Consider the following 71,131-nt stretch of genomic DNA (forward strand, 5'->3'; position numbering starts at 1 on the left):
TAACCCAAGACATGGTATGTTTCAAAAACACAGAAGTAAAGCCACCTCTTCACTTTTTTTTTTTTTTTTTTTTTTTTTTGGTGCTTCCTTGAAGAGTCTCATGGACTTTCCTGCCCAGGTTTCCCTTCCACTGTCTTCTTCTATCCTTCCTTTCCCTTCCCCTTGTAATAGCAACAAAGCCCAACTCTAAATCTATGTGTATGCATTTCTAGGTTCTTATGGCAGGTGCCCATGTGGCTTATTTACCTAGTAACCCTGTATCCAAATGTGGCACATAGCTTTTCACTTGAATTTGTAAGTCAGCTGCAAAAATTTACATAGTTCTTTAAATGCACAACACACATCTATTGCCGCTATGTACACTGGAATTAATTCTTTTTTTTTTTTTTCAGGTAAGGAGTAGGTTTATTCATAGTTCTGGCTGGCACCAGGCCATCTTGGTCCTCCACGCGGTGGGGAAAGGCCTGGGAAAGAGAGCTGGGAGATCTGGGAAAGAGAGAGAGCTGGGAAAGAGAGAGAAAGAGCTAGAAAAGAGAGAAAAGAGCTAGAAAAGAGAGCATCTGGGAAAGAGGTGGGAAAGAGCAAGCTAGGAAAGAGAAGAGAGCTGGGAAGGAGAAGAGAAGGAAAGAGCTGAGAAAGAGCTAGAAAAGAGCAGAGAGAGAGGTGGAATTAATTCTTAAGGCTGGGTCTTTTCCATCTAAAATGAAGAATCCATTGTTGATCAGCAGTGCTTTATCTTTCTTAGGTAGGGGTTAAGCTAGTGAAGGGAGGGTTCCCGCTCTACTCCCAACTGTTCACATGAACAGCATGGAGACCCAGTTCGCTTTGCACATGACCCTATTCTCATCTCTCTTGAAAGGCAGGAGAATGGATTAACTAGAGCCACCCAAGGCCCAGGGAGGCTGTTAGGGGGTGTTCTAAAACCAGGTAACCCAACTGGGTTTTGTCAGTAATCTTTGTGTGTGTGTGTGAGTAATCTTTGTGTGTATGCGTGTGTGTATGTGCACACGCACACACGCACACACACTGGTACTGGGGCTTGAAACCAGGGCCTTGTGCTCTTGGCTTTTTTGCTCAAGGCTGAGACTTGACCACTTGAACCATAGCTCCACTTCCATGTCAGCAATTTCTTTAATGATGATAAGAACAGTGAGTGTTAGGGGCGACATTATGATCCATTTGAGGACATTGTATTTGCTTTCCCGAAAGGCCAAAGCGCCTCTCAAATCTTCCTAGTGGAGTAGAAAGTTGACTGCACAGTCTCTGTTTATGTTTTTCTTTCTTCTCTTTTCTTTTTTCCTTCCTTTCTTTCTTTTCTTTTCTTTCTCTTTCCTTCATTCTTTCTTTTCCTCCCTCCCTTCCTTCCTTTCCTCCCCCCTTCCTTTTCTTTCTTTCTTTCTTTCTTTTTCTTTCTTTCTTTCTTTCTTTCTTTCTTTCTTTCTTTCTTTCTTTCTTTCTTTCTTTCTTTCTTTCTTTCTTTCTTTCTTTTCTTTCTTCCTTCCCTTCCTTCCTTCCTTCCTTCCTTCCTTCCTCCCTCCTTTCCTTCTTTCTTTTCTTATTTCTTTCTACTCTACTCTCTTTTTTTTGGTGCCAGTCCTGGGGCTTGAATTCAGGGCCTGAGTGCTGTCTTTGAGCTTTTTTAGCTCAAGGCTAGTGCTCCATTTCTGGCCCTTTGATGGTTAATTGGAGATTAGAGTCTCACAGACTTTCCTGCCTAGGCTGGCTTTGGAATCATGATTCTCAGATATTGGCCTCCTGAGTAGTAGGATGACTGGTGTGAGCTATTAGTGCTTGGCTTTTTTGGGTGGGGGGTGGTGGTGCTTGTACTGGGGCTTGAATTCAGGGCCTCTAGCTCTTGCCCAGTGTTTTTTCACTCATGGCTGGTGCTCTACCACTTGAGACACACCTCCACTTCCAGATTTTTTTTGCTGTTTAACTGAAAATAAGAAAATTTGGATCTGTCTTCCTGTGAGGGTCTTCAAACCTTGATTCTCAAATCCGAGCCTCCTGAATAGCTAGGATCATAAGTGTGAACCATTAGTGGCCTGCTTATGATTGAGAGGTCCCCTAATACAAGGTATGGTAAAACCACAAGTTTAAGAAAATGTTTTTAAGGGGGCTGAGAAGGTGGCTCAGTGGTAGAGCACTTGCCTTGCATGCCTGAGGCCCTGGGTTCGATTCCTCAGCACCACATGAGCAAAAAGAAAAAAGCCGGAAATGGCACTGTGGCTCAAGTGGTAGAGCGCTAGCCTTGAGCTGAAGAGCTGAGGGACAGCGCCCAGGCCCAGAGTTCAGGCCCCACAACCGGAACCAAAAATAAATAAATAAATAAATAAAGCGTCACATTAAAAAAAGAAAAAAAAAGAAAATGTTTTTAAGATCATAAAACAAGGATTGGAAAGTAAGAAATATTCCGGCCCAATAAAGTTACCAGCCAGGCACTGGTGGCTCATGCCTATAATCCTAGCTACTCAGGAAGCTAAAAGCTGAAGATCACAATTCAATGCCAGCCCAGGCAGGAAAGTCCATGAGACTTATATCCACTTAATCACCAGAAGTGGGGCTGTTGTTCAAAGTGGTAGAGCACTAGCCTTGAGTGAAAAAGCACAGGGACAGCACCCAAGACCTCAAACCCCAAGACCAACCAAAAAAAGGGGGAAAAAAAAGTTACAGTGATGAACAAAAACTTTGATAGATAAATGGAAAAGGCAAAGCATTTAGAAGCCAGTAGAGGTAAAATGTGTGAGGTGTAGGATAAAATCAGCCCCTGAAAAACCCAACTCGCTGAAGTTGTAAAGGTTCTATAATTCCAGGACAAGCACCTGGGAGTTTAATGTTTAATTTGTGAGTCTGAGAGTTTACTGGGAAGGTTCTTTTCCAGATCCTGAGCTGCAAGCAGATCAGGCCTTACCTCCAGCCCTGTATCTTTACCCTCATCTCCACTAGGAGCCATGATCTCTTCATTCCTCTGGCCCATCATGCCCAGAGAGGCCCTGGAGATGAAACAAGACACACACACACACACACACACACACACACACACACACACACACACACACACACACACACAATCTATATATGGCTTACCTCCCATCATCAGCTTTCCTCTGGACTTGTTAGGGAGCACTGTGCTGCTGCCTTAAGTCTTCTGTAGAAGGGATGAAGGCTGAGGTACCCGGATGTACATCTACTGCCAGGCATAGGGGCAAAATTCTGTGCTCTTTTTCACTTGCATTCAGCAGTAAATCCAAATGCTTTGCTTAAAAGTGAAATCTGAGTAGTGTTGACAAAACTTTTTACTTCCTGTGCACAGATGAAGGACATTGGAACAATTGCTAGGGTTTCTTTGTGGATAGTCTGTCCAAGCAACAGATGTATTTTCTCTCCCCCACCCCCACTTTTTTTCCCTCTTCTTTTTCTTTCTTGCAGGACTAAGACTTTGATGTCAAGGCCTGCATTTGCTAGGCAGGTCCCCAGACTGTCTTTTTTTCCAGGCCCTGGGGTTTGAACTCAGGGCCTGGGTCCTGTCCCTGGCTTCTTTTGCTCAAGGCTAGCATTCTACCACTTGAGCCACAGCTCCACTTCTGGCTTTTTTTGTAATTTATTGGAGATAAGAGATTCATGAGTGTTACTGCCTGGGTTGGCTTTGAACTGTGATCCCCAGCCTCCTGAGTAGTTAGGATTACAGGCAGAAGCCACTATCACCTGGCTTGTATTTTGTCTTTTATGTGTGGGCCTTTATGGCTACATATACAACCTATGGCCTCCAGGACAATGGGATTTGGGATTTTCCTTTCAAAAGAAAAAAGTAACCAGGCACAAGGCTTATACTTGTAATCCTAGCTATTCAAGCAAGAGGCTGATCTGAAACTCACAGCCTGATCTGAAGCCAGCCTAGGCAGGAACATCTGTGAGACTCTTAAGTCCAATTAAGCACACACACACACACACACACACACACACACACACACACACACACACACACACACACACACACACACACACACACACACACACACACACACACACACACACACACACACACACACTAAAAAACACACATTAGAAATAGAGCTATGGCTCAAGTGGTAGAGTGCTAGTGTTGATCAAAGCTGATCAGGGACAGCACCAAGGCCCTGAATTCAATCTAGAGTACTAACATACACATATAAGGTATTGCCCAAGTGGTCTCAAGCCATGGAACAGGATACAAAACCAGCTCTTTGCTGACCTGAACTCAACTCATCTCAATTCAAGGCCCAGTGGCCTTGAATAGATAATCTCTCCCAGGATTCCTTTTCCTCTGGCTTTGCTTGAGCCTGAGGTGAGGCAGCTATTTGCTGATTTAGCATTTAAGTTCAGGGCATCAGCTCTGGCAGGTTCTTTCTGATAAGGCCTTGATTTGCCTCTTCATTCTCCTCAGCCTTGGTAATAAATGGGAATAAAACACAGGCAGCAGGAATCAGCTTTTATCACTTGATTTGGTGTGGTGTGTGTGTGTGTGTGCACACATGTGCTGGTTCTGGGGTTGTACTCAGGGCCTGGGTGCTGTCCCTGAGCTTTTTTGCTCAAGGCTAGTGCTCTACCACTTGAGCCACAGCACTACTTTCAGCTTTTGTGTTTGTGTGTGTATGTGTTTGGAGGTAAGAGTTCACAGACTTTCCTGTTCAGGCTGGCTTCGAACTATGATCCTCAGATCACAGGCATGAGCCACTGGCACCTGGATGGTATTTTTTAATTTCTTGCTAAACCTCTGTCTCAGTTCAATAAATGATAACTCCATCGAACACACTAGTGCCTTTTGTTTTGGAGAACTCAGATTTGTTTCCCCTTTATGTACAATCTCATTGTAGATTTTAAAAAATCCATCTGTAAGTAGTGTTGACTAAGTTATGGCGAACACACACTCAAATGGAAAACAGGACTCAAACCAGCAAGCACAAAGATGGGTTTGTTACTGTTAATGCCATTTCTAGGAGCAGCCAAGTGAGGGAGCTGGGTATCACTGACAGTTTGAGAGTTCTGAATGTGTCCACAAGGTACCTTTTTGCTTCTAAAAACAGATGGGTGCTGGTGTGAAACCTAAGTATTATAGTTTGAAATCAGCCTGGGGAAGCAAAGTCCATGAGACTCCTATCTCCATTTAACCAGCAAAAAGTCAGAAGTGGAGCTGTGGCTCAAGTGGTAGAGAGCTAGTTTTGAGAAAAAAAAAAAAAAAGCTCAGGGACAGCACCAAGACCTTGAATTCAAGGCCCAGGACAGGCACAATATAAAACAGATGGTAGCCAGGTGCCAGTAGCTCATGCCTATAATCCTAGCTACTCAGGAGGGCAAGATCTGAGGATTGCAGTTCGAAGCCAGCTAGGGCAGGCAAGTCCGTGAGACTCTTATCTCCAATAAACTACTCAGAAAAAGCTGGAAGTGGCTCTGTAGTTCGATTGGTGAGTACTAGACTTGAACAAAAGACGCTCAGGAACAGAGCCTAGGCCTAGCATTCAAGTTCCAGGACTGGCAAAAGAAAGAAAGAAAAAAAAGATGATAGAACTCTCACTGAGATTTTTTTTTTCATTAAAGATGCCCATATTCTCTCCTATACCCTTTCATGGTGGAGTTTCACCATGTTTTTCTCCTAACTGGGCAACCATGCCTGTGGCCCATCCTGAAATCAAAGCTTGATTTGAACTCTCTCTACACTTCTGGGTTTCTAAATGATAACTCTGTTGGCTTCCGGCCTTGTCCCTTCTCATCCCCTAGTCCTAATCTCTAACCTCGTGGGTTGGCCTGTTCAGAGGTAATCATAGAGGGCCAGATCCAAGGAGCATGGCACTCAGGGGTGCTCTCTGTATGTGAATCTGAAAGAGGTAATCATTCTTCAGACTGACCTAGTGCGCTTCATAACTGATTTACTGGCTCCCTGGGACCCAGAGCAGTTTGATGTTAAACCATTCCCTGTGGTCTTCACTATACTCACTGACTGCGTTCCACTTACATCTTTCCTGCCTCTTCTACCATCTGAACATGCTGCTCAAATGTTTTCCCTTATCTCTAGTGTTTCTTTTCCTGTTAAATATCCGTGACAGTGGAGTGCTGATGGCTCATGCTTGTGAGCCTAGCTACTCAGAAGGCTGAGATCTGAGGATAATGGTTAGAAGCTAGCCCAAGCAGGAAAGCCCAAGACTCTTTACCTCTAATCAGTCACAGAAAAAGCCAGAAGTGGTGCTGTGGCTCAAGTGGTGGAGCGCTAGCCTTGAGCAAAAAGGAGCTCAGGGATAGCCCCCAGGCCCCGAGTTCAAGCTCCAGGAGTGGTAAAAAAACAAAAACAAAAACTGTGACAAGTGAAGAGTCAAATATGGCTTGTGAGCTGTGCATTGGACTTTCCAGGCCTGTTAGTAAAACAGAGAATCTAAATGAAGTCTTGGGAGCACAAGGCTTTCATGTATATAAGTGCTATCTGCCAGCCTTATACAGAACAGTTAAGTGTTCTCAATTCACCAGGACCTCTTCGGTCTTCAGAGGCCACATGGCAAGTCGAGGTCGACAGCACTGTGTCAAGCACTAGGCAGTATTACCTATTGGTTCCCCATATTTATCTATTAGGTGCTTATTTCATATGAGGGCCTTGTTTGGATACAGAGCTGGCTCCTGAGGGGAGGGTGGGGGAGGGAGACTGGGTTTAGGGAGGACTTCCAGGATTGAAGTGAGGCAGAGCCATTTTCCTTCTGAGTGCCAGCAGGGTAAGAAAGGGAAGGTTGAGACTCAGCACACTTAATTGCCCTGGATGAGGGGAGGACTTTTCGAGTAGTAACTAGAAGCTATGTGGCTCATTGCCTCGCAGACTACATCATTTTGCAGAAGGGATTTTGTTTTGTTTTGGTGCAATTACTGGGGCTTGAACTCAGGGCCTGGGAGCTGTTCCTTAGCTTTTTCACTCAACACTAGTGTCCTACTACTTGAGCCATACCTCCACTTCCAGCTTTTTGCTGGAATTGGAGAGATGCTCACAGATTTTCCTGCTTACGCTGACTGTAAACTACAATCCTCAAATCTGAGCTTCTTGAGTGGCTAGGATTACAAGCATGAGCCACAGCTCCCAGCTTATAGGGACAGCATTATTTATTTAGTTGGTTGTGGGGCCTGAACTCAGGGCCTGGGCACTGTCCTTGAGATTTTTGCTCAAGGTTAGTGCTCTACCACTTTGGGCCACAGCACCCTTCTGGTTTTCTGGTGGTTAATTGGAGATAAGTCTTATGGACTTTCCTGCTTGGGTTGGTTTTGAACCATGATCCTCAGCTCTCAGCTTCCTGAGTAGTTAGTATCATAGGTGTGGGCCATCAGTGCCCAGCTAGCAATACCTAACTTAAGGGTATTTTCATTTATTCTCCTTTTGGTGAAAACATTCATTTCTGCCTCCCAAAAGCAGCTCTACCATAGCCAGCTGATACTATTCAGAATCTATTTCTGCCTGCTTAGTGTCTTCAAGAACTATGGAAACAAACAATGATATTTTTAGTTTCCAACTCTGAGAAAATGAAGATGTTATTTTGGAATTTAGAACTCACATAATTTAGAGCAGAAAAAAAATCACCAGGACTCATGGGAGCAGTACTGTTGGGGATTTCCCGTTTGCTGTAACTTTAACAGACCCAAACTAGGTTGCCTTCAGTGCCTCTGGAGAGGACATGCAACACTGGCTGCCTGGGAATGAAATCATTTAAAGAAATCTTGTGTGCTCAGGCACTGCCAGTGGCTCACACTTACAATCCTAGCTACTCAAGAGGCTGAGATCTGAGCATCAAGGTTCAAAGCCAGCTGGGGCTTTGTGTCCATGAGACTCTTCTCTCCAATTAATTACTAAAAAGCTGGGACAGGAGCTGTGGTTCAAGTGATAAAGCACTACCCTGAACAGAAAAACAAACAAAAAAACCCTGAGACAGCACCCAGGCCCTGAATTCAAACCCCAAGGCCAGCACAGAAAGAAGGGCCAGATGCCGGTGGCTCATGGCTGCAATCCTAGCTACTTAGGAGGCTGAGATCTGAAGATCACGGTTCAAAGCCAGACTGGACAGGAAAGGCCATGAGACTCTTATCTCCAATAAATCTCTAGAAAACCAGAAGTGGTGCTGTGGCTCAAGTGGTAGAGTGCTCGCCTAGAGCTGAAGAGGACAGGGACATTGCCCAGGCCAGAGTTCAAGCCCCACAACTGACAAAAAAAAAAAAAAAAAAAGAAAAAAAAAAGGAATGTATTCATTACCTTACTTATGTAACTGAAACCCTTCTGTACATCACCTTGACAAAAAAAAAGACAGAAAGAAAAGAAAAGAAAGAAAAATTGTATGAAGGCAGGGAGGTCAGTTTTTTTTTTGAGCCTACAGCTCATTAAGTAAAAACAGATGACAAGACAAACAGATTTAGAAAATGTCCTACAATGTGCATTTTATTCCATTCCATTATACAATGTTTACATACAGTTACAACTCTTTGAAAGCATGGTTTTGATTGATCCATTGCGTGTAGTGCCTAAGACTTTTCACTTTAGCAGGGAGAACTGGGGAAGCGTGGAAGTCCACCTCAGTGCTATCCTAGAGTGGTACAGGGCTGAGTGTGGGCTAGTCAGAAAGGAACGGAGTCCTTAAACACAGAAGAGCAATGAGCGAGCGTGCTTTCAAACCCTTGGCCTCAACGTCACAGATATACGGGATCTGTGGTCTCATCTTGCAGTAAAACTTACAATAAATTAGTGTTGGACACAACTCAGAATTGTACAATATTCAACAGAAGGGACCTCTGTTTATTTAAAGTAGCACCAATCCACACCTGATTGTCTCCACCCTCCAGCTGACCGGATGGTTGGCACTTCAAGTAAAGTCTTTGTGCTTTGGTGAGGACTCCGGTACTGACTTACGCACCCTGCGTGTCTGAAGTCTACTAAGTGTGGCAACGTGGACCTGGGCAATGGCACGTGGAGCCCTCATGGCCTGCTGTGGCTCGCCTGTGTTCCCCACCCACCCTAGCAGGCTCTTGTGGACGTGGGTGAGACAGTGGTAAATTAAGTAAAGATGCATTCAGGGGCTTTCATGATAAGCAGGTGTTTAAAAACAAAAACAACAACAAAAATAAACACAACACAAAACAAGAACAAAATAGAGCAATGTGGCCGCAGCTAGGGAAGTTCTCACATGTTGTTTAACTCCAGTAAAGTCTGATCCAGCATCTGATGCATACTAAGGTTCTCTTCTTTGGCATGAGCCACTTTCTCTGTGGTGAGATTAGAAAAGCGAGTCATGAATAGCTGCGCTAGGGACACAGTGGCGGTCTGTACAGGGGGCAGGCACATCAATCACAAACACAGGAGGCGATGATTAGAACTCAGCATGCTTTTAAGACATCACTCATTTCCAAACAAAGACCCGAGCAGGGGGAGGGTTGGGGGCGGGGATCTGGGACTGAAAATAACCATAGCACCTGCACCAGCAGGGCGAGTGTGGGAACAGGGTGGGGGGTACAAATCCAAATACAGAGGCAGCACGATGATCACACTAATGGGGGAAATGAACACTGGCAGACACTTGACTTACAGGCAGTTAAAGGTCTGGGAATCGTGTTGTAACACAGCCTCACAGAAAACAGAGGTGACAGAAATAGGTTTTGGATTAACTTTTCAAATGATTTATTTCTGTGGGTCATCAACAGTTATCAACATGTTTCATGCACTTCATTAGGACATTCTCTTAATATTTTTCAATACTGTTTTATTATTAGCATGACATTCTCAGCAGATGCCAACACCACCATTAAACTGAACAAAGCATACCTTTCAGACAACTGGGAACTTCTAGCATGAACTCCTCTTTGCAAAAGCTACTTTGCCTGAGCATAGGTACATTTAATCATATTTCAAATACTATGCCAGAATGAAGCTAGGAATACAAATATGGGTTATATAAATATGTGTGTGTATATATACACATGTATGTATATATATATTTGTCTAGAAGAAATAGAAAATGTGTTTTGGCCCTCAGTTCAAAAAGGACCTGCTATTGAAAAGGGTGCTGAGTTATAAATATTTCTCCGTGGAGAGGCATGTTTTATCCTAAAAGCTGTCTGGGATTTAAAAGAATGTTACTGCTTCAGATATGGAGGGAAACCAAGGTCAGGTCAGCCTCTGAGTGGACTCCCATGGGCACCATGCTTAATTCAGCCCAAGTTCCTCACACTTTTAAGTTTTTAATCCTCATTCAGGGCCAGCTTTAGTTCATGAGTTAGGCGGCGGTTTTGCTCAAGTTGCTGGTAGAGTTGATCTGTACAGGTCAGCAAGCAGGTTAGCAGAAAAGAGGAGACAGAAAGAAGAAGTAAGGTTAGGCAGACTTGGCAAGAGGCAGTTAATAGACAGAGAACACAGAGATACCCCAGGCAGGACGGCAGCTGGTCTCCTGCTCAACAGTCTATCCTTACCACGGGTCATCTGCCCTCTCCCTCACAAGGGTGGGTGAGAACAAAGGAGGAGGACAGGCCAGGATCTCTTCCTTAATGGGGAGAAGAGGAGAGGTACAGGACAGGAGAAGGAAGGGGGTGAGGGGGAAGGAAAGTGTCTCTTATACCTCACAAAACCATCTTGTGAACCCAGTCATGTGCAGTTTTGTTTAGCAGCTTTGGGAACTGAAGCCGTTCTCTTCCCAGGGTGCAGGGAAGCTCTTTGGAGACCATTCCTGTGTACTACTCCAGAATCCCCCATATCTGCCCTCACAGCATAGCATGGGTTTTCTGCTCAGGCAGTAATAAATGGGTGAGACAACTAATCTTCCTGTCCCTCCCCCCATCACCAGGGGACATTTATTGAACTCTCATTCAACTTTCATGGTGTGTAATCTTATCAGATAGCAAAAGAACATTCTTTCCCCTTGACATTAATTCAGAATTCATCTGTATACTCCAAGAGGATAGCCTGGCAATCATCTCTGGTGCCAAGGGATGTGGATTAACTTGCATGAAGACCAGTGAGAAGGTCTGCAATTTGCCAAGTACAACTTGGTCTGTATCTGATGATCTTGGGAGGGGATGTTCAGTGACTCCCAGTTCACACTCACCTCACTCATTTGTATTCTGACAAGATACTGGTCTCATCTCTTCTCATATCCTTGGCCTTGCATGTGGCATATGCTTGGAGGTTGTAAATGTAAACCCTACTACTAAGCTGGTAACATCGTCAGCCTGGGCAACTGTTGGCATGGGCAGGCATGTCTGTTTGCTGACCCCAAATGTATGGCTAGCTGGAACAGAAGTCTGAGAGACCACAGAGAATCACTATGAATTCAGCTTCAATAACTGTGGTCCCTACTTCTGCTTTCTTGAGGCCTGTTCTGTGAACTGCCATGTAGCTGGTGGACCCAGGGGGCCTGAGGACAGGGACCAAACATATGAACACACCTGTTCCACAGGCTCCCGGTTACCTGAGACCACTGGTGCTCAGACTCAGCAGTGACTGGTTCAGTTCAGTTTGGGTTTTTGAAGCAGCTGCAGCCTTGGGATAGCCTTTTTCACTAGAAGCCTGGACCCCAAGGTTCTTCCCAAACCCAGCTTGCTCTGCACCCCTTTTCTGTGCACTTGTTCTCGAGCACCTCAGCCTACATCTCCCATCCATTACTCTTCCATATCCCTACTCATATTTGCTCAGTAGAAGTTGCAGATTGGTTATAGAAAATCCTCTAGGGCAGGATGACCCAGAAAAGGGTCATGTCTGTTTCTCTGAATTTGAAAAAAAGAACAAGGCAGGAATCAAGGTGAGAAGTGAGCCCAAGGAACCTCTGGAACAAGAAAAAAAAAACTGGAGAGGACTTTGTACTCTTGAGAGAGACAATATCCAGATTGTGAATTTAGGAGTCTAACTTACCATTACTAAAATAATGTACAGTCTGCATACAGAACTATTTTCTCTGCTCTGAAGACTTCTCACAGTGATTGACACTGTCTCCAGGGTTGGTCAAGTTTATCTAGGGATAGTGGTCATCATCCCTTCTGGGCTAACAATGAACCAACCTTGCATAAAACAGGTGTGTCTTAAACAAGGAGAATAGACCCCTCCTGCTGAGGAAGGGGAAATGTTGGGAACTAAGAAGTTAATGTTATTTAAAAGTTCTAATTTTGCAATTGAAAAAAAAAATAACAGAAAGAACTCAGATTTGCTGTTTGTGGCATTAAATAGCAAGGACCAAATAAAATACAATTTGTACTGTGAACAATTTTCTCTACTACTTATTTTGTTTTTGGGGGAATTAGCAAACTCTAATGGTTACATTTTAAAAAAATGTTCACAAATGGGGGTGGGGGAAGGAAAGAGGAAATCTCAGCTAATAAACCCAAAATGATATTGGTACAACCCTACAAACAATATATGATGTGCCAGGCACTGTTGGCTCATTCCTGTAATCCTAACTAGTCAGGAGGCTAAGATCTGAGAATGTGGTTCAAAGCCAGCCCGGACAGGAAAGCCTGCGACTCTTATCTCCAATTAACCCCGGGAAAACCAGAAGTGGCACTGTGGCTCGAAGTGGTAGCCTTGAGTGAAAAAGCTCACAGACAGTGCTATCCAGGTCCTGAGTTCAAACCCCATAACAAGTATGTGTGTGTACGTGTGTGTATACATATGTACACACACACACACACACATGCTTACAGCATGAAAACCAAGACTCAAATATAGCTATCATATTTAGAAAATCTAAGATGTCCTTTTCCTGACCAAAATGAAGGTACCTGTACGTGGATCTCCTTGAGCTAGAACAAGGGGAAGGACAACCAAAGCACCCACTGTCTGAATCTCCACTCTTCACCATATTTTCTCATATGCAAATGCCTAGTATAGGGAGTCATCAGATGGCTGTGCACCTATTTCTTAATTAGCCAAGTCCCTCTCTGAGCAGGGCCATATCCTTTTCAACACAGCCCCAACCTAGACTTCTGGCAGAGGAAAACATTGCTCATACCAGATTTTCTGAGTTCCAACAAACACTTGTCTCCTGTACTGAGATTCTTGGCCCCAAACCACCGATGCTCAGGCCTCTGGCAAGGATGTAGCCCTGGGAACTATTTTTACAAGTCCCCACAAGGAACTACCGCTTTAGAGACACTTGGATAACATAGCTGGATGTGGTGGTATACACCTGTAATCCCAGCAGCTGGAGCGGTGAGCAAAGGGGATTGTGAATTTGGGGCCAGGTTGGGCAACACAGTGAAGAGACTGTCCAAACAAAAATAGAATGGAAAAAAAAAAAAGCAGCAGTCAGAAATTAATCCTTAGGTGCATGAAGCAGAATTATAGTTTTATTCAGTTTTGAGATGAAAGGTCAATAAATAAGAAGTAGAAAGGCTAGCAAACAGAAAGAGCTTACTACACTGTTTATTTTACACTGGATGAAGAGCTCCTGAACAACAGAAAGCAATGTGTCTGGCCCTAGGGTGGGTACTAAAAGAAAAACCAGGGTCAGCTGGAGAACAGACAAATGCAGAACTCAGAGAGATGGGACATCCAGCTCGAGGAAGGAGTCTTGAGAGAGGTGAAGCAAAGAAACTTATCTGTATAAAGACAAAAGATGGGAGAGAAAAGAACAAAGTGGCACAACAGGAAAAAAATAAAAGGGAAATCAAATGAACAGATGAGAACAGCACTTGAAACGTAGGCGAGAAGCAGATGTGCAAAACCTACTGCTGACAGTGGTGCCAACCTCTCTGGGGGTCAGTCCATCCTGGTATAGACCTGGGCTATTTATCACCAGTCAACTTTAGGGAAGACCCAGGAACAGGATTTAAAAGCCAGTTTTAGGCAAAACCTTTTTTTTCTCTTTCAGATGAGATTGGGATCTGTGTCTCATGGACTTTGCTTCATTAGAACTTGGCATCTGATGTTGCTTTTGTTCACTGATTGCCTCTACCAATTGAGCCAAACCCCCAACCCCCAAAACCTTTCTTTGGGTTATCTCATCATCATACTTGATGCCAAGTTTTTCCCATAGATTGCACTTGCGCGCTGGGGAGGACCTCAGAGGCAGATGAGCTGACCCCTCCCTTTCCAAGTGAGGGAGAAGAGGCACTGTTTCCATGGGGACTACTAGGCCTCTAAGGGTTGGGATTTTATAGCCCCTAAAGTCAAAGCACATGCTACACTCTCCAAACTACTTGGTTTTCTGCACGGGTAAAGAACGAACAAGTGAGCCTAGAAAGCCACACTTTTAGCATTAGTGGAACCCAGTGTGAAAACACTCCTGGTTAGAACTTAAAGAGGCAGGTTAAGTTTAAATTTGGTTAGCAATACGTTGAGTTAGTTGTATGTGTTTGAAGTCTGTGTGAGAACAAGGTTATTCACTCCAACAATACTGCCTCATGTGAGGAAACGCCAAAGTCAGCTGCACAGCTGTTTTATTTCCCACATCTCTGCCACGGGTTGTGGCCAATGTTTATGGTGGGGACTTTAATTCCTTTTACTGTAAACAGAGGAAACTATAGACTTGATTACTAGCGGTGTGCTCACTTTGTGAGGGAGATGTGCTTCCAGAAAGCTCTTTAGGTTGGACTGGGTCACACCAAATTCCCTTTTCTCAGATGTTTGATAATCTATTTTATTCTTTATGGTTTCCTTATGTTTACATTGCTTTTATAAAAACGATCAAATTGTACTTGATGGAATCTCAATTTTGATATTTCTTCCAAAGTTCCTATGTGACATAATGGCCTTTTAATTTTACTTGAGTCTAGTGGCTTTTTGTTTTTCTTGTCCCAGTGTTGGGACTTGAAACTCAGGGCCCGGATGCTGTCAGTTAGGCTAGTACTCTACCACTTGGGCCACAGCTCTACTCCTGATATTTTGCTGGTTAAATGGAGAGAAGTATCTCACAGACTTTGCTTCCTCAGGTTGGCTTCGAACTGGGATCCTCAGATCTCAGTCTCCTGAGTACATAGGATTATAGACATGAGCCACTGGCACCCAGTTTTAGTGGACTTCTTTTTCCTGATATGTGTGTGTGTGTGTGTCGATAGTGGGGCTTGAACTCTGGGCCTGGATGCTCTCCCTGAGCTCTTCGGCTCCAGGCAAGTGCTCCACCACTTGAGCCACAGGGCCATTTTTTTTTTTTTAGTGGATTTCTTAAGAATAGTACTGAAGGCAGTTCCTATTCCAAGAATTCAATATTCATTACTTGGTGTGAACAAACTAGCTCAGTGTTCCTAAAGGAAGATGATTCTCAAAGGACCATGGTTTGCACTGATCTACTTGGTGTTCAGATTCGTACAATGTAAAAAGGGTAAGGGCCACCCAGGTTGTGCAAGAAAGCAGAGAGCAGGGCGCGCAGATGGAGGTCATGGAGTGGGAGGGAGGAGCCAAGGGGAGCTCATCACAGAAGCATGCGGGTGCCGATGGAGCAGGCAGGGTGCATGGACATTTACATGGAAGTCATATCGTTGAGAGCGTGGTCCAGCTCCTCGCTGATGGCCTTGTACTTCAGTTTCTGAGCGTACAGCTCATCTACGAGCAGGAAGTGGAAGGCAGAGATGCAAGGACATGGAGAGTGACCAAGAGATGAAGGGTGAAGGGGGATGGCATGGGCCATCCCAACATGGCAGCGAGAAAAGGCAATGCATGAAGGGGAGAGTGGTGCCGCAGCAGGAGGCCAGAGCAGGAGGCGTGCGGTTTGGTTTTAAATAAATTGAGAAAGAAAAAAAAAAACAGAACAAAACCCATTAGGAAATAAAAGGAGAAAGATTCAATATGAAAAAGTGTAACAAATATGGCAGGTATAGGAGACTTCTGCTAAACCTGAAAGAAAGCCACAGAAGGCCAGCTGTCTCTCCTGGTGAGTAATGGAACAACAACAACAAACTTTTTTTTAAAACAAAGCTGTGTTTAAATCACCCCAGGGTAGTCAGCCACCTGTAGCTATAAACAATGGGAAAAATACCCCCAAAGACAGCATTTGTGACTAAATTCTTCACTGGCTTCACTTTCTAACCACTAACTTCCTGACCAAACTAGGCATACCCAGGGATATTTATTTCCTAGTATCACCTGAACTACAGTGGCCTTCCCACTTGAGCCACTGGCTACAGCTCCAGGAGGCGTGATAAAAGAGGACAGCGATACTTTTTAGGGTGGTACTGCTGTGATGATGCTTCCTGCTTTGGTTGCTTAGCAACCATATCTTGGTTATAACCAACTCTTTTCCCTTCCCCACCTACAGATACAGGTAACCAATCACAATCCTCAACACCTAACATTTAAAATTTCTATGAGATACAGTGGTTGCTATTTAAATAAAACCTAAAAGCTTTAGGTGGGGAGATGCTTAAGAATACTCCCAAGCTACAATGCCCTATTGACTCCCAAACCATACACTGCCATGTGATTAGAGCATTTTGCTCATGAATAACTTAAACTATAAGACCTTCCACTGAACTCATACTTGCAAGATAGGTTGTATCTAAAATTCATACTGTTCTGGCAATTAGGAGGAATAACAAGACACAAAACAGATTTTTATTCTTACACATAAGCACCTTGGTCAAATAGGGACACACTTTTGAGGAGCATGAGGGAAGGCCGAATGACATCTGCCATTACAACCTGACATGCATGGTCTGATGGCTAACCAGTCACCTCAAGAACCAGTCGAAGAGTTTAGGAGTCACAGGATAGTCAGGCAGAAGGTACAATAGCAAAGGTTATCACAGTGGATGAACTTGGGTTGGACAATCAATTTGCCAGGTCAGAATTCAACCATAAGAATTAAAAAAAAAAAAAAAGTTTAAGATCTTACCTTCTAAGTCATCAATGCTTTTCTCCAACTTAGTTACTGACCTCTCTGCAAATTCAGCCCGAGTCTCAGCCTATAAGGATTTAAATTGAGTGAAAGTTGGGAAGTTTCATAGTTCTAACAACTATAGACCACAAAACTCAAGGACATCACTCAGGAAATGGATCGGAAAGGACTAGTCTGTTTCAGTCACTACCGAGTGATGGAAGCTGGCAGAGTACATTAATTCCAAGACTAGCCCTGTATACCCCTGGCCTGGGTCATCATAGCCTGAAAATGAAAAACAAAACAAAACCCTGACTAGCTCCAGTGCAAATAAACTTCATTAAAAATCCAGTTGGACCCAGGCATCCATGGCTCATGTCTGTAATCCTATCTAGCTACTCAGGAGGCTGAGATCTGAGGACTGTGGTTCAAAGTTGGTCCAGGCAGTAAAGCCAGTGAGACTTATCTTTAGTTAACTATTAAACAAAAGCAAACAGCTGGAAATGAAGCTGTGGCTCAAGTAGTAGAGCATTAGCCTTCTTACTGAAGCACAGGGACAGCACTAAAACCCCAGGACTGACAACAAAAAATCCAGTTGGCTTCATGCAAAATTATCCTAGTATTACCTCCTTCAGCTTGTCAGAAAGGACCTTGATCTCTTCCTCATATTTATCTTCCTTCTGTGAGTACTGTAATTAGAAAAGAACATTCCAGATGTCAGGCTGTAGCTCCCAGTCCATCCTTATGCCTTCTAACACCAAGACTGTGCCAACCCAGCCAACAGATGTTAAGGATCTCCTCACAGGTAACAGAACCTCCAATATCAAATGGCTTGCTACAATACATTCTCTGCTTTCTTGCCTATTGTTTTACATAGGGTAAGAACAAGATAACTATCTCCTTGGCACTGTATTTAAATTAAATTGACCCACCAACATAAAATACATTCTCTATTAAAAAAATCTTAAATCCTGTTCTCTGCAATTGCCATCAGGAAATCATCTGAAAATGTTGTCATTTACTAGAAAGCCACCTGGGCTACTGTCACCGGTGGCAGCCATGCTGAAAAGATGTCTTCCCCACTCCAAGCTCCTGGCCTACCTTCTCAGCCTGAGCCTCCAGTGACTTCAAGTTGTTGGTCACAGTTTTCAATTCTTCTTCAAGCTCGGCACATTTGCTAATGTTTTGGACCAGAGGCAGAAAGGGTGGAGACAAGCCAGAGGAAAGGAGAGAGAAAAAGGAGAGGGACGGGGGAAAAAAATGAAAACCGAGTCCTAGAGATGAAGGGCTGCCTTAAAGTAGCCAAACCATCAGGAGTGAAAAGGCTTAGTTTTACACAGACACTGCCCTCCAGCCTCACGGCAGAGGAAAAGCAGGGTGACAAAAAAAATCCAGGGTGATAATTTGGCTTCTTATTTGGCCGCCATGAAGAGTGACTGAGTACTTACAAAGGGGAAAAACAAAGGAGCATAAAGGACCAAGAGAAAGCACTCAAAGCAAGATATAAACAGCAGAGGTGTAGTGAAGGTGCAGTCGTTACACCAAACCAACCAGGAGGCATTGAAGCTGGGTTGCAGTTAAACCTAGGAACCACACATGAGCTATCAGTACCTTATCCTCTGCAGCCATTAATGCTTTCAAGGTCTGATCCATTATTCTTAATTGTTCTTCCAGCTGTCGAACTTGGCTGTTAGTGGACACAGGAAATGCACAAGGCCATTCACAAAATCAGTGTGCAGGTAAGGCATGCAGTGCTACACGCATTCACACAGACACCCCGCTGGCTCCTCCGTGTTCCACGCTCGTGGCTGATCCACATCACATGTGCACGGGAGGAGGGGGAGCGGAAACAGGTCAATGTGCAGCGGCCACAAGGTCATGCTGTTTAGTCACTGCTCCGCAGCACCCCACTCGTGGCCTCTGGGCAGCGGCCCTCTTACCCTTCTGAGAGCTCAGCCCGCTCCTCTGCACGTTCCAGGTCACTCTCAATGATGACCAGCTTGCGGGCCACCTGCAGGACAAGCACAGTACACACATACACCATGGAGCTGATGGGTTGTGGGGGGGAGGGGGGGGGAAGAAAGCCAAAATTCTTGTCTAGACAGAGTGCTCTTCACTCCAGTGACCTCACCCTTGGGAGTGCCCAGAGAGGTGCCCACCAAGACCCAGAATGGCCAGCTACAATCATGGTGTCACGCTGACGTCTGTATAATTATACCACGGAGAGACCAAAGTGTGGAATGAGAAATACAAAATCTGCAATCTCAAAAATAGCAGTGTGATGAGCCGTGACACATTTTCTACTGAAGAGGTGGAGACTGCTAAGAAAACCCTGAAAATAACCCGAGGTACTTCCCCAACATTAGTTCTGCCCATCAGCCTCCTCCTGTGGAGGCGGTGAGAAACGCAGAGGAGCTACCGGGACAGGATTGGGCACCGATGCAAATCTGCATCCAGGCACAGAAAGGACCTGAGAGAAGAAAGGGTCCTCTGAAGCAGCTCGAGATTAGTGGGTAGAGAATAATATCCTGGAGCAAAAATGCAGACGAGAGCCAGGACAGCCATGATGTGACACAGTTAGGAATACAATGAAACATCTTGTTTTTGTTTGTTTGCAATGCAGGTCACTTTTATGAGGACATGATGATGAGGAATTGAGTTGACAGGTTTCTATCACCCCGGAAAAGGGGCCTCCATGAATCTATTGAGCAGCTGCATGGCCCATGGACTGGATGAACTGCTAGGTGAACCCCACTGCAAGAACACCTTGTAGTCACAACCTCCTTTTCCAAGGACCCAGCTTTTCCTGTTCCTGGTCAAAAATCTTTGTCCTAGGCTTAGACGCATTGGGGGGGGGGGGGGGAATTTTGATCTTTTTTTTCCTAATGCTACTGACCACCTTCTTGATAGACCTGGGATCCCTGGGTAGGCTCAAAAATGAGAACCAATTAAAATAAGACAAAGGAATTTTTCCTTAAAACCACCCACTGTGCCAGGGAAGCAGAGTGCATCATCTAGGAATCAAGGCTGTAATACTGCTGCCTCCAGGCCACTCTTGGAACTCCACAAGACTCTGGGCCCCAGGATCTGACCTCTTCATATTTGCGGTCGGCATCTTCAGCAATGTGCTTTGCCTCTTTGAGCTGGATCTCCTGAATTTCCATTTTTTCTTCATCCTTTTGGGCTCGACTTTCAATGACCTTCATGCCTCTGGAGAGAAAGACCAACAGGAAAACCAACATACAGAGCTGACCTCCTCAACTCATTGTGCACTGCTCTGGTCTGGTGAGGCTTAGTGAGAATGGCAGACCAGAACAGAGCACAGAGCTACTTCCACGTTCTGAATCATGAAGCAATATTCCTCTCTGGTCATTGTGAATGTAATCACACACTTTGGGCACTGGCAAAACCTAATGTTAAATCAAAGGTACAAGTCAGAATCTGTTTGCATCTGGGAAGCAAGGGAACAAGAAAAGCCATCAGGGTTTATTAAATATAAAGGAATTGTTCTCCCTTTCTGAGCTAGATCACTGCTGGAATATAACAGGAGCAGATTTATCATCACACACCTATTCCACAGATAAGAAACAATGTTCTAAATGGGCACCAGTGGTTCATACCTGAAATCCTAGCTACTTAGGAGGCTGAGATATGAGGACTGAAGCCAGCCAGCACAGGAAAGTCCATGAAACTCTTAGCTCCAATTAACCACCAAAAGAGAAAAAAAGCCAGAAGTAGAGCTGTGGCTCAAGTGGTAAAGCACACAAGCCTTGAGCACAAAAACCAAACCAAATCAAAACAAAAAAACAAACAAAAGAAACTAAGTTCTACCTGTAATGGAATCTTCTCTAAATAGGGTATGGGGAAATAAGACTACGCTGTTTCTTTGCTGATTTATGTATACTAGGGTCTGTGGCACCATCTTACATATCAAAAAGTGTTAATTGATCTGGTAGTTATAGATTTATGGAATAATATACTGGGACTGACTGATCAGAATTTAAGGAGGCAATAGTACTTTTTTGACTTGGCCACAAGTATGCTGTGAGCCTTTGGAGAGATGTCAGTCTTGGAGCCCTAGTTTTTCTCTCTTATAAAACCAAGGATTGGAGTAAAAGAATCTCTAAGGTCCTATTGTAGCAGTGCCTAACAACTAGACTGGCTGCGAGGTTCACTGGATGGTTTGTTTCAGGAAAAAGTCAGCTTCAACACTACTATATGTGCACCAGGAAGAAGTCAGGCACATCACCACCATACGTGCATACTTCTGGTTAGTGAAGCAACATTAAGAAACAGGGAAGGGGGCTGGGAAGGTGGCTCGGTGATAGAGCACTTGCCTTGCATGCCTGAGGCCCTGGGTTCGATTCCTCAGTACCACATAAGCAAAAAGAAAAAAGCTGGAAGTGGCGCTGTGGCTCAAGTGGTAGAGCGCTAGCCTTGAGCTGAAGAGCTGAGGGACAGCGCCCAGGCCCAGAGTTCAGGCCCCACGACTGGACCCAAAAAGTAAAAAGAAAAAAAGAAACAGGGAATAAGGACCTTAACACCTGCCCAGGAAATAGCATAGATAGGTTCATCTGGAGAGTTTTAGCCTAACCCAGCTATGCCATCCCTCATCCCTTAGCTGGCAGAATGCTCATGGGAGTCTGGCCTGGGGTGTGTCTATGGAATGTGATAAACACATCAGCTTGAGGAAGTGAGCCTTCCAGAACACATTGGCTGGTCTAGACGGGAACAAGCTTTCCTTTACCTCAATGAGTCAGATAGAAGCAGGTGGACTGCACCTGCAAGCACACATATGTCTTATGTGTACTGAGTATGAGTCCACATGTTTTGCTTTACAGATTCTTTATCCTCCACCTATTTGGCAAGCGGCAGCCTCATGTTTATCTCTTATGTCTAAGTTTCTTTGATACATTTGTGTGCATGTGTGTCTGTAGAGCGGTGTGTGTGTGTGCATATGCATACATGTGTGTCAGTACTGGGCTTGGGCATTTTCCCTTAGTTTTTTTTTTTTTTTGCTCAAGGGTGACAGCTACACTTGAACCACAATTCCACTTCCAGCTTTTTGGTGAGTAAATAGAGATAAAGAGTCTCATGGACTTTCCTGCCTATGCTCGCTTCACACTGAGATCCTTGTATCTCAGCCTGCTGAGTAGCTAGGATTATAGGCATGAGCCACTGGCACCTGGCTCTTGATCCATTTTTAGTTACAAAGTCTATGTGATAAGCAGGGGGAAAAAGTCTCTGTATCCCTGGAATTTCTTTGTATTCCAGAATTCTGTCTTCCTCATTGGTGGTGAGGATGGCAGCAAGATCTTTTTTTTTTTTTTAAACCTTTTTACAATTTGGGGACCTAGACTCATACAGTAGACATTTTAATGAGGGACTGTAAAATCCCAGGGCCTGTGCATGCTAGGCAAGCATGCTGCCACTGAGCTACACCCACTGCCCTCCAAGGACCGTAAAAAATTTAAACCTCAATATGCAGAGAAGCCCTAGATCTCATCCCCCAAGGAGGAAACGTTTTGCTAAATGGGGCTGGATGAAGCCTTCTCACCTCTCGCTCTCATCTGCTGCCTTCTCGGCCTCCTCCAGCTTCTGCAGAGCTGTTGCCAGACGCTCCTGAGCACGATCCAGCTCCTCCTCAACCAGCTGGATGCGTCTGTTCAGAGAAGCCACGTCGGCCTCAGCCTAGGCAGAGAGTGAAAGGCATGTCTGAGCTGGAGAGAAAGTTTTGAGGGTGGTAACTTCAGGAAGTGGCAGGGACTGAAGTGCCTGTTTCAGACAGGAAGTCTGGGCCTAGTGATGAGCTAGCTATCTTAAGTTAGTCCTGGCTAACTCTGGGGTTCTGAGATATGTGCGTAAGATGATTTACACACTTGTATAAGCACAAATGTAGATGCACAATTTTCATCAAATGCACCACTAATAAACACTCCCAGGGTTCTAGTCTCCCACAGATTTCAATATCCTGGCTTTCTTTGCCTGCTAGGAGACAGTTTTATTACTGCCCCCACAATTACTTGGAGGTGGGGTTGAGATATACAGAGACAACAGAACTTCCCAAGCTTAGGCACGAGATACTTGCAGCATGGTCAGTCACTAGAATCAAGAATTTCACTTGACTCTCTGAGCTGCTTTCTCTTTTCTTTTTGTTCAGAGACTGGGACTCAAACTCGGTACCTGCTGCTTTTGCTCACTGGCTACCAACTGGGCCACACTTCCAACCCAGAGCTACTTTCTCAAAGGAGCCTTAGAATGCAGTGGTTTCAAAACTACTTACCATATGGAGATCCGCAGTCTAGAACCTGCCCCACCTCACCTCATCTTTTCCATAACCCTTTATAGAGTAACTAGTCACACTGGAACAGGGTCAAGACAAAATTTCCAGGTATTCTGGACCTCAGCCTACTGGAATTTCTAACAAGACAAAGTTGCTACCAGAAAAAGAATCAAAGTCCTAAGGAGAAAAATAACATGGATACAATGTTTTTTTCCTTACAGTTGGACTCTCTCTTTGAAATACAATGTTCCTTTCTGGAGGGGGGGGGGGCTACAATAATTACAAGTCTCTCAATCACTTGTTACTATGTTTCTGAGAGCTCTCATAGCATCCTGATAATGGCTATATTAAAGACTGCAGGAAGCTTGAAGCTAGTGGTTCACATTTGTAATCCTAAATACATGGATGGGCCAGGTTTCAGGCCAGCCTGGGCAAATAAAGTTCAGGAGACCCCCCCCCCCCACCTCCCCACCATCTCAACAGAAAAGGCTAGTATGGTGTCTTACACCTGTCATCATGATCGTGGGAATTGTAAACAGGAGCATCATAGACCAGGTTGGGGGATAAGGGGACACAACAAAAGCCAAGATACCTTATCTCAAAAAAGTAATCAGAACATTTTGTCTTGTTTGCTCTTTTATCTGTCTTTAGGGGAGGTCTGGGAGGGGCACAGAAATGGAGGAAGGAAGGGTGAACAAATGCAGCAGTGGTACTCACAAGATTCTATGCTGAAAATGAATTATGGGAGAGAAAAACTGGGACAGAGCAAAGAAAGGGGAGACAGGGTGACATTGTCCAAAAAGAAGTATACTCATTACATGACTCATATCACCTTTATAATAACATTAAAAAAAAAAAGAGGTGTGTGTATGTGTGTGGTGGGGGAAAAAATCAGAACAAAAAGGGCTGGAATCATGGCTCGGCAGTAGAGTCCCTGATTAGCAACTACGAAATGAAATTCAAACCCTAATACCACAAAATGAATACCACCAAATACTACCACCAATTACATGAAGATCAGGTACTATTTGCTCCCCCTCATTGTGTATGTGTGTGTGTGTGTGTGACAGAGAGAGAGAGAGAGAGAGAGAGAGAGAGAGAGAGAGAGAGAGAGAGAGAGAGAGAGAGAGAGAGAGAGTGTGTCCTGGAGCCTGGGCAATGTCCCTGAATTTCCTCAAGGCTAGTATTCTACCACTCAAGCCACAGCACCACTTCTGCCTTTTTGGTGGTTAATTGAAGATAGAATCTCATAGACTTTCCTGCCCAGGTTGGTTTTGAACTGCAATCTTCAGATCTCAGCCTCCAAACTAGCTAAGATTATAGACATGAGGCACTGGTGCCTGGCTTTCCATTTATTTTTGAAGGTGGTTTGTCCAGGACCCCATGCTATATTCTCTACATATACCTCTTGTCTTTCTAGCACTGTCAGCTCTTACAATTAGGAAAGCAGTTCTCTGTAGAGTGTGGACTCAGTGAGACAAGTCTTCAGCTTCCTCAGCTCACGGGCCTGCCACAAGAGGTAAAGTCAAACGTATATATTGTGTCATGGCCTCCAGTCAAAGGAATTCCCAAACACTTAGTTAGATAAATGCCAAGCTTCCTTTGGGGAAGAGGTAAATAGGCCTCTGCGACCATGATGAAAGACTGGAAACATTCATCTCAATGAAAATGATCACACAGAGTAATGGCTGGTGGAGGCAGGGAGCAGTACCAATGTTCAGTGAGCTGGGGATTGGCATCCACACAGCCAGCACACACACAGTCAGCCCTCAGCACAGGAAGTAACTGCACCTGGCTAGGGGCGACTGGCAGGTGACAGCCGGTGTTGGTTTGTTTTATCTGAAGGAAGGGTAGCAGGGACAATGAGTTTTAAAAATCATTTTTCATACTGGTAAAAACATTGGAAGGATGTATACATTAGAGGTGTATTTTGGAATCTGGTCAGATTTCTTCACATTTGTGTGGAAATCTATTCCTTTTATGTAGGAGAAAGGGACAGAGGAAGCGGGGGGGGGGGATTTGGGGGTGAGGAATGGAAATGATCCAACAACCTTGAAAGGCAAAACAAAAACGACCACCAAAAAGACTCTTAGGAACCCAAAACATGTGCTCAAAGTCACTCTCTCTCCTTCTTTCAGAAAGCAAATACCCTCCCTTGATACAGATGCTGTGGCCTATCACAGATCTGTAACAAGATTTTCACAACACTTCTACAGCCACCAAAGTTCCATGCTTTGCTTTAGATCTGGGCCCAAACCGCAAGGACTTTGTACTCACAGAGGGACAGCTGTTTAGGCTCTGGGGAAATAACTTTCCGACGGGTGACAGCTAGGTTTCATTTCTCAGCTCCTCATAGAGCTGAAGCCCCAGGGAGGAAGGCAACAGCATACGTGTTCCCTCCTGCCTCTGTATACAAGATCAACCGACTTGAAAGTCTCTCCTCAATCACTCTGTGCTCTCTCTTACCTGGCTCTCCCCTGTGAGCACTTGTTAGAACCCTAATTTAACATTAAGGCTTCTGTCCTCCAATGATACCATTCAACACTGGGAATGGAGACCCATTTCCAGGAACCAGTTTGGGACAAAGGCAGGACTGGTGTAGTCATAGTAGACCTATGGGACTACTTACTATTGTTAAGTCTACAAACTTAGGTTCTCACTGAGTCTTTTGAGTATCACTCAGGCCCAACTTCTGGGTGTCAGGCTCAATTAGGAGATGTATATTAAAAACAGACTCCTAGGCTGGGCACTATTGGCCCATCCTAGCTACTCAGGAGGCTTATAGCTGAAGACTGTGGTTCAAAGCCAGTCTGGCAGGAAAGTCTGTGAAACTCTTATCTCCAATTAACTACTCTTTCACACACACACACACACACACAGACACACACAGACACACACACACACGACTCCCAGACCTCCCCCATAGAGATTCTGACTCAAGAAGTCAGGAGGAGGAGGGAAGGCAGGAACTTGCACTATAAATAAGCAAACCCTGTCCTCTACTCCTCCCCCTCCCTCAAGCTGTCACATTCTATCCTAGGGGAACAGCCCAGGGAGCAGTCTACAAGTCAAAGAGGGAGGAGGACTCTCTACCCAGAGTACTAAACCTGTTCAGGCTATCTATCACCAGTGCAAGAGATCCAAGTCCCCTAACTCCTGGGGTGCTGCTCTGCTCTCCCCTTTTTCCTGTTGGTCTCATGGAAGCCTTGGGATTGGTTCTCAAGTCCCCACCTCAACCCCAGAGTTGTCGCCACTGACAGCAGAATGGGAAGTTTCCATTGCAGCACCTATCCCAATTCCTCAAAGAGGAACCCATAGGGACAGACCCTAACCAAGACCAGAACAGTTACTTCAAGCTTCAAATCAGCATTAGAAAACTCATCTTGGTCCTTGTTTAATAACACTGTAAAATGGAAAGCTAACCTAAAGGGTAAGGGGTAATCTATAATCCAATGAGTAGTAAGTAGCTAACATAAGGACATAAAACATCTTTTTTTTTTTAGGATCCAGACGTTTTGGAGCAGGCCAAGGAGAGTTGCTTAGGGTCTTTCTACAAACTCCTCCCAGGGAGGCCCTGGGTTCTGGCCTCAGGCTGTATTACACTGGTCTCACAGAAATTTTCACCAGTTCCTTACAATTGAAGATAAGTTAAATTTCACCACTAGGGTCCATTCTCTTGTTTGTACCCCTCATTCTGTTTACTACAGTCTGTGTTCTGAAGACCCACAGCCCTCCCATTCACAGGCTCTGGTTTCTGGTGTGCTCTCTCAGTTCTGAGGCATCTCTAGATTATCTCCTCAGGTTCTGGTCCTAACAGCACTCACCTCAGGTGATCTGCTGCTGCCTCTGCCAGAACCAGCCCACAGTCACATATCACCTGTCATTTAAAAGCCGGATCTAAACCTGCAAGGCTTTGGGAAAGGGTCAAGATCCCCAGATGCAAATTACTTCTAGGCATGTAAATCACCCGGAGTGAACTGAGTTAGCTTTCTTTTCAAAGTGGCCCATGTGTCCACACTGCCAGCAAAGTCTTTCCCTTTGGGATGCTAGGTTTTTTTTTTTTCCCCTTTTATTTCAAAGTACTATTGTGTCATAGCACAGAACAAGCTGCTCAGAAAGAGCTTGCTGCCATAGGCAATGTCTTCCTGAAGATGGCTGATTAAGCACACCCTGCCTCGCCTCCCACAGGTACTAGCTACCTACACATAGAGGTCAAGGGCAAGTTCTCCATGCCCACCTCTCTCCTCACCCCCAAATAAGGAACAGGCTACCTACTTAGAAAGCAAGGTATTTCAACACTATTCCTCCCAATGAGGTAGTATACAGAAATCAGAGTATGCCCATCTCTACATAGCAAAATGTTTTGCCAAGTCTGATCTGAAAGAAACTTTACAAAGCCTGCCAATTTTCATCAACTCCAGATGTTTTAGCCAGTATAGAACACAGAATAGTATTACATATCCTTAAGATGAATCCTCTGAATAGGTTTTTCAAAGCCCTGCCCGAAGCAGAATGCAGCATGAGATGACCAAAGGTCAGATCCTTTTAGTTCATGTAAACTGGAGTTGTAAGAGGTTTCACCCAACATTCTGCGTAAGACCAAATGACTCCGGCCAAGCTAAACTCCTGCCCTTATATGGTAAGGAAAAAGGGGGAAAAGCCAACCACGGGTGACATTGGAGGGGCACTCCCAGAGAGAGCAGATAAACACAACCTCCTCCATCTATGATCTGTGCCAGAGCCTGAAATTGATGATGCATATTTGCATAACGAGGGTGGGTAGACATGAACAGGGTATTGTGGCCAGTGCCTTGTCATGCCTACCAGGGAAAGCGGAAATTCACAGTACAGTACACACTCCAATTACAGCTGCTCTGGATGCAGGCACAACATGCCTAGTCCCAGTTTCCTGGTCCCAGATATATTTACCAGGCCCAAAAGAGGGAAAAGGGAAGGGCTGGGAAAGATCTTGAAAACTGGTTATTTCCATGATTTCATAAAGTTACTTATTAAGAACCTACTGGTTGCAACTGTAAAGGCTCCTCAGTTGCTGGTCTACCTAGAAAGGGGCGAAGAGGATTAGCTCTTTCTTGCCATAAGAAAAAAAAAAAGACAACACCCCCCCCCCCAAAAAAAAAACCCTCATGGGCCTAAGAACTACAGTTAGCCATTACATCAAGCAAAGTAGTCTTATTCCAAGACTGTGAAGGGCCTACACACCTTGGAAAAACAAACTAGGAGGAAATATAGGCTGGCTGCTTTTTCCAAGGTAAGTGCTGGCTTAACAGGGCCAATTAATGACAGCCCTGTCTGAATGGCTGAGGAGCTGAACTCAGGCCAACTCTCCAGTCAATTTGTTTTTTTCCTGCAGGGTTTCATGGCTTTCTTACTCCATGTCACTACCATGGTCTTCACTGCCCAGTGGTTAGGACTAGCTTAACTCACAGCTAAGAATACTACTGAAAGTAGCTACATGGAATTCCCACTTTAGAAGTCAGGAACATTCTTCAACTTGAAATTCTCCTTTCAATGGTCTTACCCAGTATTCAACCTCTGCCCACATAGATGGGTTTCAAGACTTGTAGAAACATTTGAAACTTGTTTAAACCACTCTGGACATAAAGCCTTGCAAAGAACAAAAACTGCGTACTTAATCAACTGGTCCAGGAGTTTCGGCTTCAAAAGCAACACCCAAAGTGGAAGGCAAGCAAAAAAAGAAGGACGCCTTCATAAAACGTGGCCTTTTGTGTCTCACATCACTCACCAGGGTTAGGCTACCCTTTACAGCATCATACATTCCTGTTCCCTGAAGGGAGTTCTCACCCTCCACCATAAACATCTGAAACCACAAAGCATTCCAAATGTTCACTCTGCCCACTTCCCCTCTCCATTTAAGTCCCAAGAAAAAACCAAATTGTTAAAAGCAGCCAGGTACCAGTGGCTCACTCTTGTAAGTCCTAGTTACTCAGAAGGCTGAGATCTGAGGATTGGGAGTTCAATGCTAGCCCAGGCATAAAAGCACTCTTATCTCCAATTACCCAGCAAAAAAAAAAAAAAAAAGCCAAAAGTAGAGCTGTGGCTCAAGTGGTAGAATGTCAGCCTTGAGTGAAAAAGCCAAGGGATGGTGTGTTGAGTTCAAACACTGGCATAAAAAGAAAAAAAAAATGTTAAAAGCATTCAATAGAAAGCATTCTATGTAGTGAAGCAAGCTGGCCATTTTGAAGAGCCTTTGCTGGATGAAGAGAAGGAATGCTGGGTGTGGCACTGTGGGGCAGCTTTAATAACAGGTCTATGGACACTCCATTACCTCTGCTGCACCCAGCCCCAAAGCCAACCTCCTTAGCCAGCAGGTAGATGCGGTTTGTATTTTACAGTTAGGGAGCCCAAGCACAAATAGGGTAGTTAACAGTCCCCAGTTTGTGAGTGGAGTCAGGGTTCAAATCCTGCCCATCTTGGTTCAAAGCTCTTGATCTTCTTAGTCATGTTCTATCAGCTCTAATGGTTCAAGGAAAACTGCCAGCCAGTCACAGAGGAAATAGGAATGAACTTACTAGCCAAGTTTAGAGACATTGGGCTATGAGGGGGAAGGGGTGTGTGTGTGTGCTTTTGGTGGCTTGTTCTCTAGAAAACTACCTTTCGTCTAATTGACTTCCTTATTGCTGTATTTTATCCGAAATGTCCTGCTTGCTTCTGTTTTATACAAAATATGTCTTAAGTTTCTGCGGAATGCCATATAAGCCAATACAAACACTTAATCGGGCTCCAGTCACTTTAGAACAGCCCAGTGTATATTAAGCACAGCTGGACACCCAATTATCTTGCCTGTCAAAATTTCCAAGGTGTTTTTGGAGTATCGACTTAAATCACAAACAACAATCAACACATCCCCAATGTCTAAACTCCCCTCTGAAATCCTGTTCCTGCTCACTGGATATCTCTGCCTGAGGAGAAGAGAGGAAGCCAGGTATTACATTCAACAAGGAGGACGGAAGCTGGGCAGGAGAATACAGCCAATAGCTCCTGACATTTGGCCAACTTTTTTCCCCTCCCAAGACTGGGTAACAAAGGAATAGCTATTTTGTTGAGAACTTGGTAAGAAGACCGTGGGTTAAAGAAAGGTACAGGTAAAAAGGGCTGCACCCCTGTACAAGCTGGCTCTCCCAGCAGAACCCCAAGCCCTCCAGTCGCCAGGGATGGTGGGTGGGGTGAGGATGGGGGGGTCCAGCATCCCCAGGCCTCAAGGTCTGGCAATGCCTCACCCAATAAGTCCAGGTTGCACCCCCCCCTTCCCCAAAGGAAGAAATCTACTTATCTAAAGGGCACAATTCTAAGGATCTGAGGGAGGGGGAAAGCAACGCTGACTGCTCCAGGAATGGAGCCCCTTTCCAGAACCTTCTTCCTAAACCCACTCAAGAGCTTTGACTTCGGATCAGCCAGCTACAGAGCAAAGGAAAGGCCGCAGGGGTGGGGGGGGTGGAGGGGGGGAGCTGGGTGCCAGCTGGCACAGGTGCGCCAGGTGCAGCACGGGGGGGGGACGCTGGGAGGAGGGCAGGGAGGGAGGGATGCGTGTGTGCGTGGGGGGGGGTGTCTGGGGTGGGAGGGGGGCGTCCCTTACGGTCTCCCTCAGCTTCCGCTCCTGGTCCAGCTCGCGCTGCAGGCTGCCCGCACGCTCCTCGGCGGCGTCCGCCTGCTCCTGCAGACTCCGGATCTTCCTCCTCACCGCCTCCAGCGAGCTGCTCCCCGCCATAGCGAGGGAGGGCGGGAAGAGAGCCGGCTGCTACACCCCAAGCGACCGCCAAAAGGACTGGTGTAGTCCCAGCCCAACCCAGTCCGGCCAGGCCCCGCCCAAGACGGCGGCGCCACCGCCGCAGCCCCTGAAGCAGCCCGGAAGTCACGGCCTTGGGGCGGGGGGGGGGGGGGGGGGGGGAGGGAGGGGGATGGCGCCGACGAACCGCGGGCGGGAGCGCGAGCGCGGGGGGCGGGGCCAAGCCGGCGGGAGGGGCGGGGCCCGGCGGACCCTCGAAGTTAGCGGGCTGGCGACGCATTGCGCATGCCACGCGCTGCGGAGAGGGCGCGCGCGTCCCCCGCCCCCCCCTCCTCCTTCCCCTTCCTAGGTACGAGTCGGGGGCACCTGGCTTAGTTTGGGAGCCGGTCTCCCGCGCTCCGGTGGCCTCGGGTCATGGATCTGGCTGTTTAAAGGCGATGGCGACTCCTGCTGGCCTTAAGGACGCTCGATTTCCCACGCCCAGAAGAAGAGGGAGAATGGAGGGGCTTTGCGGCCTGGAAGAGCCCTAAGGGAAGGTGCTCCTTGCTGTTAAGAACCCCAGCACACCAAGATCCTAAGTACAGCAACCCCCCCAAAAAAACCCCGTCTCCCCCTTATCTTAGGCCGTGAAAAACACTCATATACAAAGCATTAGCACTCTTGTTCTAAAGGCAGGCTGAGTTCCTGATGGCTGCATGACTTAGGGCACAATAATTTGACTTCTCTGGGCTTCACCTGTCAAAGTGATGGTAATTAATATAAGTATTTACAGGGCTTTTAACAGAGAATCACGTAATAATATAAAGCACTTTTTACAAAGTCTTGTGTACAGTCAGGATCTCAAATGATACCTATAATTAATACATGGATACTGGTTTAAGAGTTGGCCTGGGACCCATAAACAGTTTTACAATCCCGGGCCACCCAAACATCCCTGGGTTAGGACCAGCCTGAGATCTTTCCAGGAATCTCACAGATCTGAGCTGTTCTGGGATGCCTTTAAAAGGTTCTCGAAAAAGGGCACAAAGCCCTACGAGAGAAAAAAAATATGGCTCCCAAACAATCAGTGGGAACCTTACTTTGGTTGATTCCCTCCCTGGATTGTGTTTTAAAATGCCCTTCCACATTTCAAGAAAATTTCTTTTTCACCTTCCCTCCCCTTGATTCAAAATAAACACACCGGCTAACCTCCTTTCTCCAAAACTTCAAAGACAAGTCTTAGCTTTTCAGACTTTGAGTTCCTCACTGCTGAGACACCCCAGTAAGAGCTCTTACATCCAGTAGGGGGAGCCTCTAGTTTTGGTTCTAGGCAGTTGGTCTGGTCCTGCCTGGCCTGAGCCCAAAACTACTGGACTTCCAACACTGGAGAGTAACCTCTAGTTGGTAGTTGGTAACCTCTAGAGACGATCAAGGAAGCTAGCTGCTGGCCACTTGCAAAATACTCTAAGCAACCAACGAGTGACTTAATGTCCTGCTTTTCAAACACCTGAGGATGGCAGTTTCAGATGAGTTCATTTTCAAGCTGATGTCATTAGAGAAGAGTTTAGGACAGGTGTTTTCAGGCTTGACAGGCAGGTTGGACTCATCCGAGTATTTAAAATATACTGCCACCTGGGTTCCACCCCTCAGAGATTACAATTTAACTGGCCTGGGCTGCAACCTGAGTTTAAAAACCTCCTTAGTAGATTATGGTTTTATTTTGTGCCCGTATTGGGGCTTGAACTTAGGGTCTTGAATTCTTGTTTGGTTGGCTTTTTCACTCAAAGTCAGCACTTTACCATTGAGTCACACATCTCCACTTCTTGATTTTTTGCTAGTTAATTGGAGACAAGAGTGTCCAGGCTGGGGCTGGGAAGGTGGCTCAGTGGTAGAGCGCTTGCCTTGCATGCATGAGGCCCTGGGTTCGATTCCTCAGCACCACATAAGCAAAAAGAGAAAAGCCGGAAGTGGTGCTGTGGCTCAAGTGGTAGAGCGCTAGCCTTGAGCTGAAGAGCTGAGGGACAGCGCCCAGGCCCAGAGTTCAGGCCCCACAACCGGACCCCCCCCCAAAAAAAAGAAAAAAGTGTCCAGGCTGGTTCAAACCAAACTGGGATCCTCAGATCTCAGCTTCCTAAGCAGCTAGGGTTAAGCTTGATTTTTATGTTTTGATAAGGTTGAGAATCACTAACTTGGGAGTTACAGAAGCTAAAGACGGACTTAATTATCAGATACAACACCATTCTTGGGTAAATTAGTCAAATAATATGTCTTACATAACATTTGTAACATATATTCTATAGAAATTACATAAGACAACTTTCCATATAAATCTTATGTATATCTTCCATATAAGACATACATACACAATCACTCACACACATACAAAAAAGCTACTTCTTGCGTGATAACCTTTTAAGCTAGGGGAAAAAAAAATTCGGGCATAGGATTTATAAAGTATTCTGATAAACCAGAAAAAAAAATGGTGGTAATAGTCATAATGGAAAACTGGAGGGCTGTAGAATGCTTGCTTGCCTAGCATGCACGAAGCCCAGGGTTCAATTCCTCAGTACCACATACACAGAAAAAACAGGAAGTGATGCTGTGGCTCAAGTAGTAGAGCTCTAGCCTTGAGCTGAAGAGCTCAGGGACAGCACCCAGGCCCAGAGTTCAAGCCTGAGGATGGACAAAAAAAGAAAAAGAAAAGAAAACTGGAGAGTACCTATCTCACCCCAACACCCTAGAGGAAGCTGACTTCTCTCCTACCTCTCCTTTTCTCTTGTGACAGCTGTGTGTTCCTCCTTACATATGGAAACTTTTTAATTAATTTAGGGCTCACTGTAAAAAAGAACATTTCTTTGCAAACTTCAACATCTTTACAATCTTCAAACAACCTAAAATGTCTTCAAGGGGGAGAAGAACATACTAACCAAAAGACACAGACACACAGACACACAGACACACACACAGACACACACACTCTCTCAGATGTACCATATATAGGGACAGTTTTTCCACTGGATAAAAGGCACCAAAATGGGATACAAGCTCCTCCCTCCTTTGCTGGCCCCACCCCCACAGCTGACTTTAAACAGCCCCTTTCCAGTTCTAACCCCCTCCTCAACTCTATGGCCCTTGCTTTAATGAAGACTTTTCAATAATGATAACACTGCATAGTTACAATTATTTCCCCCAGTCCCAAAAGGAATAGTAGTGTTTTTTCCCTCTTGCCAGCCTTCACTGAGCTCTTTTCAAATTCTCTGCATTCTTTTCCTTATAAGGAATATCTCCCCATGATCTATGAGCGGTTCTTTTGAAAAAGCTAAATAAACGTCTTGCTGGAGAATTTGGGGGAGAAGGGCATCCAGCCTCCCATGTATCAGACATCTGATTCACATTATACAAAGTGGACTCAGAGTTATAAGTGGTTTGCTCTTTTTCCACAGCCAAGTAGTTTACAATGCAAATATTTTAGCTACATTAGTACTTGACCAAGCTCCCTTTCCAGGAAATCTTGATTTTCACTGCAAATTTATTTTTTTTTCTTCAGATTCCAAGTAACCTTTATCTGGATCTCTCATTTACAGAACACACTGGCCCATTTCCTATCTTCCTTTCACACTACCAAATAGCCTGTACAAATTTCAAAACCTAAGAAAGATCCTTTAGTGATTTGCATTTTACTCTTGTAAAAAAAAAAAAATCTGCAATTGTACCTAAGGGTGGGTGTTCAACTTCTGGTCATAATTTTCCTAGTGCTCATACATTCTTGAAATTGTTATCAACTTCCTAAGGAATTCTTTTCTAATTGGGCTTTTAGGCTTAATTAGCTTCTAGAATGGAATTCCATAGTGTGAAACGAAGTCAACTCCTCTGGAAATCTAATCCTTGGCTTGACTTTCAGAAAGAGGCCTAGTGCTATAGTTCCTATCTCAAAGGGCAAGGAAGAAAAATGCTAATGGAACTCTAGGCCCAGAAAGTATGTGGTGGTTGTCAGAGGACTGACAGGTGGGGGTGGAGCGGGCAGGAGGGGCAGGGGGCAGCTAGGGAGCTCACTATACCATATAAAGCACTGAGCTATATATAACTCCCTGCTTATTTTCTGGACCCAGTGCTCACAGACTGCAGACCCAAGCAAGTATCATCTTCCCAGGCAGATCTTAAGAGCCATGGCTTCACTGTTAAGTTTAGACATACAAGAAAGTACCCCTAAGTTTAGAAGCCTCAGGACTCTGACTTGATCCACTACCCCAAATCAGACTTAACCTCCCCCACTGGGGGTAGCAAAAGGAAAAGAGAAAAAGAAGTAAAACCCTGTTGCACAAATCTTGAGGTCAGGACACCTTCCGGGATTTCCCACAATGTCAATGTCACCAATTTATTTTCTCCAGACTTCTCAACCCACCCACCTCCAAAACCCAGGGAGAGGGAGTCAAGAAGAGAAGAAGAGAAAAAGGAATGGATGAAATATAAATGATCATAAGCTACAGCAGTGAGAGGCGGCATTCAGTGCTCTGGGCCAGGGCCAGGCTGTGTTGCAGGTGTCCAGTGGGGGGAGAAAGTGACCCTCTGAAGGGTCGAAATCTCCCTCTGGGGCCTCTTGCTTTAGTGACTCCCTAGCAATGGCCACTTGCTGCTCAGGAAGGTGAGGGGAGGCAATTTGAGCGGTGGTGCACTTACATCAGTGGCTTTTTTCTCTGCCAGCTCCAGTTTCTCCTGGGCATCTTTGAGAGCCTCGGAGTATTTATCCAGTTCATCTTCAGTGCCCTTGAGTTTCTTTTGCAACGAGACCAGCTCATCTTCCAGCTGGGAGTTTGGCCGTGGGGTACGGGGTGGATGGAGTGGGGGGGAGTGGGGGGGGTGGAGGGGGGTGCAGCGCGCAGCGTGATCCCGCCGGGGCGCGGGGAGGAGAGGGTGTGGGGTAGACAGATGATAAGGACAGAGACAGTGGGAGAGAAAGAGAGAGAAAGGGGAAGACAGGGAGGGGGAGAGAGAGAAGAGAGAACAAGAGTTAGCCATTCTTGGGCCGGGCCTGGCCGCGCGCCCCGGGTACCTTGGCGGCGGCCTCGTCGGCGGCCAGGAGGCTGTCCTCCGCCTTGTGAAGCTCCTCCAGCACCCGGTCCCGCTCGTCCTCGGACGCGCGCAACAGCTTCTCTTTGGCCGCGATGTCCTCCTCCAGCTTGGGGTGGCGATGCGGGGTGAGGTGGGGTGGGGGTGAGGGGTGGGGGGACAGGAGCGAGCCCGCACGGACCGTGGGACACACACACACACGCGCGTGCAATACAACACCACGGGCAGCAGGTTGGCTGGGGCCTTCGGATGGGGGGCGCCTTCTGAGTGAGGGGTTCCAGGGGTGCCCATGGAATGTTGATGGTATTATTATTTTTCCCCCCCTCGCGTGCGCGCGCGCACACGCACACCTGGCCCAGGACGGGATTCCTGCGGTGGTCTGTCTCTCCAGAGTCTCGGGGTCACATCCCACAGCTGGGGGGATGTGTGTGTGGGGGGGTGAAGGGTGGGGGGGCGCGCGCAGAGACGCTCCCCTGTATTTGGCCTGGCTTTCCAATCGTATCCATCTTTGTTCTTAGGAAACAATTCCAAGGCGCTTCCCAACCTCCAGCATACCCCTTCTCTCGCCCCCCCCCCGTCTGTCTGTCTGTCTGTCTGTCTCTTCTCCTCAAAAATCTCCATCCCTAGAGAAAAGTCCAAAGTCGTAAACTTTCAGGACTTAATCCATTCCTCCTCGGTCCCCTTTTCGGGTTCTACCCTGTTTTTTTTTTTCAAATGTCCCCGGGAATCGGTGACCTTCCCCACTCTCCCCCCCCCCTCGCCACCCTTCCCCCCCCCCCAAGTCGGGCCAATCAAGAACTTTAAAACGGACTTGGCGGGCTGAAAAGTCCTCAAACCAAACTTTCCTTTCGGTAAAGTTACCGTGAGCCTCCGCCGCCGCTTTCCTCCCCTCTCCACCCCCCCCCCCCACGCGCGATCCCCTCGCCCTGGGTATTTAGGGGCGGCGGGGGGGTGACTCTTGAGGTTTTTTTGGGGGGTGGAGAGAAGGAAGGGGTACCAGGGGGCTGGGATCTTGGTGTTGGGGAGGCAGCGGGGAGAAGGGGAAGGCCATCCCGGGCCAGCCCATCGGGGCGCCAGCCGGCGATGGGGCGGACGCAGAGCCGGGGTGGGGATGGGGTGGTGGGGATGGGGGGGGCGCAGACCTGTTTACTGCGGTCTTCCGCCGCCTTCTTGTCGGCTTCGGCCTGCTCGGCTCGATCCAAGGCGTTCTCCTTGTCGAGCTTCAGCATCTGCATCTTCTTCTTGATGGCGTCCATGGTGGCGGTGGCGAGGGGCCCGGAGGGCTGCCGGCGGTGGCGGAGAGGGGAGGACGAGGAGCGCGCTGGGGCGGCCGAGCCGGAGTGCGGGCGCACCGACGCCCGCTGCTACCAGATATGTACTTTTCCCGAGGGGGGCGAGAGCGCATTCCACCGACAGCCAATACTTTTTTGGAAAAGCTTTTCCCTCCCCCCCTTCCCTCCCCCCTCCACCCCTCCCCTCTCCTGCCTCCGCCCCGTGCCCCCTCCCCCTGCTCCTCCCGCGGGGGGCCTCGCGCCCATTCGCTGCCGCAGGCCGGTGGATGTGACTATATATGGGGACCCGAACCGCCCAGGCGGCCGCCCTGGATGAGGCCATCCCATTTCCAAACCCGTGCGCCAAACCCAGGCCCGGCCTAGCCTGGAACCCAGCCCGGGGCCCGGGGCTAGGGGGTGGCCTCTGCCCTTTTGAGCTCCCCCTCCACCACCACCACCCCCTACTTCTTCCCCAGGAGCTTGGAGTTGAGCCCTGAGGGTCTCCAGAGGAGCCTGCCCCTCTCCCCCACCCCAGATCGTGGGGAGCCGGGAATAGATGGTGGGTCAAATCCTGACACACCTCCACCCCCACCTTTTTGCGCCCCGCATCCAGCTGCACCCCCCAATGGCAGCTCTGGGCCCTCCAGTTGTCTGTCACCCAGGGCGCTTGGTCTGGAAACTAAGCTGAAGCAGTGAAAGGAAGATGGGGGAGGGGCAGGGAGGGGTCCGGAGTAGGGGGGAGGGGGAGGGAGACCTGGGGGTCGTTCCTGAGACTTTCTACTTTCTGCAGTGACAGTAAGTGGAGAGCCCTCCATCCCTCCAAATACCCTAGGGATATGGGATCTAGTTGTTGTTGGTGGTGGTGGTGGTGGTAGTGGTGTGTGTTACTTTTCCAGGTGTGTATGTGTTGTACAGATACTTAGGACCAGTTTTTTGGAGGGTGAGGGGTAATGCCAGTACTGGGGCTTGAACTTAGGGTCTCAGTGTTCTCCCTTGGCTTTTTTCACTGATGGCTGGTGCTCTACCACATGAGCCACACCTCTACCTCTGGCTTCTTTCTAGTTAATTGGGGACTTTTCTGCCCCTTCAGATTGAGAGCCTAGATCTCAGCCTCCTGAGTACCTTGGAATATAGGCTGAGTCACCAGCCCCAGGTGGTCTGGATTTTTAAGGGGAAAGAATGTTGAGTTTATAGATTCAGGCAACTTGGAGTTTGGTCTCTGTGACCACCAGTTCTGTTACCTTGCCTAGTAGCAGCTTCCTCCTTGCTGTTAAACCTGGGAGGTAGATGATGCTGGGAGTCCATCCAGAGCTAACCTTTCCTCATTTTCCTTGCACTGATTTTTACGAAGTCAGCTTCTCTTGTGTTAGTCACTGAGGTGCCAGGTTGCCAAAATCATAGGAGAAACATCTAGCTAAAGCCAGAACTCTGGGGAGAGAAGAAAGCTAATTTGCCAGGCAGCCAGTGGTTCATGCCGGTAATCCTAGCTACTCAGGAGGATGAGATCTGAGGATCAGGGTTCAAAGCCAGCCTAGGTAGGAAAGTCCGTGAGACTCTTATTCCAGTAAACTATCAGAAAACCAGAAGTGGCGCTGTGACTTAAGTGGTAGAGCACTTGCCTTGAGCTGAAGAACTTAGGGACAGTGCCCAGGCCCAGAGTTCAAGCCCCATGACCTACAAAAGGAAAAAAAAAAAAAAGAGCTAACTTTGCACTGTGAGCAGTGCTGAAAGGGATGGGGTTTCTACCCCTTCCCTGTGTCTCCTAAACTCCCTTCCTCCCAGTCCCCCAGGAGGAGAAGCTTGCCCTTTTCAGAGCACCAATGAGAGTAGAGGAGAGGGGGATTTCCCCAGTTCTTGCCTGACATCAGCTAAGACAGCATGGGGGGAGGAGGGAGGAAGGGTCTTGTTAGAAGTCCCTAAAGGATAATTCACAGCCTGTATTACACGGATACCCAATATTCCCAGGATGGTATCTGAGCAGATTAGGCCAGCCAAACAACTTGTAAGTTCTTCAGAGAATGATCAAGTTCCCCTGGTAGGATTTTATCAAGTTTCTTCCACCAACCTGACTGCCCAGGAGGGAAAAAAATACACTGACCTCATGGTCAGACCATTAGGTCTCTGTGCACGGCACGTGTCAACTCACCCATTGGAACAGCCACACATTTCCAGGCCTGTGGGTAACATATAGATCTGTGAACTACATAGTAAGCTCAGGGTTTAGTTAAGACTCCAACACTCAAACCTGGCTTGGCCTCTTCCTTGTATTGCCATTGTGGCTAGATCATGCCTCAAGATAAGGCAACTGAAGCCAGGTACCAGTGGCTCATGCCTGTAATCCCAGCTATTCAGGAGACTGAGCCTGGAGGGTCCTACTTTAAAGGCAGCTTGGGCAGATCCCCGTTCAAAGGGCAGCCTAAGAGATCCATCTCCAGCAAAATGCCAGGCTGGAGGTATGGCTTCACTAATAGATCACAAGCCATGAACAAGTAAGTAATGTGAGGCCCTGAATTCAAGTCCTGGTACTGGCAAAATAAAAGAAAAAACAGAGACACAAAGAATCTAGAAAAACTCCTTGAGGCATCATGTGTGCCTAACTTTTCTCCTCTCACAGTGAAATGGGAAGGCTGGGTCTAGTTGGCACCATCTTGGCCACATGGTGGATATGGAATTGGATTTAACTGGTGCCATCTTGTCTTTGAGATGCAGGAAGATGAAGTCCCATCTCCCAGGTGATAAGCATGCCTGAATTCTTAGAGGTATAGGCAGGGACTTGGACGATAGGTTACTGGGTCCTGCTTCTCGATGATTTTTCCATGACTGAAGGACAAATTCAAAGACAAAACCAGGAAACTACCATTGTGGCCTCTCAGCAAAGATGAACTGGGCCCCCTCTAGCTTTTCTCAATAGAGTTTAAACTGAGAGACCCAGAAAATGTGAATTATTAGCTATGGATGCTACACATGGCAAGACCATGTGTAAGGATAATTACAGTTATTTCAAAATATTTGGACTTTCTCTCCTGTTAGTGTCTTGGTACAATCATAGATCCCACCCAATTAAGTTGGGGGCAGACATTTGACCGTGAACAGAATTGACATTTTAAGAGTTAACACATGCAACCAAGTGCCAGTGGCTCATGCCTGTAGTCCTAGCTACTCAGGAGGCTGAGATCTCAGGGTCACAGATCAAAGCCAACCAAAGCAGGAAAGACTGTGCCTGTCTCCAATTAACCACCAGAAAACTGAAAGAAGAGCTGTGGCTCAAAGTGGTAAAGCACTAGCCTTGAGCACAGAAGCTCAGAGATAGTGGCCAGGCCCTGAGTTCAAGCCTCATGACCTACTGAAAAAGAAAAGAAAAGAAAAGAAAAGAAATAAGGAGCACATACCTGCTCAAATTCACTTTTTAAGATAGTAGTTCTTCTATCAATGTGAGTTACCAAGTGGCTCCTCCCCTCCTTCTCTCAACTAACTCTTGGTGGTCATGTAATCAAAGCAGGATATAGACCCCTGAGCACTGAGATCTGGGGGCTGTTTGTCATGGAAGCATAACTATAGGTCATTTCAGTCACAAAATGAGAAGCAGAGGATTTTGGTCATAGAAATAGGAGAATGGAGTAGATCTATCAATATATACAAAAGGACCATTCATAGATGGTCTGGAGGAATCAGACTAAATTTTAGTTCCAAGAATCCTAACACCCCTTTTATTTTCCTGGGGTGACAGGAACAAGTCTGTGTTCCTTGAGAGCAAAAAACACTGAACAAATCATGTGGACACTGAAAACATGCTAGGAATTTCCAGACTTCTCTAGTACTTAGTTTTCAGTCATTTCTCAGTAAATGTTTTGTTGAATGAATGACGTTTTAAATGGATTCTTAGCCATTACCATAAGTGTAAAAGTAATTATCTGGGAAGGGAAGGAAACAAAACTGTGCTCAGAAGACTGTGTTTCTATTCAGAATATGGCTTCTCCTTTGTCTTCTGAAGAATAAACAGCAGTGATTTGACCGGGCAAGACAAATGTCTCACAAATAATTATTGGACATCTTTGTGAGCAAGGCATTGTAGTGTTTATAAAGTCAAGGGAAAGTGGAGATCTATTAGTCAGTTCTACATCACTGTGTCAAAATGCCTGAGATAATCAACTTATAAGGAGTAGAAGTTTATTTTGGCTCACAGTTGTGGAGGTTTCTGTCTGTGTTTGTTTGGACTGTTACTTTGGACCCATGATTAGGTAGCATATCATGGTGGGAATGTGAGATAGAGGAAGACTCTTCACCTCATGGCAGCCAGGAAATAAAGGGCGTGACAGGAAGAGACCTAGGTCCTGGAATTCCCTTTCAAGGGCACATCCCCAATGACCTAACTTCCTTTCACTAGGCCTTCCCCCCCCCCCCCCAAAAAAAAAAGCACTACAAATTCAACAGCAATCCTTTAAGACATAACCTATAGGGAACATTCATGATCCAAACAATGGAGAAGAAATGAATTTTTTCTTCTAGGTAAATCACATTATCATTGTTCCAGCAGGCTTCCTGGGCCTCCTAGTTGTAACAATCACATAGCTCAGATTTGCTTTGCTTTGCTTTCCCTCCGCTCCCCTTTCCTCCCTCCCCTCCCCCATTCCCTCCCTTCCTCTCCTCTCCTCTCTCCCCTTCTCTCTTCCTCCTTCCCTCCTTCCCTCCTTCCCTCCTTCCTTCCTTCCTTCCTGCCTTCCTTCCTTCCCTCCTTCCTTCCTTCCTTCCTGCCTTCCTTCCTTCCTTCCTTCCTTCCTTCCTTCCTTCCTTCCTTCCTTCCTTCCTTCCTTCCTTTCATCAGTATCTTGCAATATTACCCATGCCAGCCTTGAACTCACTATATACCCCAGGCTGCTTTTGAACTTCCAACCCTCCTACCTCAGGTTCCTGAGCACTGGAATTTAAGATGTGTGCCACCATACAGGACTACCTCAGTTTTTTTTTTTTTGTTTTGTTTTAGGAGAGCCTCATATTAACTATCCTGTTCCTTTCCTGCTCTAAAAACTTCTGTACTTGTCCAATATTTAGTTTCAAAAGAGTCAATATGAGCAGAATTTCCTAATCCAACACCTTCAACCAGGAATGCTCATTTGAATATTTATATCAAGGGCTGTTTGTTTTAAAACAAAACAAAACAAAACAAAACCCTCATTAGCTGACAGTCACACCTTGTTTAACAGCAAAAGCTCTTACCTGTGCATAGCGACTCCTCCGGAGTCATCCGTGCTGACTCAGGCAATTAAGGGAAAGTGAAGAATCTATAATTAAATGGGGACCCAAGCACTTCTTTCCCACTAGGCTCTGGAATGCAGTGTGTTATGCTACTGGCTCATTGTGCTACCGAACAAGATACAACACGCTCATCTCATACACTAGGGAGTTTTGTTTCCCAAGAGTTTGGGATGGACCCATGGAACGTAGCCTCTGCCTGCTGGGATGCTTTGTTAATCTGACAAAAGGTCTTCAGGCCTGGCAGATGTGTGCCTTCATTGTTCAGTGGCACACAGCTGTTGTGATTGAGATCCGTGGAAAGGCCTTTGGAATATGGTTGCTATCTGGAGAGTTTACCTGGGCAAAAACAAAACAAAACAAAACAAAACAACCCCCCCCACCAAAACAACAACAACATCAACAAAAACTCTCTTCGTTTTCCTATCTTACATTTTACATTTTATTTCTCAACAGCAGCACCTATGATATGTTTAAATAAACCCAATTTAGGATGGATTTGTGTGTGTGTGTGTGTGTGTGTGTGTGTGTGTGTGTGTGTGTGTGTGTGTGTCCTTGGGCTTGAACTCAGAACCTGGATGCTGTCTCTTAGCATTTTTTGCTCAAGGCTAGTGCTCTACAACTTGAGCCACAGCTCTACTTCTGGCTTTTTGGAGGTTAATGGGAGACAAGAGTTCCATTGACTTTCCTAACTGGACTAGTTTTGAACTGGACTGGTTTTAGATCTCAGCCTCTTGGTAGGCAAGATGATAGGCATGGTCCTCTTGCTCCTGGCAGGATGAAATTTTGTTATATCAAGAGCAATAGTTTCATTTGTATGCCAACTTTAAAAAGTCCATTACTTTCTTATAACCTCTTACAACAACTTTAGGGGTGAGTGCTGCTGTATTTCCTTTTCTGTAGATTAATTTCCTTTTTTCCCCTCCTCCTCCTCTTTCAGTACTGGAATTTGAATTCCAGTCCTGTTTTTTTTTGCTGGTTATTATTATTATTATTTTTTTTTTGGTTCGGTTGTGGGGCCTGAACTCTGGGCCTGGGCGCTGTCCCTCAGCTCTTCAGCTCAAGGCTAGCGCTCTACCATTTGAGCCACAGCGCCACTTCCGGCTTTTTTTTTCTTTTTGCTTATGTGGTGCTGAGGAATTGAACCCAGGGCTTCATACATGCAAGGCAAGCGCTCTACCACTGAACCACCTTCCCAGCCCATTTTGCTGGTTATTTTTACATAGGATCTTATGAATTTTTCTGGCTAGGCTGGCCTTGAACCTCAATCCTTAAACCTCGAGACTCTCAATCTCAGCGTCCAGAGTAGCTAGGATTACAGGCATGAACTACCGGTGCCTGGCAATAATACTTTAAAAAAAATGATGTATTCATTCATTCCTAAGTCTGCTTTAAAATTCATATTTGAAGCGAAAGTGTATAGAGACCTTGCAGATCTGCAGCCCTGGGCCAGCCTTAGGCCATATGTAGGGCTTTGTAATGGTTTGTAATCCTTACTTCCCAGCAAACCCCACATTCTTTTCCTATTGAAAGCCACCTGTTCATTTTTATGGTCTTCGACTTGCTTCTCAAGTTTCCCCTGATGTACTTACCAGGAACACATGTGGAGGTGTCCCATGTGCCCAGCAGAACCCGGCTCTTACTGTACATCCCACCAAACCCAAGCACTACAGAAGAGGGCTCCAATCTGATGTCTACCTACAACCCATTCAAGCTAGAGAAATTCAAGATTAGACTGCTAACATTTTGTGTTCATGCTTCTGATACACCCACTGCCAACAGCTTAATTTTCAGTGGGGTGGTTTGATTCAAAAGTCTGAGTGTGAAGCTGGGTACTTGGGGTTCATGCCTGTAATCCTAGCACTCAGGAGGCTGAGATCTGAGGATTGCAGTTCAAAGCCAGCCCAGGCAGGAAAGTCCATGAAACTCTTATCTCCAGTTAACTACCAGAAAACAAGAAGTGGCACTCTGAAATAAAATATAATAAACAACAACAACAAAAAGAAGTGGCACTGTGGTTTAAGTGGCAGAGTGCTTGCCTTGAACTGAAGAGCTCAGGGACAGCAACCAGGCCCAGAGTTCAAGCCCCAACACCAGAAAAAAAAAGTCTGGGTGTGGGATGAATTTATTAAAAGTACACAGTAAAAGCCTGGCGCTGGAGACTCATGCCTTTAATCCTAGCTACTCAAGAAGTTGAGGTCTCAGGATCATGGTGCAAAGCCAGCCTAGGTAGGCAAAGCCAAAAGTAAGCTGTGACCCAAGTAGTAGACTGCTAACACTGAGGGACATGAGGACCTGAGTTCAAGTCCTGGTACCAGCATTAAAAAAAAAAAAGTACACAGAAACTTGCTTTTTGTTTTTAAGATCCTTTCTTGCTTTTTAGTTTTTAAGATCCTTTCTCTACTGATCTGTAAAATCTTTCTACTATGTCTTTGAAATCTTAAGAGAGTTTGTCAGTTGTAAAACTTGAACTCAGGACCTAGGCTCTGTCCCTGAGCTCTTTTGCTCAAGGCTAGGACTCATCACTTTAAGCCACAGCTGCATCTCTGGTTTTTGAGTGGTTAATTGGCAATAAGAGTCTCATGAACACTCCTGCCCCAGGCTGGCTTTGAACCTCAGTCCTCAGATCTCAGCCTCCTGAACAGCTAGGATTAACAGGATGGGACACTGATGCCCATAAAAGCCTGTTTTCCTGCTTTAGTTGAAGTTGGTATTTCTCAGAAATGCGTCCCTCTATAGTTTTCTCCCAAGAACCATTCCTCAGTCACTTCAGTGGACTCGGGAAGTGGATCTTCCTTAGAGCTCCAGGCGCAGAAGAAATAAATGGTTGCTTTTCTTGGATCCTGCCCCTGGAGGACGGAGTTTCTTTGGGGCTTCAGGCCGAGTTCCAGAAGAGGCCAGTATTTTTAGCATGGCCTTCTTCACTTCTCAGCACCTGCCATGATCTGTAACCCAAGGGGCTACTTAAATGCCAGTGAGATGACTGAGGACAAGGCGGCCTGAGCTAATGTCCTAAAATACCACTGAGGTTTTGCTCATGGGAGCCGTGTCATGTCCAGGTCTCTTCCTTTCCTTGTTCCTTCCTAATAAACCATGAGGCTGTCACCAGTCCTCACTGAGATCTGTGACATGTGCCCCAAAAGATGCCAGCTAGAGTGGTGAAGTACCCACTTCTGACTCCAGTCTTTTTTGAATACTACACATGCCAGGTAGGGGCATATTGCCTATATGTACTTCCACTAAGCCAGTTTTGACTTAATTATTTTTTTATTTTGTACTGGTATTGGGACCTACACACAGGGCCTAGGCACTGACCCTTAGCTTTTTCATTTAAGGCTGGAACTTTACCACTTAAGCCACAGCACTTACTTTCCACCTTTTGGTAATTAATTGGACATAAGAGTCTCAAGGACTTTCCTGTCCTGGCTGGCTTGGAATCACAATCCCCAGGTCTCAGCCTCCTGAGAAGCAAGGATTATAGGCATGTGCTCCTGGTGCCTAGTTCCAAATCCTTTCTTGACATCCCAGAAATGCATAAAAATGAGAGATGAAGGTCAGGTACTGATTTAGACCAGGTAATGGTATAGGGGCATGGGAGTCTTGGTCTCATGCCCGGCACCACTCATTGAGCTTATTAATTCTTTTTTAAAATAATTTTTTATTGTACAGATACTATACAGAGGGTTACAGTTACATGAGTAAGGTAATGAGTACACTTCCTATTGAGCATTGTTACACCCTCCATTGTTTTCCCCCTACCATTCCTTTCCTCCCTACCTTCCCCGAGGTTCTTTTTTTTTTTTTTAATTGTGATTAAGTGATTACATAATTTCCCAAATTTCACAGTATTGTGGAATAATGATGCTCATTTAAAGTCACAAGCTCATTGTATCTTTCCTGGAGCAAATTGTCTATCACAGTCTATAACATATATCGGTGTACACATATACACCATACATGTGATCAGCAAAACTTTTTTTTTTTGCCAGTCATGGGCTTGAACTCTGGGCCTGGGCACTGCCCCTGAGCTCTTCAGCTCAAGGCGAGCACTCTACCACTTGAGACACAGTGCCACTTCTGGCTTTTTCTGCTTATGTGGTGCTGAGGAATTGAACCCAGGGCCTCATGCATGCAAGGCAAGCGCTCTACCACTGAGCCACCTTCCCGAGCTTATTAATTCTTGCAGATAGTCCAAGCCAGAAATAGAAATGTGTTCTCAAGATGGCTGAGATGTTCCCAGATTCATCATGGGTCATGAAGGATAATGGGGATGTCTTAGGATTCTCTAATACTGGACTTTGACATCACTACATACCACCCACAGCATTCTTTAGTGTCCCTGTTACCACACACTTGGCTCACACATTCTAGGCTTTGCTCAGTGTGGAAGTAATATATATATATGCCTCTACTAATTTTTCTGGCTACTGTAAAATATTCCCAAATGCTGTACTGTTAAATGCTCCTGGTATGAAGTCATTTTGGCTCTTCTATTTATCTCTTCTATTTTATTTGTGCTATGTTCCAGGCACATAGGACCTCATGCTCTTGCTTTGTTAAATTTTATTTTCTTTTTGACTCAAGGCCTAGCTTCAATGGATAAATATTTGCCTCAGCTGGGAATGTGATTTAGTGGTAGAGCACTTACCTAGCATGCATGAAGCCCTGGGTTTGATTCCTCAGTACTACATACACAGAAAAAGCTGGAAGTGGCGCTGTGGCTTAAGTGGTTGAGTACTAACCTGGAGCAAAAGAAGCTCAGGGACAGTGCTCAGGCCCTGAGTTCAAGCCCCAGAACTGGAGGAGGAGGAGGAAGAGGGGGAGGAGAAGAAATGCTCTTTGAGTACTGTGTTTCTCTGCCCCCAGCACCTACTTTAGTATTTCTACTTAGTATCATACAAATAATGATGGTCGTATGGCAGGTGCTGACAGCTCATGCCTGTAATTCTAACTACTCAGGAGGTTAAGATATGAGAATCACAGTTTGAAGCCATCTGGGCTTGAATTAACCAGCAAAAATCTAGAAGTGAAGGTGTGCTCAAGTGGTAGAACACCAGCTTACAAAATTTTTAAAAAGCTAAGCAAGAGCACAAGGTCTTGAGTTTAAGCCCCAGAACCAGCCCACAATAATGTTGATGTTGTTGTTGTTGTTGTTGATGATGATGATGATGATAATGATCATGGTTATAGCCTTACTAGGCAGGCTTAAGGAAGAATAGGACTTGAACCCGTGTCACAGTGGCACCAAAGTTCATATTCTCAGCCACTGGACACCATCTGCCCCTCAAATATCTGGTAGGAGCAGATCTACCACAGGTTTATTCAGAGAGCAGTGTTCCATGCACATGAACCAGGTGCAGTGTGATGTGCTCAAGTTCCATGCCAGTGGCAGCATCAGGAAAACCAGCAGCCAGTATCTTTTCATCGAAAGAAGCAAGAAAGCAGACAGGCACTGTGTAATTGTATCTACTCAGCAGGCTGAGCTCTGAGGATCTCAGTTCGAAGCCAGCCCAGACAGGACTCTTTTTTTTTTTTCTATGAGACTCTTAACCTCCAATTAACCACCAAAATCCAAACCAAAACAAACCAAAACAACCCCCCCCCCAAAAAAAATGCAGCTGGAAGTGGAGCTGTGTTGGGCAGAAAAAGTTCAGCGACAGAACCCAGGCCCTGAGTTTAAGCCCCAGGACTGGCCCAAAAAGAAAGAAAGAAGGGGAGAGAGAGGAGGGAGGAGAGAGAAAGGAGAGAGGAGAGAGAAAGAAGAAAGAGGAAAGAGAGAAAGAATGAAAGACAAAGAAAGGGAGAGAGAAAAAGAGAGAGAGAAAGTGAAAGATTATTAGACTTTGCCAGAGAACCACACACACACCCAGGTGCAGAGAACAAAGAAAGGTTTAATGCTGAGAAAGGAAGCTGGCAAGACTCCTTCTCACAAGGGAGAAGTGAGAAGAAGCACTGGCTACTGTCTGAGGTGACCTGTATAACCTAGGAGGTTTAGGAGGGGCTAGAAGGGGCTAGGAGGTGGAGACCCTGGTGTGGATGTGAGGGCCAGGGGCTTCATTATGGCAGACTAGGATTTATGGCTGCTATCCAAATAGTAGATAAGAAGTTCTGCAGCTGCCCAGACCTGAAGGTCACTCTAAGGGGCTCTTGTTGCCTTATATGGTGGTAGTGCCCCAGAGAAGTGCCACCCCAAGGTAAAGGGGGCTGGAAGTTGATTATTTACTGCCTTTACTACATGGGCCTACTGCTGCCTAGGAAGGGAGCATGCTAAGCTGTGGAGAAGGGAAGGAGTGGACTAAGCTAAGGGAAGGGAGCTCATTTCTCTAACAGAAAGAAAGAGCCAGGCACTGGTGGCTCATACCTGTCATCCTAACTAATCAGGAGTCTGAGAATTGAGGATTCTGGTTTAAAGCCAGCCCTGGCAAAGAAAGTCCATGAGATGCTTACCTCCATTTAAGCACAAGAAAACTGCACGTCGGGTTGTGGCTCTAAGTGGTAGAGCACTAGCTTTGAGTTGAAGAACTCAGCACTCAGGCTGAGAAAGAAAGAAAGAAAGAAAGAAAGAAAGAAAGAAAGAAAGAAAGAAAGAAAGAAAGAAAGAAAGAAAGAAAGAAAGAAAGAAAGGAAGGAAGAAAGGAAGAAAGAAAGAAAGGAAGGAAGAAAGGAAGGAAGGAAGGAAGAAAGGAAGGAAGGAAGAAAGGAAGGAAGGAAGGAAGGAAGGAAGGAAGAAAAAAGAAAGAAAAAGCAAAGGTCATCTCAGTCTGCTTCCATCTACCTCTGCTCTTTGTCTCTTGAACCTATATGTGGATGATGAGCTCAACCTGGGAATAATGTCTTTGCTCCAGGTGTGTGGACAGTAGGGCAACCATTACTCATGTCCTCATTCCAGGGTGGGGGTGTGCCTTGTGACTTCTCAGTCACCAGCCAGCTCTCTCTAAGGCAGGAGTGGCGAGGCCCCTCTCCTATTCCCAGGTTCCTCCATTAGGAAGCACAATGTAGGTTTTCTTTTCAGTGTGATGTTTCCTTCCTTCCTTCCTCTCTTCCTTCTATACCATTCCTGGGGCTTGAACTCAGGGACTGTCTGAGTTTTTTTTTGCTCAAGGCTGGTGTTCTACCACCTGAGCCACAGCTACACTTCCAGATTTTTGGTGTTTAATTGGAGCAAGAGTCTCATAGACTTTCCTACCTGGGCAGGCTTTGAACTGCAATCCTCAGATCTCAGCCTCCTGAGTAGCTAGGATTCCAGGCATGAGCAACCAGTATCTGGCCTACTTGTGGCTTTATAGACACACATGCTCTTAATCTGTCCCTGAAGGGACAGGCCTGTTCTCTTGCAAAACAGACTTTGCCCCTGAGAACTAATTTCCTGAATGCAGAGACCACTGACTGTTTATGGCAATGATTATTATTGCAGAGGACTAGAATTCTTGCCAGAAATCCAAAAGGCACTCCAGTGAGGAGGGTTCGCAGTGGCGTGTCACAGGGTCAGAGCGGAGAACACAGCACTGGGTCTGCTGTGGCATGGGACAACCAGCGATGGAGGCTGGTCAGCTTGCTGGAACCATGCTCAGCTTGCTTTGTACATGTGATCTTGGCCAATCCTGGCTGCAAAGACAAGAGACAGAGACATTGCTACCACTCGTATATTTATTTACTTATTTGCTTATTTATTTATTTATATAGTGTATGCATAGTGGTACTGAGGCTTGAACTCAGGGCCTGGATGCTATCCTTTAGCTTTTTCTGCTAAAGTTAGGCACGCTTACCATTTAAGTCACAGCTCCACTTCTGACCTTTTGCTGTTTAATGGCAGATAACAGTCTGGCAGGCTTTCCTTCCTGATCTGTCTTTGAATCACAATCCTCAGATTTCAGCCTCCTGTGTAACTAGGATTACAGGTATGAGCCATTGGTACCTGGCACTATATTTTTGCCAGTTGTGGGGCCTGAACTCTGGGCCTGGGCGCTGTCCCCCAGCTCTTCAGCTCAAGACTAGCACTCTACCACTTGAGCTATAGCACCACTTCCAGATTTTTCTGCTTATGTGGTGCTGAGGAATCAAACCCAGGGCCTCATGCATGCAAGGCAAGCACTCTACCACTAAGCCACCTTCCCAGCCCCCCATTTTTGTTTTATGGTTGAACAATCCAAAGCTGAGAAAGAAACTCTCTCTGTGTCTCTGTCTCTCTGTCTTTCTGTCTGTCTGTCTGTCTCTGTCTCTGTCTTTGTGTCTCTGTGTCTCTGTCTCTCTCTCCCCAGTACAGAGGCTTGAACTCAGGGTCCCATGTTCTGACTTGTCTTTTCTCACTCAAGGCTGGTACTTTACCACTTGAATCGTACCTCCACTTTTGGGAGGTAGGGAGGGAAGTGATGGTAGGGGGAAAACAGAGGAGGAGGCAACAATGCTCGCTACGAAATATACTCATTACCCTACTCATGTAACTCTAACCCCTCTGTACAACATTCTTACTATATATATAAAATATATAAAAATGTATATAAAATATATATATTTTTAAGAGTCTCACAGACTTTTCTGCCTGGGCTGGCTCTGAACCTCAATTCTCAGAGTTCAGCCTCCTGAATAGCTAGTATTACAGGCATGAGCCATGGGCACCAGGCAGACTTCATTGTTATAGTGTAGGCTGTCATTGGACATGCATAATTTGAAGAATGCACATTCCACAGAGCTTGAAAGTTGACCTGACTCAAAGCCTGGGAGCAGCGGTGTTGGGGAAGCAGTAAGGGGTCATTTGATGAATTGGAGGGATTTGATGGGCAGACTGGACAAGAGACTGGAAAGCCAGTGGACATCTCTATGGCCTTTGACAATGACAGGTGGGACAGAGGGTCTGAGGGGGTCAACAACCCATTGGAGGACATTGACAATCTCAGAACAATCCCCTGGGTTCCCTGGCTTTACTGAGAGCATTTGGTTGAGACAGTGAAGGAAGGCACTGAAGAGCCACTTTGTTTCTAAGTACTAGGGAGATGCAGCAACCTTCTAAAAGAGGGAGCAATAAAATGTTTATAGAGCATGAAAGAGGCAGATGCTCCTTTAAGGTAGAGTCAGATTGCCTTGGGGAAGGGGTGGCCCACATGCTTTCAGACACAGGAGTGTGTTATGATGATTGACGATCAGGCAGATAGAGGACAAGCCAGTCAGGGGCCACAGACTGCTGGGACTCCAGGTTAGTTTTCTACCTCTAGAGGCAAAGCATATGGGACAATAGCATCTTTTTTTTTTCTGCATCTCAGTTTCCTCATCTACAAAACAAGAAATCATAAATACCTCCCAGCCAGGATTGCTGCAAGAACCCAGTGAGATGTGCCAATGATTCCTGTGGCATTCCTTCCATTTTTATTTTATACAATTGTTAAAACTCTCAAGTGCATACCTTCCCATTAAGAAAATAAGTCTGTGTATGTGTGTGTGTGTGTGTGTATGTGTGTGTGTGTGTGTGCGCTCATGCGTGTGCTGGTACTGGATCTTGAACTCAGGTTCTGGGCCTTGTCCCTTAGCTTTTTCACTTAAGGCTAGTGCTCTACTTAAGTCATAGCTCTACTTCCTGGCTTTTTAGTTATTTGATGGCAGGTAAGAGTCTCATGGATTTTCCTGCCCAGGCTGGCTTCACACTGTGATCCTTAGCGCTCAGCCTCCAAACATCCAGAAGTGGAGCTGTGGCAGCCTTGAAGGGAAAAAAAAAAGCTAAGGGACAGCACCCAGGCCATGGCAAGAAGGAGGAGAAGAAAGAGGAGGAGGAGGAGGAAGAACAAGAAGAGGGGGAGGGAATTATAATAAAACAAATCTTAATATCAAAATCAGTCATTCATTAAGAAAAAGGTACATTTTGGAGCTAAGTAATAGTGTCTTGGAATGCTGATTTCTCTAGGGAGAAGTTCTTCTGGGTAGAAGAGGCTTTTGTTCAAAGATAATGTACACCCCACCCCCCACCCCCTCAGCCAGCAGTCTAGGCAGGCCCCAGGGTAAGGGAAACACAGAGAACTGTAGTTGCCCCTAAAGGCTGGTAGACCGGCTCTTGCTGTACCCCATATGCCCCCCCCCAGGGTCTCTTGAAGGAAGCCAGGTAGGATTCTCAAGCGTGAGCACATAAAATACAACCCAGAAGCTCTCTGTGTTTAATTAAAGTAAATGTTTGCTCCCGGGAACTTCTTTGTTTCTGGATTGTCTAGCTGAAGTTCCTTTTTTTTTTTTAAGCATCTGGATGAGGGAGTTTTTCCATTTTTTTTTCCCCAACAAGAAAATAACCCATGGGCCAAAGGAAGTGTGAAAATGTTTAGTCTTCAGAAAGGCATGTAGATTCTCCGGGCCACAGAAAAGCTGCAATTCAAACTTTGGACAGAATTACTTAGGAAATAGGTCCTGATGCTTTTCCTTGGCAAACGTAGGGAAATAGGTCCTTGGCAAATTTAGCACCCGATAGCTACCCCAATAACTCAGAATAGCTGTCCTTTGAAAGATGTGTTGGGTGTGGCGTGCTGCTGGAATGTCATACAATTAATGCCAATAAGTAGGGTGGAAGCAGGCAATGGAGGTTAAGATTAGAACTGGAGACTGGCTCTGTTTTCTTGCTGTCCCATCATTTCCTCTCTTTATGCCTCAGTTTCTCTGGTCAGCTGGGCACTGGACGCTCATGACTGTAATCCTAGGTACTCAGGAGGCTGAGATCTGAGGATTGAGGTTGGAAGACAGCTCAGGAAGGAAAGTCCATGAGACTTGTGTCTCCAATGAATCACCAAAAAGCTGGAAGTGGAGGTGTGCCTCACGAAGTAAAACACCAGCCTTAAGCAAAAAGAGCTAAGGGACAGTGGCCTAGGCCCTGAGTTCAAACCCAGTACTGGCACCAAAAACAAACAAACAAACAAGTCTGTGTATAAAGGTTCATTTCCTTTAATGTTTAATTTAAGCATAGAAGGTAAGGCTAAGATTGAGTAGGTAATAGAAGTGAGGAAGAAGCTAATCTCTGTGTATTCTATAAGCACACACTTTACCACTGAGCAACCCCTCTTTTTCTGTGTGTGTGTGTGTGTGTGTGTGTGTGTGTGTGTGTGCGCGCGCGCGCGCCAGTACTGAGGCTTGAACTCAGGGTCTGGGCACTGCCTCTGAGCATTTTTGCCCAAGCCCAGCACTCTACCGCTTGAGCCAAAGCTCCACTTCTGGCTTTTTGGTGTCTGGAGATAAGAGTCTCATGGACTTCCCTGCTTAAGCTGGCTTTGAGCTGTGATCCTCAGATCTCAGCGCCCTGAGTAGCTAGGATTACAAGTGTGAGACACTGGCACCTGGCTAAGGCATGATTTTCAAAGACATTATATATTAGTGGATTGTATTTTTCTGGGCCAGTTGCTATCAGAGAGAAGCAGGAAGTGCTCTAGCACTATTAGGAATGAGGTCCCATTTTGCTGGATTCTGGGCTACTCATGGTATCCAAAGATCTCTCTCTCTCTCTCTCTCTCTCTCTCTCTCTCTCTCTCTCTCTCTCTCTCTCTCTCTCTCTTCTCTCTCCTCTCTCTGTTCAAATCCTGCCTAGCTTCTAAAGGAAGATCCACTTCTACTACTGGCACCAACACCATTCCTAAATCTTCATGGCATTTGGACACACTTTTCCTTTGCTTCCTACACAGAGAAGAGATATGTGGAAGTGTTTTTCCTGGGACTTGATTAGATGTTAGGGTTCCCAACACTGTGCTATGCCAATGCTCAGTCTGGATGCTGAATGACAGCGGGCTCTCCTTTTCTTGAATATAAGAATTGGGTTTGTGTTTGTGGAAAGCAACACTTACAAAAACTGGGGCTGAGAGAATAGGTCCCTGATTCTCTGTCTTACCTCAGGTGATGGATGGCTGACTCATTTCTAGATGCTGGAGATGACAAGGTCAAAACAGTAAAGAAGTTGAATCACCAGATAAAGTTCCATTTTGAAGCATTCTTCTGTGAAGACTTCATCTTCCTTCCTCCCTATGTTGATCGAATTAGTCATCATTCTTTTGTCTGCTCCTACATACTTTTTTTATTATTACAGATATCACACATTGAAAAATGTGTTATTGTTTGAGCTGGGCCTGTAATTCCTAGTTACTTAGAAGGCTGAGATTTGGGGATCTAAGTTCAAAGCCAGCCAGGGCAGCAGAATTGTCTGAGAGACTCTATCTCCAATTGAAGGTCTCATGCTTTTTTTCTTGGATCAGTTTAGGACCCATACCCTTTTACCTATCTTGTCCAGTTGAGATTACAGGTATGAATCACTGTTCTCAGTCAAGACTAGAACTTAGACCAAAGAATATATGACTCCAAAGAATAGACTCTTAATGGACATCATCCACTTTTACCTAATACCAATGAGATATCACCACTCTGCATGCTGGGAGATATATGACTAAGACACCCCTGGTCTCTAGAGATTCAGCCTAGCTAGAAAAATCAATTTTTCTTTTTTTCTTTCTTTCTTCCTTCCTTCCTTCCTTCCTTTCTTCCTTCCTTCCTTCCTTCCTTTCTTTCTTTCTTTCTTTCTTTCTTTCTTTCTTTCTTTCTTTCTTTCTTTCTTTCTTTCTTTCTTTCTTTCTTTCTTTCTCTCTTTCTTTCTATCTGTCTCTTTATTTCTCTCTTTCTTCCTCTCTTTCTCTCTCCCTCCCTCCTTCTTTTTCTCTCTCTGTCTTTCTTTCTTTCTATCTGTCTCTTTATTTCTCTTTCTACCTCTCTTTCTCTCTCCCTTCCTCCTTCTTTCTCTCTCTCTCTCTCTCTCTCTCTTTCTTTCTTCCTTCCTTCCTTCCTTTCTTCCTTCCTTCCTTCCTTTCTTCCTTCCTTCCTTCCTTCCTTTCTCTTTCTTTCATGCTGCTAGTCGTGCTTGAATTCAGGGTCCAGGCACTGTCCCTTAGCTTTTATGCTCAAGGTTGGCATTTTACCAGTTAAGCCTCTTCCAGCTTCTGGGGAGTTAATTATTGTTAATTCTCACAGACTTTCTTACCTGAGCTGGCTTCAAACCTCAGCCCTCAGATCTCAGCTTCCTGAGTATCTAAGATTACAGGCTTAAGCCTGAGCCACTGAGGTGCCAGGCCAGGAAAAAAGCAAGAAACAAAAAACAAAACCTTGAAAGGTATAAGCCCCTATGTGGAGAAGAACCTAAAGCACAAAGGTCAGGAGATATGGCTCAAGTGATAGAGTGCTTGCCTAGCAACACAAGGCCCTGAGTTAGTAGTGCCAAAGCAAAGCAAAGCAAAACAAAACAGCAGATCCTGGTCTTATTGATTTTTGAGTTGGGTGACTGTAGAAGTTTTCTAACACTTCTCAACCTCAGTTGACTCATTTGAAAATCTAGCCACATTTCTCCCAGCCTATTGCTCCCATGTAAAATGTTAAGCACAATGTGAGCCATTATGGCTCTTTGGTAGCTATCAAAGGGGAATCTTCTCTTTGTCCCCGCTTGCCAATGTTGACAGACAGATAACCCGTGTCTGTGTACAGCTCACTTACAAGGACATTGCAAGGAGGTACTATTGTTAGGTCAATTTCTAAACTTAAAAGGAACACGTGGGGTTGTGAGGCTGGTTTGCTGGTGTTTGAGCTGCCTGGGATGGAAGGGAGGGTTAAGGAAGACAGCTAAGCTTAAAGTTCTGGAACAACTGAAATGCAGCTCTTCAGTTGTCCTTCTCCTGGAGAATGACGCTGTCCGGCAAATATTTCCTGCACTAATGGAGTCGTGGCGACTGCCTTGTCCTGAAGCAGCTCCCAGCAAAAGCTGAGGAGCACAGCCGGGTGTAACCTGAGACCTCACTCTATGCAGCAGCCTTGAAATCTCAACCAGGATACTCGGGCTTTCAGAGCTGCAGACAAGAGGGGGCTCTGTTCTGTGTGTCTGGGTGCCTGTACCCTGTGTCTCCAAACTGCTTGTTCCTATTTGTTAATTCTATGTGTGTGTGTGTATGTGTGTGTGTGCACGCGCGCATGTGCACAAGCATGCGCACACGGATGCACACAAGCACACACACACACACATGTACATGAGCGCACAAGCACACTGATACTGGGCTTGAACTCAAGGTCTGAATGTTGCTCCTTAGCTTTTCCCCCTTAAGGCTGTCACTCTACCACTTGAGCCACAGCTCCACTTCTGGGTTTTGGTTGTTCATTGGAGTTAAGCGTCTCATGGACTTTCTTGCTCAGGTTGGCTTCAAACCTGGATCTTCAGATTTCAGCCTCCTGAGTAGCTAGGATGACAGGAATGAGCCAAAGGCACCTAGCTCACTACTTATCAACACGCTTAATCACCTGCCCTGGTACTGAGAGGCATGTCTACTCTTCATCACCCCCTCCCACCATGGAACACATATTTACCATCTTGGGCACTAGTAAAGTGACTGAAGCCACTCAATAAGCAAGTTATAAACTCTTGATTAATTTCTAGGCCCTTGACCTAGAAGGGACAGGTGACAGGAAAAAGTGTATGAAGGCATTTTACTTACAAGTAGCTTTCTCTCAGGCAAGGCCAAAACTTGATGTGCTAAGGGTCAGATTAGTGTTTTGGAGGGAAAAAGGGGAGGGGTGGCAGGGCTGAATCTTCTTATCCTGCTGATAGTCATGTCCCTGCTGAAAAGAGCCTTGAAAATGTGGATATTTTCCCAGTTATAGCCTTGACACAGGCCCAGGTTCTCAATGGACTTGAGCTATCTCCATGGGCAGTCATTGTTTGTAAGAGAGGCTAAATGTCTCACTCTGCAAACTCAAGGGCAAGGCCAGGAGAGAGCCAAGGGCAAGACACTTTGAAGCAGGTTGCTCTTTCTGGGATGGTTGTCCAACTCTCTAAAGCCATCTAGCCACTGACTTTTGTGTGCTCCGCTTCCCTTTGAATAAACCAGGGAGGGATTCATGAATCACCCATTTATTTATTTATTTATTTTTGCCAGTCCTGGGGCTTGAATTCTGGGCGCTGTCCCTGAGCTTCTTTTGCTCAAGGCTAGCACTCTACCACTTGAGCCACAAGTGCCACTTACTGAGGAATAGAACCCAGGGCTTCATGCATACTAGGCAAGCATTCTACCACTAAGTCATATTCCCAGCCCACACCAGAGTTTTGATGCAACCTGTCCTATGAGGCCAGGGTATCAACCTGAACTTCTTTTAGCATCATTCTTTTTGTTGTTGGTGGTGGTTGTGGGTTTGAACTCAGGGCCTCTGTGCTGTCCCTGAACACTTTTGCTTAGGGCTACTGCTCTACCACTTTGAGCCACAGCTCCACTTCAAGTTTTTGAGTGGTTAATTAGAAATAAGAGTCTCACAAAGACTTCTCTGCCCAGGCTGGCTTCAAACTGAGATCCTCAAATCTCAGCCTCCTGAGTAACTAGTATTACAGGCTTGAGCCAGTGGCCCCTAGCTCTGTGAAAATTCTTATCTCCAATAAACTACCCAAAAGCCAGAAATGAAGCCATGGCTCAAAGTGGTAGAATGTTAGCCTTGAGTACAAAAGCTCAGGGACAGGGGCTGGGAAGGTGGCTCAGTGGTAGAGCGCTTGCCTTGCATGCTCGAGGCCCTGGGTTCGATTCCTCAGCACCACATAAGCAAAAAGAAAAAAGCCGGAAGTGGCACTGTGGCTCAAGTGGTAGAGCACTAGCCTTGAGCTGAAGAGCTGAGGGACAGCGCCCAGGCCCAGAGTTCAGGCCCCACGACCGGACCCAAAAAAAAAAAAAAAAAAAAAAAAAAAAGCTCAGGGACAGTGCCCAGGCCCTGAGTTCAAGCCTCAGGACCATCACATACGCATAAAAAACAAACTCTCTGACCAGGACATGTTAGTCTAGATGCTGTGTGTAATGCACAGTTGTCTGACACAGAATTCCTCCAGCTTCCTAGCCTTCTGCAAATCCCATTTTCTTCCCTTCTTAGGGGGCTCAGGGGTCTGGGGGTCCTCACATCGCTCCACACATCAAAGGCATCACCAGTTTTCCCAGCACCACTCTCAGAGGCTTTTTAACCAGTCTTGGATGATAAAATCGCCTTTAAATCAAAACCAAGACTCAATATTGGGCAGGAAAGGGATTAGCAGGATCAGCCGGGGATGACATCATACTATTTTCGTTGGCATTTCTCCAGCTCCAGCTTGAAGACCCTGTGCATAGAGAGAGGATAGATACTTTTTTCTTTTCAGCTGACTTGGCTGCTCTAAATCTAGGTCTGGAGAAATCCAAAGACCTAAAAGGAGCAGGTAGTGTTGGGGTGGCTCTCCAGCAAAGTCGGGGCATCATCTGTCAGTCTGAAGTGGGGAGGGGTGGTGGGAACACTGGGCCTGTCAGGATGAGCCAGCCTGCCCAGTGGTTCTCTCCAGCCCCAAGTAGCAGCAAAGGAAAAGAAAGGCTTGGTTTGATGATCAAGGCCTGAACTTGCAGGATGACGTCCATCAACGTGAGTAATTCTAGTATAACCAACAAAGACAAAATGGCTGGATCTATTCACACACAGGCTTTTGGGTAGAGAGCAAGCCAAGGCCAGAGAAAAGAACAGAAAAGGCCTCAGCTCCAGTGGTTTCCAAAGCCATGTTTTATGGTTGTGTTTATTATTATTATTATTATTATTATTATTATTATTATTATTTTATTTTTTAATGAAGGAACTCAAACTTCAACTGAGATGCTAGATCTACATTGCTTTAGGAGATTGAAGGAAGTAGTGCTATAAGATTTAAAACTACCAGGCACTGGTGGCTCACACCTATTATCCTAGCTACTCAGGAGGCTGAGACCTGAGGATCATAATTCAAAGCCAACCTGGGCAGAAAAGTCCATGAGACTCTTCTCTTCAGTTAACCACCAGAAAACCAGAAGTGGAGGTGTGGCTCAAAGTGGTCGATTGCTAGCCTTGAACAGGAAAGCTTAGGGACAGTGCCCAAGGCCCTGAATCCAATCCCCATCAACAACAAAAAGAAAAAAAAAAGATTAGAACCTGTTTGGGCTTTCTGGGTCACTACAGTTGAAGGTACTGGACTTGGTACCAAAGACAGAGTGGCATCTAACACTACAAATACTAATCGAACAACTCTGCTCATTTATTCATTTAGTGAACATTCACCCCATGTTTGTTCCAGGCCTAGCATTTTCCCCAAGTCAGCCAAACGGGGCATAAATGAGCAAGTGAGAGATGCGGGGGGGAGGAGGGGGACTGGGGACCTTAGTCTCTCACCCAACAAAATGCACTTGTCAATATATAAATGTCATTTTTGTCTCTTCATGAACTCAGGTTGTAGTACTGGGAAAAGATAGAGAAGAAAGAACTCAGTCCTGGCCTTCAACAAAATTCCTGCTCTATTGGAGCTTAAGTGTGAAGCAGGATATAGACATGAATACAATGATGACACAAATAAATGGACTCCCCTAACTTATATATGAAGAATCTAAGTTATAAACATATCAATGTGTGTATGTGTGTGTATGTATACGTGTGTGTGTGCTAGTACTCAGGTTTGAACTCAGGAGCTAAGTGCTAGCCTGAGCTTTTTCACTCAAGGCTAGCACTCTACCACTTGAGCCACAACTCCACTTCTGGCTTTTTGCTGGTTAATTGGGGATAGCAGTCTCAAGGACTTTCCAGCCTGGGGTCTCTTTGGCTCACAATCCTCCTATCTCAGCCTCCTGAGTAGCTAGGATTATGGGTGTGAACCATTGCTCCTGTCTAGGCCTAATTCTTCATATCTTTTCCTACTTGCTTTGGAGAGACTCTCCCTACCAGAAGCTTCTCTGAATTAACCCTTTGTACCTCCTCCTTTCAATGCCAGGTATGGAGCATTTTTCACCTGTTCTGCATTTGCTCAGTCAATTCTCCTTTACAACCATCTCAGGGCTGCTAAAATTCTAGCAACCATCAGGGACCACAGGGGAGATATTCAAGTCCTGTGGTCCATTGTTAGCAGTAGACATGGATTATTCCCAATTGATTTCTGCTGCAGGCGTGCAGGCTTCATGATCTAATAGTGTTACTAAATGATGCACATAAAAAAATGCTCTTCTCCCCCAAACAATAATTAATGTTTAATCCAAATACGAGAAAGGCAGTGTGCAGTGGTGCTGGAGGCAGGCCCAAGCTTACTTACCAGAGGTAACTGATGAAAAGGTTCAGGAATTTAGCACACCACTCGTTAAACATTGCTGTGATGAAATCACACGTTATCATATTATACATGGCGAGCTAACTTGCATTGCAAATTGCAAATTGTAACATGGAGCGATGCAATAGTAATGGATAGCAGTGGTAGAATGCTATCTCTGTGTTACTGTGCATTGTGAATCAGCTCTGTGTGCAGAGAGGGAATTTTCATATATTGGGTGTCTGCACCATGGAAAGTGGCAAACATTACAAATCAGAGCTGCCTTTCTCAATCTCAGGCTGATAAACCTTTCTCAGCATGGGAGAAAGCACCCCTGGCCCTTCCCTCTACTCCCCCCGTACCCCACACTCTACTGGCTCTGCTGTCAGTCCTTCCACCTTCCTGTCTCTGCCGTGTCATTTTTCAGGGTAGCATTTGGGTTCTTTTATTTATTTATTATTTATTTATTTATTATCTTTAAGTAGTTGTACAAAGGAGTTCCCATTCTACAAAACAGTATATGAGTGCAAAGTGTGACAACCTTGTCACCCATCTCTCTCTCTTTTTTTTTGGGTCCGGTCGTGGGGCCTGAACTCTGGGCCTGGGCGCTGTCCCTCAGCTCTTCAGCTCAAGGCTAGCGCTCTACCACTTGAGCCACAGAGCCACTTGCGGCTTTTTTTCCTTTTGCTTATGTGGTGCTGAGGAATCGAACCCAGGGCCTCAGGCATGCAAGGCAAGCCCTCTACCACTGAGCCACCTTCCCAGCCCCTCACCCATCTCTCTTAACCCATCCCTTCTCTCACTTTTTTTCTTTAAGTGGAGATTAGGTGATTACATACATTTCACATATTTCACAGTATTGTGGAGTCGTGATACTTAGAGTCACAAACACATTTTAACTTTCACAAGGCAAATTGTCATTATCATGGTCTATACAGTTCATGAATTCTATGTGCTTTGGCATTACAAGTTATTTTTTCCACATCAGGTGATGTTTACATTTCTTTCCTTTGCTTAGAGGGGGCTGTTCCCACTTATTCTGTTACATTTGGGTTCTTGCCTGCTCTGCCTTAAGTCTGCTATTACAGATGTGAGCCACCATGCTTGGTTCTTTTTATTCTTTCCAAGTTTTAAAAAAGTAACCTTGCTGGGCACCAGTGTCTCATGCCTGTTATACTAACTTCTCAGGAGGCTGAGATCTGAGAATGGTGGTTCAAAGCCAGTTTAGGCAGGAAAGCTCATGAGACTCTTATGTCCAATGAACCACCAAATATCCAGAAGTGGCCCTGTGGCTTAAATGATAGAGTGTTAGCCCTAAGCAAAAAAAAAGTTCAGGAGCAGCGCTTAGGTCCTGAGTATAAATCCCAGGACTGGTGGGTGTGCGTGCATGCACGCACGCACACACACACACATACACACACACACACACACACACACACACACACACACACACACACACACACACACAGAGTAACCTTAAAGGTAGGAATGGAACCATTGTCAAGGTTCTTACAGGTCTCTGTGCCCACTTTCCTGGCAGGGACATGACAATGGCAATGGTGTCTCCAATTCACTCAGCTAGAACTGAAGTCTCCAGAAGTCTCCAGAGAAGTTATGTTTGGGCCTGTTAGTGGAGTGAGTGGCTATTCAGGAGCATGGAGATTGACAGGAAAGAGACTCAACACAGTGTAGATTCCAGCCGACTAGCAGCTGCCTGCAAAGTGCTGACAGACACATGGTCCTCTAAGAGAGATGCCGGGCCTAGCATCTCAAGTTACTGCCTAGAGACCAGGGGCAGAGGGAATGGAGATTTTCAGGGGTGGGGTGCCTCCCCCTGGATGTCTTCAGGACCAGTGCATTGCTCATGAAGGCCCTGCAATGCTGTGGAAAGCTCACCCAGGAAAGCACTGAGCTGCACGAGCCTTGAGGTGACATGACAGAATCACCCCAAGAGCAAAGGAACTATTTCTTTCTGAGAGCCAACAATGTGCGGGAATACAGTGCTTTGCTGTATGACGTTCACCCCTTGTATCACACAGAGTCACCTTAGAGGAAGGGCTCTAGCCTCTGATGTGTGAATGATTCAGAGAGGATGGCTCATCTGGGCAAGGCCACACAGCTTGGAGTCACACCTGGAGCTGATCCCCAAACTCACTCTTCGGATAATTCTCCCTGGCTTTCCATATAGCAACATCATGTGTCATGTTCTGTCATTCTGTTACAATATTGGGTCACTGAAAGTGTTGGTAATTAATCTAGCCATGCTTCCCCAGAGAGGATGTAAATCACAAATGTTGCTTAAGTCAAATTCATCTCAGCTTCTTTGGGCTGCCACCAATGCTCAGTCCTGGAGAGAGCCAGGATCATAGGCTCTGAGCCATAGATGGACCAGGATATATACACTATATATATATATATATATATATATATATATATATATATGAATAAGAAAAAGTATGACTAGGCACCCTCCCCCACCTTTCTTCTTGGCTTTTCCCCTTTTTCAGCCTGGAGCACATACTTGTGGTTAGGTTATTAACCCCTGCAACAGGATAGAAATGATGATGTTAATAACACACATTTCTTCACACACGCACAATTCATCGAAGATGCTGATTTAATGGTATTAGCCTAATTGCAAGGTAAATGGTGATGATGATGATACTATGTAAGAACATTTGTTTTCCAATGTTTCTGACTGAAGTGGCACCATCAGCTGTCATTCTCATCCCCCCCCCCCAATAATCTACACTTAAGATTCAGTCAACACAGGCCACGGGCTTCCTAGGAAGACAAAGGATTGCTCCAACAAGGTATTTTTTTTCTTTGCCTGGAGTGAAATCTTACTCCATTTTGTAAGAGAAGGTAGACATCAATTTCCAGGAGGGAGCTAGGTGAAAATGTACAAATTTCCAGACCTCCAGAGGGAGCAGATTGAAAACGAAATCTATTTTCCAATCTTCCAAACACACAGCTCAAGAAGTCCTGACTGCATGGTGTTTAAAATGGTAGCTTGGGGGGGCTGGGAAGGTGGCTCAGTGGTAGAGCGCTTGCCTTGCATGCTCAAGGCCCTGGGTTCGATTCCTCAGCACCACATAAGCAAAAAGAAAAAAGCCGGAAGTGGCGCTGTGGCTCAAGTGGTAGAGCACTAGCCTTGAGCTGAAGAGCTGAGGGACAGTGCCCAGGCCCAGAGTTCAGGCCCCACGACCGGACCCAAAAAAAAAAAAAAAAAAAAAATGGTAGCTTGGGAAGTGATCTTGAATTTTAGCTGTGGTTTCAAGGGGGAAAAGGGGTGATACATTGCTGCTTCTGATATAGAAAGATGGTGTGTGTGTGTGTGTGTGTGTGTGTGTGTGTGTGTGAGAGAGAGAGAGAGAGAGAGAGAGAGAGTCCTGAGGCTTGAACTCAGGACCTAAATGCTGTCCCTGAGCTGAGCCTTTTTGCTCAAGGCTAATGCTCTACTATTGAACCACAGCTCAGTTTCCAGCTTTTTGGTGATTAATTTGAGATAAGCATCTCATGGATTTTCCTACCCAGGCTGACTTCGAACCATGATCCTCAGATCTCAACCTCCATCTGGAATATGCTGGGTTGGGATGCAGCCCCCAAAGTCTCCCCTGAATACCTACTGTGTCTGGCTCCACAACCTGTAGAGGGCTAGAAGACAGCCCTTGCTTCCAGCATTTGTAGCCATTCAAAGAAAAAGACCTTAAGTGAGTGAAAGGGTGCTCTAGCTGGGTGCCAGTGGCTGATGTCTATAATCCCAGCTAGTCAGGTCACTGCAATCCAGAGGATTATGGGTTGAAGGCAACCTGGAAAGGAAAGTATGAGTTTTTGAAGGACTGGCCCACTCTTTCTATGTATCCAAAGATGTATTATGGAGGATTGACTCCTTACCCTGTTTTCCCAGGTGCAAATAGACACCAGGCAAGCCACCAGAGAAATGCACAGACTTCCTGATGCAGGTCAGGCAATCTACCTAAGCCTGGTTGTAAATATTTCATGGTAGGCCCACAAAGCCCCCCTCCTCTCTAGGCCTGAATGCTTTGTCATTAACCTTTGCCTCCTTGCTCAGACCCCATAAAAACCCAACTCTTGTAACCACCTCTTTGCATGGTTTCTAAGCCGGTTGCAAGGTTGTGCCCTTGCTGCGATATCTCAAGAACAGTCTTCACCTATAGAAGATTGAGCCTGGCCTGTTTCCTTCCTTTCTCCTCCAATTTCCGAACAGTTTTCACCTTCAATCAGCAAGCAAAAAGCAGGGCTGTAGGTATGGCTCAAGTGATAGCGTGCCAGCAGAGCAAGCAAGCTCAAGCAATTGTGAGATCCTGAGTTTAAGCCCTGGTAGCAGCACACACAAACAAGAGCTCTAGATGAGAAATGCTTAAAGTCAGTTGGGAGCTAATGGGTGAGAGGAAGGAGCAGGGTCAGTGGGTTTGGGGATGAGGAAGAGCATCTAGAGGGAAGAGGGTGATTGCATGAGCAAAAAGACAAAGGTATTCAAGAGTTTGCTTTGTATTCCTCTTTCATGAGCTTAGGTGTGTGTGTGTGTGTGTGTGTGTGTGTGTGTGTGTGTGTGTGTGTGTGTGTGTGTGTGTGTGTGTGTGTGTGTGCTGGTCCTGGAGCTTGAACTCAGGGCCTGGGAACTGTCCTTTAGATTTTTTTTTCCAGTCCTGGGCTTGAACTTGGCCTGGGCACTGTCCCTGAGCTTCTTTTGCTCAAGGCTAGCACTCTACCACTTGAGCCATAATGCCACTTCTGGCTTTTTTTTTTGGTCTATGTGGTATTGAGGAATCAAACCCAAGGCTTCATGCATGCAAGGCAAGCTCTGGACAACTAAGCCATGTTCCCAGTCCAGAGACTTTTTTTTTTTTTGCTCAAGGATGGCACTTTACTACTTAAGCCATACTTCTGACATTTTAGTGGTTAATCACAGATAAGAGTCTCATGGACTTTCCTGCCCATGTTGGCTTTGAAGCATGATCTTCAGATCTCAGCGTACTGAGTAGCTAAGATTACAGGTGTGAATCACCAATGCCCAGCTTTGTGGGCCTAGCTTTTTTATTTATTTATTGTTATTATTTAAAGATGATGTGCAGAAGGATTTCAGTTACATAAATTAGGTAATGAGTACATTTCCTTCTATACAGTGTCATCCCTTCGCTCACTCTCTCCCAGACCCGTCCTCCTGTCTCTACCTGCAAGTTGTATAATTCACTTTAACACAGTGTCTAGTGAACTCCACTACTGCACTTGTTTAACCTTTTTCCCTCCAGTTCTGTGCCCTTCCCGACCTTCCCAGAGACAAACAAACAAACCAGATAGAAAGAAAACAGAAATAACAACAAAGAAAAATAAAACTCCTATTTCCATTTCTAGGAGTTTGTTTTGATATATATTATACTATATGATCAGAGGCACAAAGACATTGCACCTTTGTGCAAAAACAGGAGAATCCTGTTTTGGTCTCACTGTGTGTGTGAGTGTGTGGAGTCCTGTATACTTTATCACGTTTGTGGGCCTTATTTTAAGGGTCTTCTCTGCTGTCTAGTTTTGCTTTCTTGGGATGTCCCTAGGCTATGGGTTTTTGCTTGTTTTTGTGGGCCAGTAGTCATCTTTATGTCTTTGCTTTTTGTTATATATTTTGTCCTCCAGTTATAGTTTATAATTTCCATAATTAAACTGGGCGCCAGTGGCTCACAATTGTAATCCTAGCCACTTGGGAGGCTGAGATCTGAGAACTGTGATTCCAAGCCAACCCTTGGAAGAAAAGTCCATGAGACTTAGCTCTGATATACAAGAAAAAAACAAGAAAAAGCCAGAAGTGGAGCTATGTTTTAAGTGCCAGCCTTGAGTAGAAAATGCTAAGGTGCTGGTGGCTCACACCTGTAATCCTAGCTACTTAGGAGGCTGAGATCTGAGATCACAGTTCGAAGCTAGCCTGGTCAGAAAAGTCCATGAGATTCTCATCTTCAATTAACCACCAGAACACAGGAAGTGGTGCTGTGGTTCAAGTGGTAGAGTGCCAAGGGATAGTGCCCTGACTTCAAGCCCCAATACTGGCACCAAAACTAACTAATGAAATAAATTAGTTAATTAAATAAAACCCTAGATTGGGCTGGAGTTGTAGCTCATTGTTAGAGTGCTAAGCTTTACCTAGCATATGTGAGACACAGCGTACAATCAAAACACAAAAAACAAAAACAATTCCCTGGATTTCCCAAGGCATCTAGTGTGTCTGTAGTAGGGCCTCGTTGTCTGCAGTAAGAAGTCTCTGAGAAAATTGTTTAAAATACCGCTGAAACTTTAGAGGCCTTTCTAATCAGTGTGCTGGGTGGTTTGCTGTATATGAATGCTTTGGGGTTGTGGCAGGCCTGGCTGTGGTCAGACTGTCCAAAGTTAATGTCAGATTAGGCCCTCTCTTAGGAAAGAAAAGAAGAGCCCATTGTTTGGTTGTCTACCCACCCCGCTTCCAGGGCCTGAGCCTGGGAGAGGGTGAAACTTTAAAGCCTCTTGCTGAGACCCCCTAAAGATTTCTCATCCCAGGCCAGTGTACAGGTCTGTACAGGGCTGTGCCAGCCCCACCCCCTACCCCATTTTTGGCAGCCATCCCAGGCTCCTACTTCTGCGGAGGGAGGCATTCCCTCCCCATGACCTCATCACAAACAATCTCTTCCTCAGCCAGGTCCTCTCACCGCAAATTCTTCTTCCTCAGCAAACCCCTTGGGCCATCTGAGTGGGCTGCAAACTGCAGGTGGTGTCCCGTCACTGAGTCAAAATGGGGGACCCTGCTTGGAGCACTGAGTCATTTCTCGATGCGTCTGTCTCTTCACTGTTTCGAGACTGCTGAGAAGCAATCTGTGCATTTCACTTGGAACATCTATACATATTTTTTTCTCCTCCTCATCCCCCTCCTCTGTCTCTGTCTTTGTCTGTCTGTCTGTCTGTCTCATATGTATGTACTTAGTACTAGAGCTTGATTGAACTCAGGGCTTAGGAGCTGTTCCTTAAGTTTTTCACTCAAGGATGGCACTCTACTATTTTGAACTGCAGCTCCACTTTTAGCTTTTGGCTGGTTAATTGAAAATGCAGTCTCTTGGATTTTTCTGCCCCAAGTGGTTTTAAATCCCAATCCTCCAGATCTCAGGCTTCTAAATTGCTAGGATGACAGGCATGAATCACCGTTGATGGACTAGACCTGCTTTTGAAAATGGTTTCAAATACTGAGATCTGGTAGCAGGTAATTTTTATAATTTTTTTTAAACTGTGAGTCATGTCAAAAATAAGTGATCTTCTGAGGATATGTAATAGCTTTAATGAGATATTAAAAAAAACTATTTTTTTGGTAAAATAGTAATAGATTCTTCCAGCACTCTTGGAATGTGTTGCTTGTATTTATAGTGGAAGGAAAGGCTAAATTTTTGTTAGCAGTTAGTGAACATAAACATGTGCTATTTTTCTATTTGTGCTCCTGGTCTCATTGAGTTCTATCACCACATTTCAGAGTTTCATGGACTCAGATGGGAATTTTTTTTTTTTGGGGGGGGGGTGTCCAGTCGTGGGGCCTGAACTCTGGGCCTGGGTGATGTCCCTCAGCTCTTCAGCTCAAGGCTAGTGCTCTACCACTTGAGCCACAGCTCCATTTCTGGCTTTTTTCTTTTTGTGGTACCGAGGAATCGAACCCAGGGCCTCGAGCATGCAAGGCAAGCGCTCTACCACTGAGCCACCTTCCCAGTCCCCAGATGGGGAATTCTTTAACCAGGTGAAATCCATTTTGTGGCTGTGTGCGTCGATTTCTCTTGTCCTGGCACTGGTGGTTCATGCCTGTAAGCAACTCATGCCTCCTAGCTACTCAGGAGGTTGAGATCTGAGCATCCTGGTTCAAAGCCAGCCAGGCAGGAAAGTCCATGATACTTATCTCCAATTAACCAGCAAAAATCCACAAGTGGAGCTGTGGCTCAACTGGTAGAGTGCCAACCTTAAGCAAAAAAGCTCAGGGATAGTGCTAGGCCCAGAGTTCAAGCCCCAGTATTGGTACAAAAAGGAAAGAAAGAAAGAAAAAGTCAATTTCTCCACATTGTTGATGCATCGATCAAAATGCATTGTGCTTATGAATTGACTAGTTGAATGGTAATTACTTTGTACAACTACTTAGAATTATATATATATATATATATGTATTTAAATTAAATTAATTTATTTTTTGTCAGTTGTGGGTCTTGAACTCAGGCCTGGATGTTGTCTCTGAACTCTTCAGCTTAAGGCTAGCACTCTACCACTTGAGCCACAGCTCCATGTCCAGTTTTTTGGTGGCTCATTGGAGATAAGAGTCTCATGTACTTTCCTGCCAGCGCTGGCTTTGAACCTCGATTCTCAGATCTCAGCTTCCTAAGTAGCTAGGATTATAGCACCCAGTATTTTTTTTTTTAAGAATGAGATTCTAGCCATTATCTCCCTTCTTCTGAAGCATTCTGTGTTGTTAAGGAAACATAGTGTGAGTATTGGAGGTAAGGAGTGGGGAAGGGGGAAGGAAGAATGGGATCTGAAGAACATTGGAGAATTCTTGTTCCTCTCTGTTAGTTCCTGTGGTGAAGAAGAGGATTCATTATTCCTGGTGACAGAAGCTGTCCAAAAGACCCACAAACTCAAAGTTAATGCCATGAACTCAATGAATGCAACAAGAAAGCCAAATGCTGAACATCCGAAAATACCCTTCCTGAGTAGCTAGGATTAGAGACATGAGCAATTATTATCTTTAATCCTAGCTACTCAGGAGGCTGAGATCTGAGGGTGGATCATAGATCAAAGCTGGCCCAGATAAACATATCTGAAAGACTTTTTCATTAACTAGCAAAAAGTCAGAAGTGGGGCGTGTGTTTCAAGTGGTAGAGTGCTAACCTGGAAGAGGGAGGGGGAAAGCTAAGCAAGAGTGTGAGGTTCCGAGTTCAAGTCCCAGGACTGGCACAAAAATAACTGCAACTAAGTAACTAACTAATGAAATAAATGTAAAAATAGAATGTCAACTAATAATAAAGGACTTTCTACAAGCTTCAGTGACAGTATAAGAATAAATCTTTTTAGCGTGGGTCCTGAGATAACCGATTCTCATTTCCTGCAAAGCCTGGAGCTGGGCCTACGCCAGTAGAAATTTGATTTACACAAAAATCTCTTTTCCTTTTATATGAAACATGTGCCTTCTCTTCGCTTCTGGGTCTCTTGACAGATCTCAAACTCAGTCAAATGTTACAAACATCAGTGGGTTTTGAAGTCAAATGTCTAATTAGTCAGCACTTCACAATCTTGGAGCCAAGCAAGAACAACTCCCACATCTCTCTTCCTGTGGAAGGGGTCTCCCACACAAGGCAAGCAAAGGCACTTGATTTCTTACACAGGGCCACTCTTGTGGCGAGAGAATATAGTCTTTCCCTTTTCTGAGTCCTTTGCCAATCATTCATTCATTCATTCATTTGACAAATAGTACTTACAGAGTAATTTAGTGGTAGTTTTGAGATTCAGGAGTGGCTGCCCACATATAGGGATTTATGTGGGCAGGATTAACAAAGAAATGTACATAACAAACTCGTGTGTGTGTGTGTGTGTGTGTGTGTGTGTGTGTGTGTGTGTGTGTGTGTGTGTGTGTGTGTTGGTCCTGGGGCTTGAACTCAGGGCCTGGATACTGTCTCTTAGCAGTTTGGTTCAAAGAGATTGCTCTACCACTTCAGCCATATCTCTACTTCCGGCTTTTGGATAGTTAATTGGAGAAAAGAGTCTCCTGGACTTTCCTGCCCGAACTGGCTTTGAACTGCCATCCTCAGATCACAGCCTCTTGAGTAGCTAAGTTTGCAGCCATGAGTCCCCAGTATTTGGTGTAAGTAACAAACATTTTCAAAAGGTTACATAAATGTAAACATGCTGGGATAAATGAGTGATTTTAGTGACTTATGGAAGGAGGCTGGTACAGAGAGGTGCTGCAATACTGTTGAAAAACCAATAGGATGAAATGAAGGGGGACATGTGGGTAGATTCTAGATGGACTTACAGTAGAGGTGGAATCCACAGATTCTGGGTGGCTGATGGGCATGAGAGGTGAGGGCGAGGTGGGGGCCGAGGATGAGGTATGTACCGATTCCTAGCTGGGGAAACTGAGCAGATAAGGTGCCATTTGCTGAGATGGAAGGTAAGTAGTGGGAAGTGGTAAATCTGGTTACTAATAGGTTGCATTTTGCATCTGACTCAATGTATTTGTCACCAGTTGGCCATAAGATCTGAAGCTTAGGAGAGAAATCGGAGTCGGAGGTGTAGATTTTTATTTGTTTACTATTGCTTTAAAAATTTTTTTATTGTAAAGACGATATACAGAGGGGTTATAGTCACATAAGTAAGGTAATGAGTACATTTATTTTCTTTTTGTCAGTTGTGGGACTTGAACTCTGGGCCTGGGCACTGTCCCTCAGCAATTCAGCTCAAGGTGAGCACTCTTGAGCCACAGTGCCACTTCCAGTTTTCTGGTGGTTAATTGGAGATAAGAGTTTCATCAGCTTTCCTGCCTGGGCTGGCTTTGAACCGTGATCCTCAGATCTCAGCCTCCTTATTAGCTAGGATTACAGGCGTGAGCCACTGGTGCCCGGCTGAGTACATTTCTTTTTGAAC

At 45.5% G+C, this 71,131-nt stretch overlaps 1 protein-coding gene across 28 annotated transcripts; it reads right to left on the minus strand.

The window, feature by feature from the left end:
- Nucleotides 1-8,407: 8,407 nt before the first annotated feature.
- On the minus strand, nt 8,408-37,264 carry Tpm1 (tropomyosin 1). 28 transcript variants are annotated; one of them, XM_069995244.1, is made up of 10 exons: nt 37,021-37,249; nt 35,862-35,987; nt 35,489-35,614; nt 22,342-22,475; nt 19,877-19,994; nt 18,725-18,795; nt 17,886-17,961; nt 17,411-17,473; nt 16,803-16,872; nt 8,408-9,255 (listed from the first exon to the last, which is right to left on the minus strand). In XM_069995244.1, the coding sequence occupies exons 1-10, from the start codon at nt 37,132-37,134 to the stop codon at nt 9,173-9,175; spliced, it is 981 nt and encodes a 326-aa protein (XP_069851345.1). In that variant the 5' UTR covers nt 37,135-37,249; the 3' UTR covers nt 8,408-9,172. The 28 variants fall into 28 exon arrangements, with proteins under 28 accessions (XP_069851345.1, XP_069851331.1, XP_069851327.1 ...); XM_069995223.1 differs by lacking the exons at nt 8,408-9,255; nt 35,489-35,614 and adding exons at nt 13,287-13,572; nt 15,436-15,514 and having other exon boundaries at nt 37,021-37,247; XM_069995225.1 differs by lacking the exons at nt 8,408-9,255; nt 17,886-17,961; nt 35,862-35,987 and adding exons at nt 13,287-13,572; nt 15,436-15,514; nt 18,396-18,471 and having other exon boundaries at nt 37,021-37,246.
- Nucleotides 37,265-71,131: the final 33,867 nt, after the last annotated feature.

Source organism: Dipodomys merriami, unplaced genomic scaffold (genome assembly GCF_024711535.1).
Source record: "Dipodomys merriami isolate MVZ:Mamm:240054 unplaced genomic scaffold, mDipMer1.0.p SCAF_48, whole genome shotgun sequence".
Taxonomy (NCBI): Eukaryota; Metazoa; Chordata; class Mammalia; order Rodentia; family Heteromyidae; genus Dipodomys; species Dipodomys merriami.

What these genes read in the sequence shown, in the direction of transcription:
- Tpm1 (XM_069995244.1), bottom strand. Translation starts at nt 37,134, where the DNA reads ATGGACGCCATCAAGAAGAAGATGCAGATGCTGAAGCTCGACAAGGAG. An exon ending in TTTCTGACAAGCTGAAGGAG is followed by an intron (nt 16,873 to 17,410) that starts GTAATACTAGGA and finishes AAATCCTTATAG; the next exon opens with GCTGAGACTCGGGCTGAATT. An exon ending in AAGCATTGATGACTTAGAAG is followed by an intron (nt 9,256 to 16,802) that starts GTAAGATCTTAA and finishes ATCTCACCACAG; the next exon opens with AGAAAGTGGCTCATGCCAAA.